The sequence below is a fragment of the Pezoporus occidentalis genome, unplaced genomic scaffold, assembly GCF_034315485.1.
Source record: "Pezoporus occidentalis ecotype Australia unplaced genomic scaffold, CSIRO_AGI_Poc_V1 ctg65, whole genome shotgun sequence".
NCBI classification, from domain to species: domain Eukaryota; kingdom Metazoa; phylum Chordata; class Aves; order Psittaciformes; family Psittacidae; genus Pezoporus; species Pezoporus occidentalis.
This window is the reverse complement of record NW_026915998.1, coordinates 8,319-78,524: the sequence shown is the minus strand read 5'-3', so window position 1 is coordinate 78,524 and position 70,206 is coordinate 8,319. Positions and strand designations below refer to the sequence as shown.

Sequence of the window (70,206 nt, the reverse complement as noted above, 5' to 3'; positions counted from 1 at the left end):
TCTCCTTATTGCTGGAATGGACCCTGTAGGTTTATGGCTGAAGCTGTGCCTTGAGGAGGAAGAAGAGCTCTGGGAAGAGGCGGTATGGAAGTACGGCTCCAGAAGGGAGGGTGTGATGTTTCAGTCCCTCTCAACCCTGCCCAGGTCTTGGTGCCCCCCTGAGCTCTGTTTCTCTGCCTGTGAGGTGGGGGAAGCAGTGACCCCCTCGCTATGGGATGGACAGACCCAAGGCTTTTGACACCAGGGGGTGACCCTGCTCTGGGGTCCTTGCTCCTCACATGGTGTCAGTGAAACCAGCGGGGAGCTTCTGTTTTCTTTGCTAGAGCTGTTTCCCTCCTTGTCGAAGGAGACTGGCTGGTGACCAATGAAAATCCATGGTTCTTCACTAAGAGCCTCTCATGGTCCAGTCCTGCCAGATGGAGAAGCCAGGATCTGAATCTCCCCAAGCCCTGCTCTGGCTGATTCCAACATAGAGTTCATTTCCTGGCTTTCCTCCCCATCATAGAATCATAGAATAGTGAGGGTTGGAAAAGACCTTAAGATCATCCAATTCCAACCCCCCTGCCATGGGCAGGGACACCTCACATCCTTTCCCATCTCCTCTCCCCTCCTCTCCATTCTTGTTTTGCCTCACTGAAGAAGGATTTAACCCAGGATTAAGACCAAGAGCACAAATGAATTGCAATGTCCCAAGGGAAAAGAACTACACTGGCTTTAACTGCCTTTAACATGGTTTCAAGGCCACCACTTCCAATCAAACCACCAAGTGGATGTGATATACAGCCTGCCTATACATTGCACATATGGCATTGATTAAAGAACAAGATGAGCTAATGGTGTTGAAGCCATTGCTGTGAACACATGTAATCACTCATGTGCCTGGAGCACTCTGCATCACAAAAGCTCCAAAGACACTGTTGTATGGTATCATTATGAGACTGGGTTTTAATCTGTCATGAGGTGTGAGTTCAGCCTTGCTTCTGCACCCCTGTGGAACCACGGGCATTAAGAGCATTTGGTTCTCCCCACTACCAGAGAGTCAAGTCCTGGATGCTGCTGTCTTGCAGTAACTCCTCATCCAGGCTCACCCAGCTGGGAATTTCACCCCATGGAGGTGTTACGGCACCTCTTGCTGGGCAGCAGGGACAGGTCTGGGTGTGAGCAGTGTTCAGAGTGATTCTGGACATGGGAGCAATCCCGCAGGTCAGAAGGAGGATGCGGAGAGCAGAGGGATCCCCTGAAGGACCCGGAGCCCAATGCAGGGCCACGTGGTGGAGGTTTGCTGGTTGTCCTCCCTGCTGTCTCCTTGCAGACTAACACTCAACCTGTTTGAGAAGGAAACGTGGGGTTTGCTGCTTCACCCTTGCTCCCAGCAATTAGAAAACCTATTTCCATGGTGTCCTTCAACATCAACTCACGTGAGTTAATCATTAATTTAACCAAAGGGGAAAATGAGAGAGTGAAACAGGGAGTAGAGCTGGGAAGAAAAACTGGGATGAAACAGTTACCATAGATTTAACCTTTACTGTATCCTGAAACTGACTGAGTTTTGCTCAGATTTAGAAGGAAATCAAGTTCAAGCAGTTTATATCATGGCAAAATACCTTTTGAGCTGGTTTTTGTCAGATGCATCACTAAAAAGGAAAGTTTAAGAGCTCAAGAAGTCCCGCTGGCCTGGGTTTTGATTTTAGCCTCTTCCTTTGCAGAGGAGATTGAAACTCTTTGTGTTTCTTCCAGCCTGGTCCAAATCCAGGCTCCTGAGTCCAAAAAAACCCTTGCAAAAATGGAAACTCCAGCCATTCCCAGCTGGAATTTTGAACCAAATGGGAATTAATGCAGTTCTTCTAGTGGAGGACATCCAGAGCACAGAGCTGTGCTCCTGGGCTGCACCATGTCCCCTTGCAGAGCCTCAGGGACTGACCCAAAACCCCACAGGACCAAGGAGGGTGCTGGAACACGCTGCTAGAAAGGTTCCCCCAAGGTGTGCAAGGAAAAACCCCTCACCCTCAGCTGGATCCTCCTCCTCCTCCCAATCCTATTAGTATTAGAGAGGGATCGAGCTATAAGAGGAAAAGCCCATCTTTAGCAGCAGTGCTGACAGCTTGCCTTTTAAATCTTTCATAAGCACTGGCTTGCACAGCCACCCTCATCTGCTGCATGGCAGCACATGGAGGCAGTAACCCAGGGGCTTGGCCCCTGTTGAAGGGCTGCTGAATGTTGGGATGTTTGGAAGCTACCTGGGAAACCTCAGCCATTCAAATGGAGCTGCAGTTCTTATTCCATCAACCCCTCTTTCCTCCTCTACTTGTGTGCCAGGAGCTTGATTTAAAACCATGTTCCCTTGTCCCATATGGAGGTGATGGCTGCTGCTCCCTGTGCCCTGTGATCAAGGGCATCTGTGACCACAGGAGAGAGGGGACAGGTCTGATGGGTGGCTGAGTTCTGCCCTGTTCACCCCAGCTCCCAGACGGGTTTACAAGGGCCCCATGGCATTGAATTTGTCTCAGCTGTCCTCCTCCAGACCTCAATTTGGGACTGCACAGAGTCCCGCTGCAAAAATAGCTGCTCTGGGGCATGAATCAGAGCCCTTTATAGCTGCACTGACTGACAGTGACCACAGAGACTCTGCCAGAGTTTATTGGTATAGGAAGTAGAAGCCCATGTTTACAGCTTAGGGACGAGCTCTCAGAAGTCACAGCCGATGACGGTGCCGATAGGCACGGAGCGTGCTGGGATTCTGCTGCCCTCTCCTGGATGCAAGCTTCTGGATGTGGCCCCTGAGTGCTGGATCCTGGAGGTCAGGTTGTCCGTGGGGCAGTCCCCTCATGTCTTGGCTTCTGGCCACCACAGGCCATAGAAAGATGCCCATCCACTGGTCCTCTGGAGGCTGGGGCATCCAGTTTCACCCCTTGCTGGCCATGGTGAGGTGGGGAGCGTCTGGGTTGTGTGTCACATCAGGGTGACCTTGCCCAAACGCTTCTCCCTCTGCAAGAGCAGAAGTGGCTGCACTGCTCTTTGTGCATGAAGGGGTTTACCCAGCACTTGTCCACGGAGAAACCTCCCCTTTGCTGCTGGGTCAGTGGTCAAGCAGTGGTCCAGCTCTTGGAAAGGGCTTTGTTCCCAAAGCAGCCCATGGAGCCACCCTCTCAGAGGTGAAAAGCCAATGCTCTGGTCTAAATCTTGTCATCAGCTGTTTGATAGCTTGTGGGTTTGGGAGATACCTGCCCAGAAGATGAACAGCAGCTCTGGGAGGTGCTTTAGCCTCTGTGGAGTGTGGCCATCACACACCCTGGCCCCTTCTCACACTCGCTGTGCATCACTTGCCTTCTAAGATTTAATTCCTTGGGTCTTCATTGTTTTAGGTAGCTCCTGGCTCAGCCTGCCCATTGCCCAGCCTTTGGAACCGGAGCACAGCCCCAAAAAACCCATGTCTTCATCCGAGCCCATCCTGGATCTCAAGGCAGACATGGCAGAAGCGCTTCCAGGTGAGAAACACGCTGTCCTGGCTGCCTCCAGTCACACCAGTGCTGGGCAAGGTGGGTCCCCCAAGTCACCCCTCTCCCCACATGTACCTGTGCTGTTGTCTTCTTGCTGTTTGTTTATTAAGTTACAAGCTTAAACCCAGGATGGCAAGTGATCACTGATGTCCCACTCACACATGAGCACCCTTGGCCTCCTCCTGAGAAGCCCCAAGGCAACCTCTGCTGTTTCCCAACACTGGGGAAACTAAAACTACCTATTTGTTGGAATTTCCCAACGAGAGACATGAGGATGCAAATCCCCGAGTGGGGACCTGCTGCTTTGCTGCATTCACCTGCCTTTCATTTGCTCCTTTAGAGGAACCCAGTGAAGCAGAAACTCAACCTGCAGGCATTCATTTCTGGGGCTTCTAACCATATAAGACTTAATGTCCTTTCATGTCACAGACAATGACCACAAGAAGCCAAGAATCTCTTTTCTCCCCCAAATATCAATGCCAAACAAGTTCTGTGCTTCATTTTTTCATCTGCACATTTTATTTCCTATATAATCTTCCCAAAGCTGTGCATGCAAGCAGAATGCCATCATCCTACCTTAGAGATATGTGGAATGATGGCCTTCTGTGGCTGGGGACAAATTCATCCTGGATAGAAATGGATGGCTTGAGAAGAGTACAGACCTACAGAGCCTGCCAGTGACTGCCAGGAGCAAATTGACCCTTCTTTTAAGTACATGCTGAAGCGTTTTTATGGTTACTAGAGTGAGGATAATAAGTATTTCCAAGCCAGGATGCAGCTGAAGCTGGGCAGGAGCTGTGCCTCTTGGCAGAGCAGTATCTCTTGACAAGAGTTTGCCATACGCAGTATTGATCACTATCTCCTAACAAGAAATAGGCAGGTCTTACCCAAATTGACGGGCTCCACAAGAACTGCCTGGCGAAAGCTGCTTCTGGCTCACACAGTATTGAAATGTCTCCCCTAGGCCAGATGCTGTGCTGATGTAAGTCAGCACGGCTCCTTTGGCTTCAGTTCCTGCAGCTTACGACATCCAAGGGCCTGGCTCTGTGCTGTCACCGGGCTTTGACCTCTCATTCTGCTTTGCCAAAATGAAATGTGTTATAATTCCCATCCCTGCCATAAAGCTGGAGTCATTGTGCTTGGAAAGCACATCCAAATGGAGCAGTCATGCAGAGTCTTGGTCCAATGAAGCTGCTATCCATCACGTGCATGTTCACCACCCCTCAGCTGGACATACTTTAGGAGGCATCTCAGTTCCTCCAAAGAGGGTCCTCCAGCAAGGACCTGGGACATCCCAGCCTCAGGGGTAAACAAAACCTCTGCTTACCTGTGCCAGAGAGGGCAGTGAGAGTTGGGGGACACTTGGAGAGGGGGGATTCACTGCTTCTTGTCGCACCTCGCCTGGGAGCTCAGCCAGAACTGAAGCAGATCAGTGCAGATGCTAAACTAACCGGTGACATTATCACTTGGGCAAATATCCACCACTTATGATTAAGGAGAAAAGAACTGCACAGATCCACACTGAGCAAGAAACGTAGTTGAAAGCTGACAGCAGAGCTCATATCCTTCCAAAACAGAAACAAAACAGATGCATTTGGGAAGCATCCACAGTTTCCCAGGGGTTGATTTGAGTCCTAGCCATAGCTGCGGGATGAAGGCAGTCAGAGAGCAGGCAGTGACAGCCCCAGGCTCCAGCAGGCACGCTCCTCTTCCTCAGCAGGCAGGGACAGCTCGCCTTGCTGGGGCAGTGCCAGCTCCTGCCAGGTCTGGGTAGGAAAGGAAATAAGGAGGAAGTTAGAGATTAAAACCATGACGGGATGAACTCAGAACAGCAATTAGCCTGCTGATGGATATCGTGTCACCGATCACCGAGGGGTTTAGAGAGTGGCGAGCGCTGATTTAGATCACGGCAGGGGCTCGGTCCGGAATTAACTGCAGAAACACCATCTCCAAATGGTGCTGACAGAAGTCATGTATAACAAACCGTGGCTTGAGTTAGATACCCATCTGTCACTCCTGAGTGACAGACACACTGATCCGCATGCAACAGAGGTCTGGATTACACAGCATTCATATGCACAGTCCCGCAGAGCTCCGAGCTGCTGCACTTCTCCTTGCACACGTTAGCAGGATGGATTCGTTTCCACATTGCACCTATACCTGCACTGTGTGAATACATTCACAAGCACACAGAAAACACTTATTTCATACAGATGACCGCTCTTGAGGGTATTTTGTTTCCTGCAGCCACATTGCCCATGCACACACCATGACCCTGCAAGCTAAGCATCCTTGTAAGAGGTGAAGTTGTGACCTTCATCCCCACTGAAGGTGAAAGGGTGATGTTTGTGAGCCTATTGCCACCATTTGTACCCTTCCCAAACTGTTCTTAATGTCTTTATCACATAAAATATATGCAATCTTTTCCATCAGCATCTCATTTCTGGGCACAGCCTAAGCTCTCCATCACTATCAGGCTCTCAAGTAAGAGTTAATGAGAAACATTTTAGACAAAGAATTAATGTGGGGTATTCAGGGCAAGCAAACTTTGGTTGAAGGGAACAGTTTGGGTCCTTTCTCCCTTCTCCACACACACACACACACACACACACACACACACACATACAGGGACTAAACCTGTTCTTCCAGCTCTTGATTTCACTCATCTTTGCGCCACAACGCCCTAAGTTAAGAGGCTGGAAAGGAGTTTAATAAGCTTGCAAAAGAGCTGAGTTTGACTCCCAGGGATGTGCTGTTGCTGGATTTTCATTTAAAAACTGGAAAGAAAAGAGCTGTTGAAATCAAGGCATGGAATAGAAGCAGCCTCAGAGGCACAGAACTCTGCTTCTACCTTGGGGGGCTTCCCCTCTGATGCCCAGCACTTGCTCAGAGCTTGGCTGCCTGGTGTGAGCTCACAGAATGCAAAAAAGAGGAGTTTCATTTCCTGTTTGGGGGAATCTGGGGTTTCTGCAGCAAACGGTGGAAAAGGAAAATCAGTCCTTGAGGCTCACGCAGTCTGAGCTGAAGATCCCCCGTTGGGCTGGGGAAGCACCCCAGGAATGACCTGTGTGTGTCAGGACCTTACAGCAAGCGCCTTCATCTGGAAGCACACAGAGAAGCAAACCCACCACCAGAGCCTGCCCTGTCAAACACTCTGGGAAGAGCAAATTGTATCCCAAACAGCAGCGAGGGGCTGGGACAGTGTGTGCTTCCCTGCAAAGCACCAGCTCACCAGTGCAGGAGCCTGGTAATTGCACTCAGCACGACGTCTATCAGCACCATGGGGCTGCATCGGAAGTGGCACTTCTGCTCCTTAATTGATGCTCTGAAGCAGACAAAAGCATCACAAAGTCTGAGCGAATGAAAAATATGGTGAGAAAAGCAGAGTATGGAGCAGATCTCCTTTCCCAGCTCAGTAGCTGTGAGGTGCACTGTGAAGAAGAGTTGTAAGGTGTCCTGCGATCATCTTAGGAGCTATACCCCACGTTGCCAGACACAGGCTGGCCCCACGGAGGGACACATCAGTGGAAGGGAAGCTTAGACTGGGGGAAATTGAAGTTATCTGTTCAAAGCTACAGGGAAGATAAATAGCAAGAAAGTACCCTGGAAGACCCAGCAGCCAGGGCATTCAGTGTCAGGTTTGGTCCAGGCCAAACTGTAGCCAAAGTGATGCCCACACTCTCAAAATCACTAGCACAGAGAAAGAAAAGATACAGTCCTCCCAATAGCTGGGGTCAGAAAAGCTCTGGTCTTGCAGACAGGGTTAAGCACAGATTCCTCAACCTAAGTTTCTTGTACCAGTCATGGGGCATACTGGAGGCCAATGGAGAAGAGTGGCCAAGAGGAACATCCACCCCTTGGCAACTGCGTGGTTTTGGATCCTGCAAGTTCCAAGGTGGAGCTGACTTTCCTCAGAAAACCAGTGCAAATCCACATTGCTTTTGCCCCCCTGCTCCAGTCTTTTGCTGTTTGGAAACACATGTGCCTGTGCAAGTGAACTCATGGGCTGGGATAGAATCATAGAACCAACAGGTTGGAAAAGACCTTTAACATCATCAGGTCTAACCATTACATGCCTGGCCAGGAGCAACCACGTGTTTCAGCACTGTATGGGGAGCAACTAAATACCTGCTGAGCTCTGCATTTCCCAGTGAGTGCAAAATGACTTCTACAGATATTAGTCTGAGAGCCAGCAGAGCAGGCTGGGATAACCTGCCCTTGGTGAATGAGATAGAACAGAAGTAAGTAAATGTCATGGGCAATTAATGAATATTCCCAAAGAGAAGACATTAAGGCTCACTAGGTCCTTTACGTAAAGTCCCTCAGCTACCAAGAGATGTCTAAACTGCCTCATCATACCTAAAGGAGCAGGATTTTACACTGCTGCTGCCTGTAAAAGAGCTGGACCAAGCTGTGCACTAACCCAGGGAACACTGCACTGGAGAGGCACAGGAATGGCCTGAGCATCACCTTCTCAGTGCTTTCAAAGCAAAGAAATAATGTCTTGGCAAACCTGTGCTCTAGCAAGGGGTTCTTCAGTGGGGTCTACACCGTTGTGCTGCTCTCCCCAAGCTCAGCAGCTCATCAGATGTCTCAGATAGATCCAGAGGCAATGGAAAAAAAGCAAGAACAGAGAGACTTCAACACTATGGAGGTTGCAGGTTGCAGCCACCCTTGCCAAGGAAATCAGTATGGTCTGGTATGGAATGCATGGAAGATGGACCCAGGAGACCTGGTTTTGTTCTCAGCTTGACGACCTTAATGAGTTATTGCACTTCTCTGTGCTTCAAATGGGAATAATGTGATGTAAAATGTATTGAAAGCTTGAGGGAAAAACAAATGCAGCAGCTACAGCCCTTGGATGGTCTAAATGATGCTAGAGAAGAACTGAAGAGATTTGAATTCCGCATCCATCTAAACCATAGGCTCTTTGGATGAATTTGGATGCATCTGCTTATGCTCCCCATGCCTCAGCTCCCCGCTCATGAATGCAGCAGTGAGGCTTGCAGATAAGGTGATTAAAGCAATATAAAAACTTGGAGACTTTATTCCATCACTCAAAGAATTTGGGGCAAAGATACATCCTTGTAGCTTCCTGGGGAGATTTGCCAGAGAAAATCCAGCCTTCAAGGTTCCTGCTCAGTGACGGGTGACATTTCCCCATTCCACCTCTAGCGATTTCAGTGCTGGAGCTGCTCAAGTAAATGTCAAACGAAGACAAGAAGAGGAAGAAAAAGGAGGAGGGAAAACTCTGTCCTTACAGAAAGTTTTCAAGGCAAAAGAAAATCCACCTTGATATTTCCTGCTTCCATGGTGGGCAAAGTGTAGGGTGAGGAATTTAAAATAGGAATACTTTATGCCCTGAATGCTTCGTACCCCTGCTATTAGATGTGCTCTACAAAATCCCAGCAGGCCATGTAAGACAAAATCCTTTGTTTTCAGAGCTCTTTGGTCTTGGGAAATGGGGCAGTGGAAAGAAGAAGAACAAACCATGAGGGAAAAGGGACAAGGAAATCTCCCCCAGGGAGAAGCAAGGGGAGGCTCTCACCAGGATGGCCTCTCTTCCTATAGTAGATCTATACTTTTGATCAGAACTCAAACTCCCTTTTGTGTGCTAATAGCAAAGGCTGGAGCACATCTGGCCAGGGCAGATGTTGCAGCACTGGTTGCTGGTATTGTGGGACACGTGCATTAATGGGTAATGCTTATCAACTGCCTAAATGTTGGCTACTAGAGGCATCTGCTGAGCCCTGTGTGCTCCCTTGCGTAAAGTCCTACATGAAAAACTACAAGGGGGAAAGGGGGAGGATAATTCACATCTCGGTGGCAATCACTTCCTATAAACAGCCAAACAACAGCATTTCCCAATCCACATTTACTGTGACATCCAGAGCATCTTTAATGCAAGGGTAGATGTATAGCCCCAGGGTATAGGTGGAGGGTTGGAAACTGAAAGGCAGATGGATGCAATGAGTGAAAACCTCCAGAGCAGCAAATAGGAGGCACTACTTGGGTTAAAGCTGTGCAACAAGAGGGTTTCTTTCAGGTGCTTTGAGAGGGAGCCGTGAAAACTGCTGCTAGGTTGATATCACTGCTCAGAAAAACAGATCTTGTTATAATGAGGGGAAGAAAGTCCCCGTGTGTCTGATGTGACCCAAAAACCAGCCACGTAAATGAAAACAAGGACAAGAAACCCCCCTTGTCCCAGAGCTTTCAAAGAGCAGGAAGGTTTGTGCTTCTGCCAAAGGTATTTAGAAACACAGGAACTTCAAGGGAAAACAAAGAAGCAAACATAAACCAACCACTTCCAAACCAAATCTCTGCTAAACCAGCAGCATTTGACAATGCCTCTGGTCTCTGCCAGCTGCGGAGCAGGGGCTCGCCCCTGCTGTGTGACAGTCACTGTTGGGATAGCACCAGAGGTGGTGGCATCAGGGATGAGGAAGGATGTGTGGGAAAGGTTGGATGGACAAGATCCCTCTCGCCGCCTTGTCCATGCTAAGCATGGGTGTTAGCAAACACTCCCTGGGTTCAGCTGTAGGTGCATAAGCTGCTCTGTGCACATAAGGCCTCTCTTAATGCTTCCTTAGCAGTTCCCATTGGCTTTTCCCCCTGACTGATTTTCCTAGCAGCTGGTAATTGAGAGGGAATGGCTATTCCCCATGCAGAATCACTGCTTGTTAGCCACTGCTGTTAACAAGCCCAAGCTCTGCAGGAGGCTGGGCCATTTCTTCTTCCATTTCCCTGCATCCCCTCTGGTTCGGACGGTTCCTGAGCTCAGCATCCCTCTGCACCACTGCAGACCAAGCCACAGGCCACAGGAAGCCCTTAACCTTTGATGGAGCACCCAAACCCACCCCAAGGCTTGGGGCAGAGCTCACCAATGTGGCGACCAAGAGCACCCAGCTCTAATTGCCCCATGCCCAACTGAGCCCAGCTACCTGCACCCCAGTGTGGCTGCATCCAGCCTTGTTCGAGGTGCTCCCATCACAAGGGGCTGATCATGCTCCTGCTCCTCACACAGCTCTCTGCTTTCCTTCCCCAGCCCATGGTGACCCAGAGGAGGTGAAGCAAAGCCACGAGACGAGGCAGGACCCATCAAGCCCCAGCGGTGGGGATGACTTTGCAACCTCCAGCATGAGCAGCCGTGGTGAGTCCATCCCAGCTCCGGCCACTGATGACACCCTCGCAGGCAGGTCGGAGGGGAGGGATCCCAGCCCCACAGACTCCTTGCCATGGCCAGAAGCCCCCGAGGAGAGCCCAGCCCATCCCAACACCCTGGACCTCTCCAAGTCCCTGAAGAAGCCGGAGGAGGTGAAGCAGACGGGGCAGAGGGCAAACAGTGACCACACATCAGTGAAGGAGAACGGGGTGGAGGTCAGCCCTGCCGTGGTGGTGGTGAGTGAGAAGCGGCGGGCGATGGAGACCGAGCTGGGCAAATGCATCGAGGACTTCCGCAAGATCAAGATCCCTGTCGCCTTCCCCAACAAGAAGCGGCAGTGGCAGAGCGAGCTGCTAAAGAAATACCAGCTGTGAGCCCGCTGGCGTGCTGAGGGTCTCCACCAGCATCCCTGGGTAGCAGGAGGAGGTGTCCGCAGTCCCGAAATGAGGAGTGTGGGGTGCTCATCAAGCCCATCCATCAGGCAAGGGTACAGAGTTCTCCTCACCATGGCCATCAGGAGGGTTGCATGGTATCCTATGTGACATATGTGTGGGTGGAGGGACTTGGAAAAAGAAGGAAGGTCCATGGTGAATGCTCGGAGCCAGAGCTTCCGTCCAGCAGAAGTTCCCACTTTTATGACAATGACGTTTCCTAGTTTCAAATAATAAATTATAGTTGGTGTTGAAAATGAATTCCTTGCCCCATTGATGCAGATGTTTGAGCTCAGCTGCTCCAGACTGTACAAGTGGTTCAGACATTCAGGGTTCCCGGATTGCCTGGCTCCTCGGGGAGCAGATGGGGAGGCCGGATCCACATTCTTCTTCCTTCCTCCTAAACACTGGAGAAGTGTTTATAAGAACATGGAGAGCCAAAGCAGTGCGACATAACACGGGCAGAGCTTACAGCCAGCAAAAGGCTTTATGAAGGGGGGTAAAACCACATCACCCCCTGCACAGGACCTCCAGTTCCCAGCGGACAGACATGGAGCTCATAAGAACAAAACTGTGCAGGATGGGGCTGAGCCAGAGCCCATCAGATGTGGGGCCTGTCCAGAGCTGCTCTGGAGGCACTGCAGTAGAAGCTGCAGGAGACATTGCTGGTGCTAGAGCAAGCTGCCAACCGCCCCTGCAGAGATGGGGCAATGGGAGGCAGCCCCATCTCAGCCTCTTCTCCCCAGGACCTGTGCCTTGGGGGGGTCACAGCTTCTCCCACTCAAAGGCGTGATCCAGGCAGGCTCTCACACTGCTTCCAGCTACAGAAGCACCAACCCTGCCCTGAGAGTGATTCCTTGGTATCAGGGGTGCACTGGATTTTGGGAAGATGAGGAGGCTTTTGGGAAGATGCGGAGGCTTGCCGCTGACCAAAGCCCTTGGAGGTCCTTCTGCATCCTTCCTGGAGCTCCCTGTGGGCACCCATCGCTCCTTCCCAGAGCCCTCTGATGGCACCATCACTCCCGCAGGTCACTGCTCTGGTTGTGAACACGAGCAGCAGCAGAATTTGCCCATGGGAGAGCCGGTTGGCACAGGGGAAGATAAATGAACTGCTCCTAAGCTGGGCACCAGCCAACACAAATGAGCTCTGTGGTTGGCCAGGCTGCGGGGCAACAGCAGCCAGCCTGGTAAACAGCAACCGAAAGCCACCACCACTGCTTGGGCCCTGAGAGGGAGGGAAAGGCTGTGTCCTTAGCCCTGAGGGTTTTAAAAGCATCTGGGAACCCCAGTGGCTACCAGCTGAATAGATGGGTGGGAAGCCAGGAGCCACGGTGGCAGACGTGGTTATCACCCTTCTTGGAAGGTCCTCTGCTCTCTGGGAGCAGCAGGAGTGCTGTGCTAACAGGGCCCAGAGGAGTTCAGACCCTGGTATGTTTATACCCATCACATACAGGGCTCATTCAGCGCCACAGAGTGTTTCCAGCCAGCCAGGAAGAGCTGCTGAAGTGACTTGTTCCTGTTTATCCTTCAATATTTGTCCTTTATTCAAACCGGTGCAATGTGCTGTTTGGTTTGGGGAATCTATTTACATGTATCTCCATGTCCCAGGAAATTCAGGGGGTTTCCTGTGCTGATTGATAGACACAAAGCCCGTTTTACCCCAGGTACTTTGCTCCTTTGGCATCAGTGAGAGCAGTCTCAAGTTCACACATGCCAGGTGCAGAGCCAGACTCACCCTGAGCAGAGCCCTGGGCACAGGATCTGAAGGGGCCTATAGGGATGCTGAGGAGGGACTCTTCATCAGGGACTGTAGTGATAGGACAAGGGGTAGTGGGTTCAAACTTAAACAGGGGAAGTTTAGATTGGATATAAGGAAGAAGTTCTTTACTGTGAGGGTGGTGAGGCACTGGAACGGGTTGCCCAAGGAAGCTGTGGATGCACCATCCATGGCAGTGTTCAAGGCCAGGTTGGACAGAGCCTTGGGTGCCCTGGTTTAGTGTGAGGTGTCCCTGCCCATGGCAGGGGGGTTGGAACTGGATGATCTTAAGGTCCTTTCCAACCCTAACCTGTGATTAAATCAGCTCTTGCTCCTTCCATTGACCTGCTGTGTGATGCTGGAAACACCAGGTGCTCACTGTCTGTGCACTGATTCTTGCCAGCGACTGCGCATGGTGTTTGCTGCCAGCTGAAGGGGTGTGGATGGGTACCTGGTGCTGCAAGGTCGTGCAGCTGTGAGCGTGTGTCAGTGGAGGTTCAGGAGAAGCAGAGGTCACCAGGACACAGCCAGCGCTGTCTCCTGCCAAGGGAATAAACATCTCAGCTTCTCCCATCTATTTATTTTCCACAAATGCCTCGGCCTTGCTTGAGCAGCAGGAAGCCATTCATTACCCAGTGACAGTGTTCCACAAGCATCCCTTAATTGAATGCCATTATCCCTTAATTAATTAAATGCCAATTAATTACCAGGAACATCGCATGACATGTAACAAATGCCAGCAGCTACTTGAGACAGAATCATTTAAAACCTGGGGAGTCTGGCCCAAATAATAATGATCAGGAATTGTCCAGCAAAGGAAACAATGAGGATCTTAATGTCATTTCCCCCGAGGCAGGTTGGGATGTGCTTGAGGGAAAAGCCTGTTTTCAGGCTCGCATCCCTCCAGGAAAGCTGGAGGGGCTCTGGCTTTCTAAACCTCAGTTGGTTTCCTCTGGCAGTACCCATGGATTCAAAGCTGGTCCAAAATGTCCCAGTAGCCACTGATGCTGAGTGGAAGGAACTGATTCATCCCATGGCGCACATGGTGGTGGAATAAGTGGTTCCCTCACTTGGTTGTGTCATAGTTGTACTCGGTGGAATTGGATTATACAGGGAAAAGCTACGTTTTTACTTCCCCATGTGGAGCATTCTCCCTGGAGCACTGCAGGTTTGCAGCCCCTCTGCTCCCAGCAGCAATGGGACAAAGCCTGGAAAAGGGAACAGGAGAGATCCCTGAGGTCTCCCAGTTCTTGGCTGCGTGGAAAGGCAGCAATGCCAATTTTCCCTCATCCCTAGCAGCCTGGGGAGTGGGATGCTGTGCTGCACAGGGAAGCAGGAGTTAAAGCCTTAGGTGGCTCGGAATCCTCTGCCAGCCAAGCAGAGATAATAGCCTTTCTCAGAGGAGTGCTTAATGGCCGTAAGGGAGGATTGTAACTAGATTATACTTTTATTTTAAACCAGCAGGAAAGCCAGGAGCAGATCCAGAGAGGGGAAACGAAGGCACAGACATGGGTTCAAAAGGCAAAAGTAACCCCTGTATAAATACCTGTTTCTAAAGGTCACCATCAGACACCTTCCATCTGACACAAGTGCCTGCCTCTCTCCCACATTCTTACCTTACAAGATCTTCACTGTAGGGCTGCTCAGGAGCTCACTCTGCCTCTTCCTTTGGGTGTAAGAATGCTCCTGCTGCCAGCAGCAAAATCAGCCCTTTTCAATACAAGGTTGGGGATGGGACTTGGGGAAAGCTGCTTCTGGTTTGAAGCTTTCTTACCCACCTCAGACACCTCCTCAAGGATGCTCTTCCAGGCCAGACTGGCAGTGGTGCCCTCCCAAGTTTAGGATTTAGCTGCACAAGCAACTTGTTTGCAGTTGACGGAGATTCACAAGTAAGAATTATGTTTGGTTTAGGACGGCAGTCTTGGGAATGCCCTTCAGGAAACATTGCAGGGAACCACTTGGCTTTGCCCAAGCGATGCAGAGGTTTTCCAGGCTGTCTCAAAAACTTAGGCACACCAGAAGCAACTTCTCAGATCTTCCCATGCCAAAGGTACCAAAAAGCCACCAGTGATGCTCAGCCACAGCGGGCATGATGGCAGGAGGGGTGGATGAAAGGTTTAGGACTCAGGAAACTGGAAACTGCTTATTTTCATTCCAGAACCCAGAGTATTGGATCAAAATTGTGCAGCCAGCAAGCAGAAAAAGAGCCTGCTCTGGTGTAATACATACACTGATTTAATTGATATAATGATCCTGAGGTTCTCCTAAAGGAATGCCGCAGCCTGAGTTATGTCAAATAAACTTGTGTTTTCCTCTTCTGCAATTAATGTGATTTATGTTGGTTTTCCAAGCACTGGGAGGTTAAAATCAGGATCAATGAACCTTCTAGAAACTATAAATCAGTCAGAGAAGAATCTTGCATTAAAAGGCAAAGCTCTGATTTGACCCATTGCTGGGGGCTGTTGAAAGTGTAAAAGGGGCTTCAAGGATGCTTCAAGTCTGAAGAGCTCGATGGGAATCCTGGGCTTGGGCAAAGCAGGCCAAGGAGGTGAAAGGGGAACAGAAGCTTCTTTCCCTTCCCATGCATGAAGTTCCCTTTGGTTTTGATGTCAGGCAGGAGGGGGAAGCTCCAGCAGGAACACAGACCAGTGCTGCTGCTGGCAGCCTGCATCAGGAGTGATGGACGGTAAGTACAGATACCGTCTTCTGCTTGGAAGAGACCAAATCACTTAGCTGCTATTACATTAGCACCCAAAAAGCCCAATGGGACTTTGCCTGCATAAGGAAAACTTATTATAGCCTATAACTAACCACCATAAGTTACAGGCAGCAGCAGTGGAAACACTGCAGGGAAATTGAGCTGTTTGTTTGATGCTTTCTCCATGCTCTCTCATTAAACAGCTTTGATCTCCCGGGGCTCACCTCACCAGGCCAAGGCCAATGCTGTTGTCTGTTTCTATGGAGGATTTTATTCTCAGCTCTTATTTTGCTGTTCTCCGTTCCCACCATCTCCCCACAGAGCAAGCACCACCAGAGTGTGATGTGCTGGTGCAGTGTGGAGGCATCGCTGGTGCTCAGCCTTGGAGCCTCATCCCAAAGCTTCTCCTGAGGATGCTGCCGGTGCCAGGTCCTCAGGAGCCCCCCTTCCTCCCTCCCTCCACAGGCAAAGACCTGCAGAGCAAAGTAGTCTTGGCCACAGAGCTCATGAGCAGTGGAAGCAGTGCTGAGGACCAAAGATCCCAGCTCCTAGTTAAGTCTCATTGTTTTACTAGTTAGTGCTATGTAATTGCAGCAGTTATGTATTACCCACAGGGGAAAAGAATCAAATTGCAACGCAGAGGTGCAGGGGGACCCGTTTGCCATTTAAAACACAGGAGCAGCCACATACTGGAGCTGCTGTGTCATTAAATCAAGCGTGCTCAGTGGATGAGAAACCATTTACTGAGCAGCTACTTGGTCCTCAAGAAAAGCTTGCCAAGAAGCTTTCAGCTGAAGGGTTTTCCACTTCCAGGAATCCACTGCGAGAGACAAGAACCAGAGCACGTATTCCGACACTCCCATGCTGGATCAGTGGTGCCAAACAGAGCTTCCGATGTGCAACATCAAATCGTATTGGTTTGACCTTATTGTATCATTTAATTTACTTAAGGTTTATGTTGCAGTGAAACTGGGGTTTGATACAGGATGGGGCTTGGAGCAACCTGCTGTAGGGGAAGGTGTCCCTGCCCACTGCAGGGAATTGGAACTGGATGAGCTTTAAGGTCCCTCCAACCCAAACCATCCTGTGATTCATTCTGTGATAGTATTTGATACTCTTGGTGACAAGAGCTCTTCTAAAGCATATAAACTGGGTTTTGGTGGATTTCTGGCCAACCCACAAGGTTGTAAGTAAGTGGGAGCTGCTTTAAGCTGAGAAAACCACAGACAAGTTGGGAAGTCCTCGCCAAGGGAGGCATTAGTGATTATTTATTTCATAAGTAATCATCCAATGTAGGATTTACAGGAGCAAAATCACCTTCCTGTTAGGGGTCTGTCTGTAATATGTCTATGTAGTAAAACTACCTTCCCTCCTCTGCAGAGCAGGTGGATGGGGCCCTGCCCAGGTAGCTCTACACCTCTTAGAGACGCATCTCCTCCTCCTGGCTCTGTTCTCATCTAACCCAAGGCTGGGGCTTTATTATCCCCTCCTATGGTCACATTCTGCCCCTGACTCTGACCATGGTCCATGGGCTTGCTCCCAGCCTCTCAGAAGAAGACTGAAAAGCAGCAAATCCTTTGGGTTGCTCCATTGAGGTGTCTCCATGCAGCCCCATCAGTGGTCATTAGAGCTTGAAAGGAGGTAAGGGGGATGAAGGGGTGTTAAAGCATCAATTGTGCAGGCATTTCTCCACTGAGCAGCAGGAGAAAGGCAGGATCTTGTGAAGCTCAGCAGACCAACCTGCTGTAAAATCAGGTTACAAAGGCAGAGCCTGATGAGGGAGAGAGGTGTGTGCAGAAGGGGTGGCAGGGATTTTATGGTACTTCAGACCCTTCTGCCTGACTTGTTTCATGAATCCATCACAAACCATGAAATCAAGCATTCCCTCTTGAAAGCAGGATAAAAATTGGATCCCATCAATCCAAAGAGCATTGTCCCTTTAGCAATGTCAGCAGAGCCCTGGCCCCAGAGCTGGAGCGACACAATCCACCTCCAAATGTTACCATGGACAGAAGCCTCAATGAAACGAGTGTCCTGGACATGACAGCTTGATCCTTGCAGGAAACAAGGGTATAATGAGACAAGAGAATCTCCTGTGCCAAGTGCACATTTGGACTGAAATATCTCTGGGGTCACTGAGTGGATTTTCCAGGCAGAGGATTACCGCAGTCAGAGGGATTGGGGGTTTTATCTTCTCTGCACAGTTTCTGCCTTGGCACTCCTTGTGTTGTGTTTTCAAACACTGTTCTTTGAAAGCACTACCAAGAGATGCAGAAAGAAAGGGTCTGAGATGTAGGAGCAGATCATCAGTCTGATGAGTGAGGAGAGCATCCGCTCACCCCAGGGCTCTGTGGGTCCTGGTGCTTGCCCTTAATCTAGTGAAGCATTCATGGGTAGCTGAAGTGCAGGAGACATGAACGGACCTATGGAATCAGATTCCAGTTCCAAGAGGTGGTTTATGGACTCAAAGCTGTGCAGAATTCCAGCCTGCATCAGCAGAGGTGGACTTGGTGCTCTGGAAAGGCTCTTCCACATCTGCCTGCTGCCCCTCGGGCCAGGTTTCAAGCCAGGGCAGGATGTGCTGGTAGGGAAGCAGGTCACAAATCACATGTATATCAGCGTTTTGTTTTCTTACAAGTAAATATTGGCCATGGCTTCACCTCAATTGATGTTTACTTCGTGGGTCAGTAAATCACGATAATCACTTCAAGTGAAGGCAGTGTCAGCTCCTCTTGCTATTGACACTTCCTTCTTTTTCCTTGAGGGAAAGCTCCCAGTTCCAGTGAATTGTACAGTGGTGAGTTAAGAGAGTCTCAAAATCTTCCTGAAATGCCTGAAAAGAACACTCCCAAATACTAACACCCAAAGCCCTGGAACCACCGGAAGATGGGATTTCTGTCTCCTGGGAATTAGATGTTTATTTGCTCAAGGGGGTTTTAGGATACAAGAAGAATTATCAAAACTTCTTGCAAAACAAACTCTGAATCTCCTTGGGAAATGTTGAAACAGGGACTCTCTGATGTCGAGTCCTGAGCAAAGACTGTGCTAAAAGAAACCCTGAGTGTGCCAGGGAGGCAGACAGGAGCCGAGAGCCCTGGGGTCTGCTTTCAGCTTTCTGGCTGGAGGATGCAATGGCAAAGGGACGGAGCAGATGGTGGAAGCAGGAACAAAAGAGAAGTCCCACAGAGAAACCTTTGGGCAGATGGAAAAGAGACACAGAGGGGGGGGTTGTAGGGGAAGAGAGGTGGGTTTTCTGCAGGGGTGACCCAGACAGAGACAAAGCTGATCAGGGTGGGGACAAACCTGAGCCTCAGGAGGATGGATGCAGGTGATATCAGCAGGTGCAATCACAGGCTTCCACTGATGGCAAACGAGCACTGGGGGAGCAGAGCTGGGCAGGAGGGATACCCGGAGAGGATGAGTCCCTGCCTGGGGGGTATGAAGCAGTGGGGTGGTCACCCATCAGAACCCATGCACAGCAAGAGTTTGGGCTGGAGCAGCCATGGCTCCCACCACCAAGAGGTCTTGGGCAAAGCCATAGAGTGGGAAGGAGACGGGGTACTGCCAGGAAAGGGGGCATTGTGGAAACTTCCAGAATCATGGAATTAGATCAGGAGGGATATAATTCCTCCCATTAAGCTACCTTTACCAACTCAGTCCATAGGTGCCCTTCAGCAGCGCTCCCGCAGAGCAGCAAACATCAGCCCTTCGTCTTCCCAAACCCCGTGTGGGAAATGATTCACTGCAAATATTCCTGATCCCCTCAGTGTCTGTGGGAAACTGCTCAGGACTGTAACACCAAGGACAGTGGAAGGACCTGCACAAGGCACTGGAGGATACTGGGGCTCCAACAGACAGGAGCAACCTCCCCACAGGGGAGATACAAGGTGATGCAAGAGTTGTTTATGAGAGGATGGGTAGGAGCACAGGTAACACATGAACCTGACTGAGGAGAGAGAACGGCTATTACCCATATGCAAAAGGCTATGGGGGTGTGGGCTGGAGTGAGTGAAGCCATTCAAACCAGGAAAGCACCAACCAAGCAGCATCAGGAGCTCACAGTCAGCATGGAGCCTTCCTCTGCCTGCTCCATCACATACAGAGCTTCTTGTGCACAGCAGGCTGAGATTTATGGGCCAGAAACATCTTTTCCTCTCCTCTCCTCTCCTCTCCTCTCCTCTCCTCTCCTCTCCTCTCCTCTCCTCTCCTCTCCTCTCCTCTCCTCTCCTCTCCTCTCCTCTCCTCTCATTAGATTAATATCAGCAAAGAGAAGGGCAAGTGAGGATGAGGGAATGATGCAGGACAGAGATTTCAAGCTGACATCCTGCACAGCAGCTTTTATCAGGCTGGGACATCAACCACCACCTGATCTGCCCCTCATTGGCCCCCCAGGGTGCTACAGCAGCAGCAGCAGGACACACAGCTCTGGCGATAGCACTTTGGAGATGAGCTTGGTGGGACAGTGTGCCAGGGACCTGCTGCCTGTCAGGTAAGAGACAGGGCTTGTGTGCTTCCCTGGGACTGTTCCAGCTCAGTATTCCAGACAGGATTTGACTGTTACTGCACACAAGCAAATCCGAGGCAATGCTCAGCGCAGCGCTGCAGCACAGTATAAAGCAAACAGAGCCAGAAGCCCTGTGTAACACTAGAGAAACTGATTAAAACAAGCTGAAAACCCACCACCATTGTGGGGCTGTGTCTGTCAGACGCTTGCTCTCTCCTCCTGTCTCACTAACTCCCTGGAGACCTCACGCTGAAGAACAAGGCTCACAAACAAGACACCAGCGCTCACAAACCAGAAGCATCTCGTGGGGTTTATGGTTTCTCTTCTGAGCGCAGAGGAATGCCTTTGGGATCAAAACCTCTGGAAAAGGCAGCACTGTAAGTGTTGATATTGGGGTTTTTATGAACTTGAGCATTCATGCTAATGATGCCCTGCTGAGCAGCTGCAGCGTGGAGCATGGGCTGGGGGAAGGTCTCTCTGGCTTGGTAGACACTGACCACAACCCATGGGTGATAGGACAAAGAGGCTTTGAGCAAATGGCTGCTTAAATCATGACCTCAGCCCCAAATAGAGAGGATATATAGAATCTCAGATTGGTTTGGGTTGGAAGGGACCTTAAAGCTCACCCAGTTCCAAGCCCCTGCCATGGGCAGGGACACCTTCCACTAGAGCAGCTTGCTCCAAGCCCCTGTGTCCAACCTGGCCTTGAACACTGCCAGGGATGGGGCAGCCACAGCTTCTCTGGGCACCCTGTGCCAGCGCCTCAGCACCCTCACAGGGAAGAGCTTCTGCCTAAGAGCTCATCTCAGTCTGCCCTCTGTCAGGTTAAAGCCATTCCCCTTCTCCTGTCCCTACAGGCCTTTGTCCAAAGCCCCTCTCCAGAGTGTACCGTGCCTTGGGCTCCCTGCTCCCCATGCTCCCAGGAACAAAGCCACCAGCAGCCATGGAAAAACAACACAAATGGCTGATGCCTTGCAGTCCCAGCTTCCTGAATAGTGTATGAAGAGGAAAGAGGTTTTCACGGCACATTTCGGCTGTTGATTTAATCCCGTCGCTCCTGAAGATATAAATAGCACCTTCCTGCTGCTCCGCTCCCTCCCACCCAGCAGGGATGGGAGCTGATCCCACCGGCAGAGGCATCGCACACAGGCACAATAATCCATCCTCAGTCTTTTGAATGCTGGTCCCAGCCAAACTTGGGCTGTTCCATGCAAGCCTGAGGTAGGCAACATCACCCTGCTCCAGAGGCTCTCAGGAAGCTGGTCCAGGACCTCTTCTGCCACTCGTCACACCTACAGCATCACCGGCTCCCGCACGGTGTCACCTCCGGCCAGGATGCTGTTGTTGTGCCCTGTGCCAGAGATGTGTGAATGTCAGTGACATTTCTGGGAAAAATCCATTGCTGGACAAGAACAAGCAATTCTTGCTCAATAACAGCAGGGCCTCAGGACCCGGGGGCAAACAACCTCCTGGGGAATCAAGCACTGCTTGTCTTTTGAAAGAGCTCCAGCCGCAGATGACCACATCTGTTTGGACTGGACCCAGGTCAGGCCTTTGACACCCCGTGGATGCGAGAGGAGCAGGGGTCCTGATGGATGATATTGGGCCAGTAGAAGTCACCTACTTGGCTGCTTGCAGGCATGAGCAGAAGGAGCAGAGGCACAGCTGTGGTGGCTCTTCAGCCTCCTGGAAGAGGGGCATCGCAAAGGGAGGGAGGGAGAAAGGGAAGGATAAAAGGAGGAAGGGAGGGAGGTTTTTCCCTCCATCTGCTGCATGTCAAGCTGCCACCTTGGATTTCATGCTTACAAAAGCATGAGACAAACACTCCCCAGCAGTGGCTGTGTGGCCAGAGAGGATGGCAGGGTGGGCATCACACAGCATCCCAGCTCCATCTCATCCCAGAGACTGGTCCAAGTGCCACAGCAGCAGCCAAAGGATGGGGAGGGATGGGGAGAATCAGTGTGCAAACACCTCTGCCATCACAGGGGAGGATCTCTGAGCGTGGGTGAATGGATAACATTGCAGAAGCAGCCTGTAAACCCTCCCTTTATCGGTAAACATTAGTAGTGAAGTGTTGGTACAATCCCACATCCTGCAGCAATCTGCTTCCCAGCCTCCCAACCCTGAGTTGTGCCGTAGGCAAAATTCCCATTCAAGTCAGCAGGACTGAGGCTCTGGGCTCATGAATAACTCAGCTATGCCCAGCCCGTGCCAGAAACCTCTCATCCAGCCCCTGCCTGTGCAGGTATTTCTGTGCCAGCCACAGAGGGAAATGCTGGGAGCAGGAACCTCTCCTGCTCTCCTGGAGATGTTTGCTGGGATGAACTGGGGCATTAAAGGTCTTTTCCAGCCCAGCTGATTCCATGATTCTACGTACCTGGCTCTGACCTCCAGGTCCCTTTGCACTCTGCCCGTGTGGGTAGCTCTGTGTGTGTCTGATCCCATCCACCACAGAAGATGCTCCCAGGCACTGGGAGGCTTCATGGTTCACAGCCTTGGGCTTCCTGATTGCTCAACTGATTTGGCTCTTTTCTCATGCTTCTGCTCTATCAAGGACCTGCCAAGTCAGAAGGAAGATGGGGTTTGGGTTTCCCTGACACACATATAAACAAGATGTTGGGAGATGATTCCAGTTGTTCACTGTGGATGGCTTTTGAATGCCTTGCTAACAGAAACAACCATCAAACCACACTGAAAACACTGCTGTCAAACATGACGGCGCTGAGGCCACCAACAAGCTTTGATGGTCCTGAGCAGCCTCACCTGGGGCCTCACCCACATTCATGGGCCCAGAAGAGCTCTTTAACCTTGGTCCCAGGCTTTCCTTCCCTTTCTGAGCTATGCTGGAGGAGTGTTGGTCTCTAACCCAACACAGCTTGTGCCTGGCTATGGATTCCATTTATCTGGGCTTTTCAGACTGACCTCCTCACTATGGACCTGCTGATGCTCCTGACCCACGGACTGTCATCCCAGCTTGACCTTGGACCTGCATCACCATGGTATTGCCCTGTGGCTTGGTCTCTTGGTTGGACTTGGCCACCATCTCTGTGTCTGTCCTGCTTGTCTTGCTTGGGTAATGTGGGACCAGGTCCTGACGGCTGCATGACCCACCTTGGCCAGCCTTCCTGAAGGCAGTAGCCCTGCTTTTGCTGCTCCATGATGATCTGGAGCAGGTGGGTGGTTGCAAAGCTTCACCTGCACATGGCTGTTACTACACCCGTGAGTCCTCTGCTGAGAATATAAAGCAAGAAGGAAACCTTGGAAAACATGGGGTAGGTCTGCGCACAGAGTGTGCTTGTTCTGGAAAGTGCTTCACATCTTCTGTAAAGACAAAGTAGTGCTTTGTTGAGTGAAATGAGCGGGGTTTTAGAGGACAAAAGCCTGCAACCAGTCACACCTACTTCCTCATTAACTTTCCAGCTCCATCCCAGCTCTCCCTCCTTGGCTAGATGCTTATCCATTAGGATGATTAGCCGGGGGGAAGTAGCAGCTCACAGCCACTACCCAAGGAAATCTATTTTGGGATATTATCAGCACTGTTGTGTTTCAGCCACATGTTAAAATGCTTTGAGATCTGGACAGCTCAAGTCCTATTTTTGTTGCAGAATAAATAGGATGTGGCTTATCATATTTGTTAACCCCACTATGGTACGACCCTCTTCTCCTGTAAGAGGTAAGGGCTGGTGTTTTATGGACTCTTATCTTGCACTGGAAGGATATTTCTTATGAACATGTAACACCAGACAAAGCGTTTCATGTTATGCAGTGCTCTCCTCTCCCAGCCATTGCTGAGCCAGGGGAGGAACCAAAGTCTTGAGACTCCTTGCCAAATCCCTTGAGCTCTCTTCAGCCATCTCAACCAACTAATGAATATAGATAGCTGTTCTATGAAAAATGCATGATGAATGTACATCTCATCTCAGAAAAGGAGCCGTGCATCTCTTTCAAGCCTGGAAATGCACAGGAACCTTGAGGAATGCACTTGAAGTTTCCCTGAATGACCTTGCAAATAGGGAGACATTATTCAGCCCATACAGTTAAGGACTTGAGTGTTCTTTGCTGTATCTGGCTCACGAAGTCAAGAAGTAGAATCATCATCATCATCAGAGAATGGTTTGGGTTGGAAGGGACGTTTAAAGGGCATCTAGTTCCACTCTTCTGCAAGGGCAGGGGCACCTTCCACTAGAGCAGGTTGCTCAAAGCAACCACAGGCTCTATAATAACAACCTGTGTACACTTGAGAGGTGCACAACAAGGCATTTTTCCCTCTTTCCTGGTAGTTCAGGAAGTACCAGAGCCCTGGGTGCTGGGGGAGGAGAGCAGGAGGGAGCTGCTTTGTGGAGCTGTAGACTGAAGCCAGCAGGGCACACTGGGCAGATGGTACATCCAGGGCTGCAAGCATCCCACTGAGATCCTCTATTATATGCTGGTCAATAGCCTGTTGTTCATTGACCAAGTCATGGCTGGTGTGAATCACAAAGCCAAGCAGGCAGGGTGAAATCAATGTGCTGTAATAGAGCCTGTACCAAAGTTGTGTGGTTGGTACTGATGCTGACAGGGAGGGAAGTGAGGGAAAGGGACGTGTGCTCACTTGGAAGTCTCTTATCTGTCATGCTTGCTGTGATTCCAGATGGCTTCAGCTGAAGTCCATCTGTTGGGAAGAGACTTTTCCCCATGGATCTTCCCAGTAGGCAAGTATCTGCACACCATCTTAAAACCACCAATACATAGCCAGGCTCATCTTGTCCTATCACACCTTCTTGCACTTCCTAAAGGAGTGAAAATTATCCTTCAAAGGGTTACTTGAACAGTTAAATCCCTTTTTAAGCTTGGTATGGACATCAAGAGTGGTCTTGGCTTCCTATTGCCGCTTATCTCATGTAAGATAACAGGCAGGCCTCTTCCCATTTTCTCATTGAGGATTTAGTTTGGTCTTGCGACTGCTTCATGTGTTGCTGCTTCTGCACCGGGCACCAGGTCACAAAGAGGAATTCATTCAGGATTCCTGATTTACAAACCGATTTCTTTGAATTGGCAGATTAATATTTACATTTTCTCACTTTTTAAAAGATGAAAAGACAGACTTCAGAAAATGAACTGGTTTTTTCCTGCCTGGCTAAGTCAGCACAACTTGTCACTGCACAAGCCATCTGCATCTCTGTCAATCATTCCCTGCCTCAAATAGCTTCCGAAACAGATGACCACTTTTGCTCAGCTTCAACAGAGCTGCAGAAGACTTAAGGCCAATCAGGCTCTTTCCAGCCCCATGGAAAACAGTAGCGTAGTGTCTGGTTGACTGAACATGGGTTGTTTTCGCCCCTCCAGATTTTCCTGTGGGGGAGAAAGATTTCCTACAGCCAAAAATGTGGTACTTTGGGTTTGGTTTTGTGCAAAAGTTAAAGAAATGTTCCATGTCTGCACCAGCTCTAAGAAATAACAAAGACTTAAAGCCTCAGACTTAGCTGGAGCTGTTATTGATAGCTGAGAAATAGCAGGGTTTTCTTGCTTGCTCTGACTGAGAGAAATGAACCTCAATCTCCAATGGAAAAGCAGCAAAGTTACAGCACATCCATCGCCAGCCCAAGCTGGAAGGGTAATTCTGGCTGAATTGGATGAAGCTGTTTCTGTGCTTTGTGGGAGATGAGTTTCACAAAGACCCTTGTGTAGGGCTCGGTTTACTCTGAAAGTTGGGGCAGGTCTCTAGCACAAGAGATGAGAAGTGCCATTAGCCTCGCCTGGACCAGCAGGTTGGCCACATCAGCCTGGAGAACATGGGAACTGATCTGAAGACTCAGCATTGCCCGAGGGTTCTCAGATTTAAGTCTGTATCCTCATTCCTACCCCTTTGCTGTGTGCTGAGAGTTTGACAGCCCACCCCGTCTAGAACAGTTGAGAGAAATTCAACCAGCAAGGAGTTTCTTTGCCTTTCTTTATCCCTGCAAATCTCTTTAGCTTGGGCTTGAGCTTCATCATGTCATCCTTAGCTTAGTGAAAGGAAAATAGCAAAGTGACAAAGCCTCCTGAGGAGACAAGAGGCCACCATGCTCCCAACTTCATTATCATAGAATAGAATCACAGAACAGTTAGGGTTGGAAAGGACCTTAAGATCACCCAGTTCCAACCCCCTGCCATGGGCAGGGACACCTCACACTAAACCAGGGCACCCAAGGCTCTGTCCAACCTGGTCTTGAGCATCACCAGGGATGGAGCATTCACAACCTCCCTGGGCACCCCATTCCAGTGCCTCACCACCCTAACAGGAAAGAACTTCTTCCTTATATCCAATTTAAACTTCCCCTGTTTTAGTTTGAACCCGTTACCCCTTGTGCTATCACTGCAGTCCCTAATGAAGAGTCCCTCCCCAGCATCCCTATAGGTCCCCTTCAGATACTGGAAGGCTGCTCTGAGGTCTCCACGCAGCCTTCTCTTCTCCAGGCTGAACAGCCCCAACTTCCTCAGCCTGTCTTCATACAGGAGGTGCTCCAGCCCCTGATCATCCTGGTGGCCTCCTCTGGACTTGTTCCAACAGCTCCATGTCCTTTTTATGTTGAGGACACCAGAACTGCACACAATGCTCCAGGTGAGGTCTCACGAGAGCAGAGTAGAGGGGCAGGATCACCTCCTTCGACCTGCTGGTCACGCTCCTTTTGATGCAGTCTGGGCTTGTGGGGGTACCTCTGAGATGAAGAGTGTCCTTGGGGCTTCCTAGGAACATCACTTCCATGTTATCCTTCTGGTCAAAGCAGTTGTCAGACACCAGCAATAATGTGTGTTTGTGTGCAGGGAGAGTACCTCCTGCAAGGCTTTCCTGCCTGTGGATTAGGCCAAGCTGTGAAAGCAGCTTTGTCTTCTTCAGGCTTTTCCCAAGAGGATGGAGAGTGTTAATGCAGCACTGGAAACCTCATGTTCTTGTCAAGCCCCCAGTGATTAGTGTTCCCAGATTAATAGATACAGCTCTACTTAAAACCAGATCAATAGTGTTTTCATTCCCTTTTTTTGGTCCCATTCCCTGGAGCTGAGGCATTAAGTGATCGCTCCTGGAGATATATTGCACAAGGTGCAGTTCTGTATGGAAATGAGCTTCCTGAGGAGAGCAAATGTTCGGATAATAGCTCATGCCTTTGACCATGCCTTTATGGATGTTGACTGCCTGGCCAGGGGTATGTATGGTTTCAGGGCTGTGAGTAATCACTAACCTCACTCAGCAAGTGATGCAACTGGAAAAGTTCCTTTCTGGAGACTCCTTTACCCAAGCACATCAGGGTAGGGAAGAGTTCTTGTGTCTCTGGCTTTCTCCAAGCAGGACTGATGCCAGTTAGAGACCGTTGTCACAGGATAACGGGTCCCTCACCAAGGCATCAGTACCAGTGCAAAGCAGAGACACTTTTTTCCCATGCAGGAGATGCTCATCTTGTGACACAGCTCTTGCCTAAGACACTAAATGATTGATGCTGCAGATGCAATCATTTGCTTCATTGGACATTGTGGGAGCTGTGGTGATACACACTAAAACCATTACTGAGCCGCTCCATCCTCGTGGTCTCCCTCACGCTACAGGACTCTTGAACAGGCATCAGCCCATCTATAAAACAGCTCCTCATCCAAAATACATCCCGGTTAGTATCCAGAGGATTCCTGACTGAGGAAGCTTTATCTCATAAGATGTTTTCCTGTCTGCTTCTCTTCTGTTTGCAGGGTGACAATGTGTCCCTGGGCACATATTGCACTCTAAGTAAGATGATGGTGGGAGCTCAAACGATGGGTGTGGGGACTGTTCCTTGTGCAGAGGCATTGCAAGAAACAATAAAACCTTCCTACCCTAGGGGGAAGCAAAAAGCCCCAAAACCCCATTTCTGCTATGGAAATGATGACAGACATTGTTCTTCCCTGTCTTCTGGTGATCATCTAATTTTGGAGGATGTAAACTTGGAATCTGAGTAGATTTGCATACATTGAAGGGCTGAGATTCTATAGGAAATGGCTTTGTTCTGACTGAACCCCAGACTTGCCCTGTCCCCATGGGGGTGCCTGATGGCCATGGCTGAGGCTGCCTATCCTGGGGAGAGTTAACAGCCTGTAATAATACTTGAGAAGCAGCTAAGGGACTAGTTATCAGTCTGTTATGAAGGCATTGCAGCAGGGAGAAGCATTAAAGCATCAGAAGGAAAGCTGTGAGCATGTTACTGCCAGTCTGGAAGCAACCTGGGCAGAGCTGTGGCTTCATTTAGCTGAGCATCACCTGCACATGGAGCACAGAAGGGTTGGAACTGGACGGATTTGCTGATGGTGGTACTTTATCCGTGACATCCTTGCTTCACATCCTCCCTCAGCCAGAGGGCTGGAAGCGCTGGGGTCTGGCTGGTGCAGACATCCCAATGGGGTGAAAACCCCCTTGGAATCTATTGCATTTCCACCGAGTGCTTCTGGAATTGTCTTTTGTTATTTGCAGGGGGTTTCTAATTTGCAGTGTGTTTCTAATACGAGAGGAGCCACGTGCTGTCCCCAGCCCAGCGCTGCTCTCCTCAATGCCGGCTAATTGGGAAACCAACTTCCCCTGATAAAAGGTTCTTATGCAACAGGACAAACCTTCTGCGTTGCCGTTTCAAGTGATCAATGAGCCTGACACATCCTGGTAATTAGATGTCTTAGCCGATATCTAAGCTTATACTAAATTAGACTCATCTTCTTCTTTCAGAAGCAGATGTGAGTTATCTGCCATTGACGTGCTCTGAGCACAACTGACAGTTCCCAAAGTGTTGATCTTGCATTGAGGGAGCAATTTCCTGCAGGGATCTTGGCATTGAGCTATTCTGGGTACCAAGTTTTCCTCTCCTTGTTTTGGGGCTGAGCCCTGCACCAGTGCAAGGGGGTTATTACCCACCAGCTCTCACCCGTGTGCCTTCTGCTCTATGGATGTGATGCTCTCTTCTGTGAGGTCGGTGCTGTTTGATTGCTCTTTCTGGTCTCTTTGCTGTGGCCATGTCTTTACAGCAGGCTCCAAGGAATTGGGAACTCCAGGGAACAAGAGGCAGGAGGAGCTGCAGCCGGAGGTGGTAAAGGCACATGGGAAGGTATTCCAGGATGGAGCTCAGGGTCTGCACTTCTACGTGTAAGTGCAATCAGGCAGTGCTCATATCCCCTCTGCTGGCTTCCCCAGATAGGGCATCCTCAGCCGCGCTGACTGGGAATGCACTGACATGGAACGCACCCTGCTGGGGTCTGGGTTGTCCTTTGGGAATGTATCCTGTTGGGAGATCCTTTTGGGAACCAGTCCCCAGAAAGGCAGCTCATTCCTAACGCAGACAAAACCATCTCAGCCTCAGGAGGGAGGCAGCAAGGGATGGCCATCAGCAGCAACACTCATCGCTGTGTGTCTCGAGGTGTTTTAAGTGATTTATACAGACAAAAGCAGAACCAGGAATGGTTTAGAGAATGAAAGAACATCTTCCTGGAGCAATCTGAATTTCCCCTGCTGCACTGAGAAGCAAACAACAGTTGTGTTCAGGGTTCATTCTCCACCTGCTTCATCTGTCAGAGGAAGCATCTTTCCTGAGCCAGAGGCAATAACTAAAGGGAAAAGGTTCAGGGAGAGCTTACAAAATGGTTTGGAGTAGTAGGAGAATGGGCTAAGCTGGAATTCCTCCTCTGGGAGAAAGGGAAATGCCCCCAGGTCCTTCTGTGGATCCATCATCCTCCCAGGACAGAGGTGAGTAGATGCAAGCAGGAAAGGTGAAGCTTCACCAAAGGGAACTCTCGCAGTCCACCCATGGGTGCTGGGCTGCTCTCCACTTGTTACCTGTTACTCTCCTTTCTTATCTGTTTAATTGAAAACAGATCACCCAATTTGACCCAAATCTTCCTTCTCAGAATCACAGAATCACAGAATAGTTAGGGTTGGAAAGGACCTTAAGATCATCCGGTTCCAACCCCCCTGCTGTGGGCAGGGACACCTCACACTAAACCAGGGCACCCAAGTCTCTGTCCAACCTGGTCTTGAGCACTGCCAGGGATGGAGCATTCACAGCTTCCCTGGGCAACCCATTCCAGTGCCTCACCACCCTCACAGTGAAGAACTTCTTCCTTATATCCAATCTAAACTTCCCCTGCTTAAGTTTTAACCCGTTACCCCTTGTCCTATCACTACAGTCCCTAATGAAGAGTCCTTCCCCAGCATCCCTATAGGTCCCCTTCAGATACTGGAAGCTGCTCTGAGGTCTCCACGCAGCCTTCTCTTCTCCAGGCTGAACAGCCCCAACTTTCTCAGCCTGTCTTCATACAGGAGGTGCTCCAGCCCCTGATCATCCTCGGGGCCTCCTCTGGACTTGTTCCAACAGTTCCATGTCCTTTTTATGTTGAGGACACCAGAACTGCACACAATGCTCCAGGTGAGGTCTCACAAGAGCAGAGCAGAGCAGAGGGGCAGGATCACCTCCTTTGACCTGCTGGTCACGCTCCTTTTGATGCAGCCCAGGATACGGTTGCTTTCTGGGCTGTGAGCGCACACTGAAGCCGGCTCATGTTCATTTTCTCATTGACCAACACCCTCAAGTCCTTCTCCGCAGGGCTGCTCTGAATCTCTTCTCTGCCCAACCTGTAGCTGTGCCTGGGATTGCTCCGACCCAGGTGTAGGACCTTGAGTCGGGGCAAGAAGTGCAGGAATTTGTGCCTGGAAGCACTTTGCTGTCCTTGCTCCTTCCGCAGCCCGTTCCTGCCCTTCAGCCAGCAGTGACTGCTCATTTCCAGGGTCCTTGATGCCCTCGTTAGCACCCTGGTGTGTGCTGACCCACCTCCCTGTGCACAGGGACCTAGAGGAACGAGGTGTTAATGATGCTGCTCCTGCTCTCCCTCAGCTGCCTCCCTGGGGTCCTCCTGCCTGCATTGCCCTCAGTGGGGTTAAATGCAGCAGGAGCCTTTCCAAGGAGGCAGTTCCAGCACACGAAAATCAAAGCCTCTCCCTGGTTTCCTTGCTCTCCAGAGAGGCCAGTTATGCACAGGACGGCTGCTCTGCAGCTCCTGCAGCGCGGGTGGATGGGGTATCACACACAGGATGGGCAGAGAATGCATGGAGCAGCCCAAGGACTTGGAGGTGATCAGATCCCCCCCCAGTGTGCTGGGCTGCACCCCCAGAGCATGAGCAGCAGCTCAGGGAAGGGATCCTGCCCCTCTGCTGTGCTCTGGGGAGACCCCCCCTGCAGTCCTGATCCAGCTCTGGGGCAGCAACACAAGAGGGACGTGGAGCAGCAGGAGCGAGTCCGGAGGAGGCCATGGAGATGCTGCGAGGGCTGGAGCAGCTCTGCTCTGGAGCCAGGCTGAGAGAGCTGGGCTACAGCAGTTCAAAGGTGAAGTGTTTTATATACTTGAATGATGTGAAGGGACCAGGATAGGGGGGAGCCTTTTCTCCTGCCTCAATTCAGGTCACAGAATGGCTGATTTCAGGACATGCTACACGGATGCTCTTGGTCCTCAGAGAACAAGCCCACACCTCCCAGCTCAGTAAAACTGGACCAGACTGGGAGAGGAGGGTCTCCTGCACCTGCGAACCCTGAACTCACTGCTTGAACTTTTCAGCCTCCAGGACATCTGCAGAGTTCTATGGAGTTTTCCCAGATCTCTTGTCCGAATTTCTTCTTTTGTGCCCAGACATTCCCAGAGAAGCTGACACCTTCCCTCACCCACCTCTGCGCAATGGGAAGAACTTAATTTAGCACAGCATAGGTGATATAATGATAAGTTAGAGAGATATTGGTTGAGGAAGACGTTTGCAATGGGTTCAGTGCTGTTGAAGATCAAGGAAAGATACGGGCACTGCAGGTATGGCCTGGGGTTAACAGGTATTCCTGGAAGTTATTAAAGCTGATAAAATACCTGTCAGGTGGCACGTTCTGATTAGAGCTCTGCTTGAGATAGGGCTCCGTCAGGTGCTTATAGATGTGTAAGCTTGAGGCCTGCTTCTGCTTAGGTTTAAAGCAGCCACGTATAGATTCACTGCCTCCAGAAGCAGAGGTGCAGGTGAGCAGGGAAAGGATGCTGCGCCAGGCAGACAATGAAGGCACAGCACAAGGTGGCATTTCCCAGTGGAGAAGCTGAGGTTTGGGATGCAGAGCAGCAGCAGGTAGGAGACAGGAGGTGCTGAATTGTTCCAGGAGCAGAGCGGAGCCAGGCAAGGGCTCTGCATCATTCCCCTGCAGCACTCCAGTGCTGGGAGCTGTAAATGCTACCCGTGATCTGCAGTCCCTGATTTATGAACCTCTTTTTCCTGGACTTCCTTTTCTGCTCATGTCGCAGCCTCCCAGGAACGCAGTGTCTGTGTGCCACTGATCCCACTGGCTTCAAAGCATCCCCCCAGCTGGGTCCTGCCTGCCCCTCACTGCTCCCAGAGCAGCAGCTCTGGCTCCAAGCTGCATCCCAGACACGTCATCCATCCAGAGGGATTAAGCAGAGTTGCTCCAGTGGGTACCCACCCCAAAGCCTCCCAGCTCATCCCCAGTGATAAGCCCTAATTGTTGCTTGTATCATTATTTATTACACTGGGAGCATCCTAACATGCACAAGCAACACTGTGCAGGTCTGTTTTGGACTGAAAGCCAAGCGATGCTGCACCACAAAGCTCTGCTTTATACAGGAACCTTCTCAGATGCGTTTACGCAGAGGCTGACTGGTGTCTCCTCCCGGGGTGTTTAATTTGTCCCTGTTTAATTTGCCCCTGTTTAACAGCTATTATCCTGGGCTCTTTGGGGGCTGTTCTTGCTGAGCAACCCTGATGGATGGGCTGGCTGAGCTCTGCAAGCACTGTCCTGCCTTGGCGTTGCCTGAGCCAGTGCGGAGAGTAAAGCAGCAGCAAGCTGCAGTGCAGATAGGAGAGAGCTACCTGCGAGCTGCTGCAGGGGACTCTGTCCTTTATTGCCTACAGGCCAGCGAGCAGAGATGGACTTTCCCCCCTTCCCTTTTCTTTTATATGCAGTTGGCAAGTTGGATCTCGATAAATACCAGGCAAGTGACAGCAGCTGTGGTTCGACTTAAAGACAGTACAACTGCTCTGCAGGGAGCTGCCTGAGTCCTGATGTGATGCCAGCAGCCTCACGGCAGAGACGATGCACGCTGGTGTCAGCAGGCCGAGGGGAGAAGGGAGACAGAGCTGAAACACTGGGATGAAGCCCAGACTGCTTTAGGTTGAAGGGATCTTAAAGCTCACCCAGTTCCAACCCCTGCCATGGGCAGGGACACCTTCCACTAAAGCAGGTTGCTCCAAGCCCCTTCCAACCTGGCCTTGAACACTGCCGAGGATAGGCCCACGGTAGGTGCTGTCTGAAGCACCATCCCTAGGGCAGTACAGCTCTATGAAGCACAGCTCAGCACCCAGCCAAACCCAAGGGTGTCTGAGTTCAGCAGGACAAGATGAAGCAAAGGGGTGACCACTGAGCTCACAGACCTGTTCTCAATGCTCTTTGCAGCGATGATGGACAGCTTGCTGGGGATGCAGGGGCTTGGAGGAAGGCTGGAGACGACTCCATCCCCCTGCAGAGCTGGCTGGGGTGCTGGGCTGGGGATGGGAGGTTGTTATTTACGTGTTGCTTTCCTCCTCTCCACAAACCTAAAAATAAATCAATTGAAACGAATAACAGGAGCAGATCAAGGCTCCCGGCGTCTCCGAAAGCAGCGGGAGCCGGTGGCAAAGATGTGGATGCAAAGCAGCCTGATGGGGCTGGCATTTTGCTTCCAACTTCCTTTCGCCTGGGATGCAAAGGTCGCGCTGCATCTGCTGCTGCTTTGCCTGCCCACCCTTGCTCCCCTGCCTGCTGGGATGAAGGCTTGCAGGCAGCCTTTCATCTGCAAACGCTGCAAGCTGAAACCTCAGGTGCCTCTTCTCGGATGGGAGCCCTTCCAGAGCGCACAGCGCTCTTGTGCAGCAGCTTGCAGCCCGCCCCCCTGCAGCCCTCCCATCCATGGGGAGGTGCCCTCATCATTCCCAAATCCCCTCACCTGGTGCTGTGGCTACCCCAGGAGGTGGAGCACTTGCACTTCAGTGCATGCCAAGGACCCTACTTCCCACCCAGGTAGTGAGAGAAAGCCCCCGGGGGTAAACTGATATCCCTATCTCTGCTCTGCCTGGAGATGGTGGGAAGAGGTTCTTGCCCTATTTTGTGTCTTTGGGTGGATGTCCCGGTGGTCCGGAGGGTCTAACACTCATTGCTTCTCACTGCAGGAGACCCTGGGGCTTCACATCATCTGCTCCAGCTCCTGGAGCTGCATCTACAGGTGCAAACACAGGGTGATAGGAGCAGCCTTGCCTAAAGGATGAAGCTTTCCTGGCAGTCAAGGAGAGCCTGAAGCAACCCAGCACTCGCCAGTGCTGTGCAGCCACTGTGTGCACCAGGGTCAGGGCTGGATTGCTCTCTTCCCCTGATGGCTGCAGTAATTAATACCACCAGGCAGGTTGGATGCAGGCATTAGTACTTGATAGTGATTAATGAGCCCAATAGGATTCTACCAGCCAGGCATTTTTGTTTTCCACCATGTCTTTGAGCCTGGCAAGTGTAATGAAACCTCTGAAATAAAGAGCCTGTTACTTGAATATTTCAGGGCTCTGTTATTGAAAACCATTAGCTGAGGCTCCTTGACACAGTGAACTCATGCACTAACACAGCTCACCTCCCTGCACTTGAGGGACCAGTGTTTTCCCATCCTATGGAGCCAGGCTCTGCTCAACATGGGCACGGCCAAATCACAGCGATCCCTCTGATGAGAGCAGTTCATCTCTCGAGGCTGGAGGTCAAAACTGGACCGTGAACCCAGGTCTGCAAACCTGTCCTCCAAAAAACCCTCCCTTAGAAGCTCTGAAGATGCTCACTTCCTCCCTAAAGCACATGTTAATCTAATTCAAATCGTACCCAGCAACACTGAACATTAAGTCCTGGGTGAATTCCCGTGGTGAGGCTCTTTAGCAGAGCAGCAGCAGGGCTCTGCTGAGCAGCTCTAATTCCTCTGCTGGAGGCAGGTACCTGCTGCAAGCAAAACACTTCATTTGGTGCACAGCTCCGGGCAGCTCTCGGCCAGAGCTGGTCTCTGCTATGGGACGGGAGCTGTGTGGAAGCCTGTGTTCATGCTCAGCACCTCCTGCTGCAGCACCCACCCAGTGGTCCTGGGGTTCATGTTGGCATCTTGACGATCAAGTGGGAACTTGATGCTCTATGCAGAAACACCACCCTGGGTCAGCATTTCTGTGGTACAATGTGCTGCCCCTTGATGCAGAGTGATGCCCACCTATTCCCTAATGACCCCTTATTGCTCCTGCTTCTACCTCCAACCCCTGTTCCACTCTGGTTTTTGCATTACTTGTCCCTAAATGCAATATCTGCCTCCTCCAGAGCTGTTCAAAGAGGAAAGTGGACACCTCAGCTCCAAAACTGGCCTTCCCTAACTCAGGAAGGCGATGCCCGCCCCTCTCCACCACCACAGCTTGCTGCAGAAGGGGATAACAGAAACCAGGCACTGCTCTGGGCCCATATTTCAGAGCTGTCCATGACCTTCCCTAAATGCCATCCAGGCAAGATGCAGCGAAATTGATTCTTTCCCCGGCCCCTGTTTTGTTCCTTGCTGATGAGTGTTATTAATCACAGGGTGCCCTCCCTTTGGGTACAATCCACTGAGGACAGCTGTGCCCTTCACTCCATGGCAGAGCTCATGAATCTTCTCCGAGGAGGAACAGGAAAGCCCTGGAGGACCACAAGACCGAAGGAGCTTCAAAGAGAAGCTCAGGGTGTTTTGTAACTCCCCCTTTGTAGCCTTGGTGCAACCTTAAAGCAGCAGCATTGGGCTGGGATGGGAACACGAGGTTTGCGTGCACAAAGGAGGCTTTAAAGCAGCTGAAAGATGGGATTTATATGGAGTCCTTTTCCCGTCATGCTGTGGAGAGGGAGCTTATCTTCAAAGCCTCCCCATTAGCACATCTCAAGCCTGCTGTTGCTTCCTCCTAGCGCTGGTCTTGGCAGGGCTGGTGGTGTTACTTGGTTTAAGAGAGATGAAAAATGCATCTCTTAACCCAAGAACCTGCCAAGAACCCCCTGATGTCTGCTGGCCCTGTGCCCATGCACAGCTCTATGGGTTTTCCATGCAGAGCCTGCACTGAGCGACGGCTTGGGAATGGCTGAGGATCAAGCACTTGGAGTCACACAAGTGTCAGATCTACCTGGTTCATCTCTTTTCTGCTCAGCTTCAAGTGCTGCACACCCAGCATTCAAATACACCCTTCCAACCCAAACCATTCCATGTGGGAAAGCTCTGGAGAGGAGATCAGCTCTGAAAGTGTTATCCATGGGGCTTAGCATTCAGTTAATACCCCAGAGCTAATGATGGGGCTATTTTACAAAGGAACACCATCCCCCCACTCCCCCCCTTCAGGAGTAACGCAATAGCTGGTACCTCATTGCACTTCCCAACAAGGCCTGTTGCTGCTCTGGATGGATGGTGTTAGTTACAGCGTATCCTGCAGGAGCCATGGCCCATGGGAAACAGTCCTGGAGCACTGAGCAAGCCACTGAGCAGGGATATAAATGCTTCTTGCCAAGGAAGCTGAAGCCATCAGCATCAGGAAGCGTTGCCCTCCCAGCAGCCACGTGTGGTCCTCTCCATGGGCAGCTTTGGGGTGTTTGGTTCTGCCCCTCTGAGGCTTCCCATGGGATGCAGGTCTTGTTCCTCCTGCACATTAAATGGGACAGGCGGTTGCTGTGTCTCTGCATCAAATATCTGGTAATGTGATGGAAGAGGCTGAGATCCATCTTCTGCCCAGAAACCTGCCCTTGAGGCAGTTGCTGATGCCGAAGGAGTTCATCCATCCTTGTGGCGTCTCACTGAAATGGAGCATCTCTAGTGGCAGCGCCTCGCTTTGATGAGATCTCAACACAGACTTTTCCTTCTCCCTTTTAAAGCCACTCTTCAAAGCCAAACCCTATCTGCTCTAGATAAGAAAACCAACAGATCAGCTTTTCCTTGCCCAGGAAAGCAGGACCTCCCTCCAGCCAAATCCCAACCGGGTTTACACGGACTCGCAGCCCTCCCGCACCGCCTGTTTTCCTCCAAATCCAGTGTTTTTCACCAGATTTGCTTGTCTGGATATACCCAGGCATATTTTCCCTGTGACAAATGGATGGGAGGCACACTGTGACCTGGCTGCTGGTGTTTGCCCGGAGGCGAGAGCTCTGCTTTGGTCCTCAGGGGCTGAGGGATGCACACAGTGCACACAACAGATGCTGACCTTCGGAGTGGGCTCTGAAAGCAGATTCAGTTAGCAAGGCAGCAATGTTGTTCCGTTATGAAGTGCTGTTCTCTGAGCAGCTTCTGGAGCTGAGCAATGGTATTAGAGGCTTTTCATTATGTGTTCCTGGGTGAATACACACAGCCAGTGCTAGCACAGGGTGGGGAGGGCTGGACTGGTGTCCTGACAGAGGGGGCCTGACCTGGTGTCCCCTCAGATAGAAAGGGCTGCAGGGTAGGAAATGCCATAAGAGAAGTGGGGATATTCTGCTGCTGGCCTGGGATATGTAAAATTAGGATCTTGGTGGGGTATTACTGGGGGCTGTGTTGGCATCCCCATCTCCAGAGGGATTTTCCCACCCCAGAAGCAGGGCCAGCATCATACTAAGTGGCACAGCAGGGCATCCAGAGCCACTGCCTCCTCCACAGCCCCAGGCAGATCCAGCCTCCAGATTCCCCAGCTGGGAAATAGACAAGGAAAAGTTTCCAACAGCCCTGTGTAAGGGTCTGAGCTCTGCTGGATCAAAACTGTAGGTATGGATGTGTGCTAGGCATCCATCCATCCATCCATCCATCCACCCACCCATCCACCCACCCACCCACCCACCCATCATCTCCTCAGGGTTGCTCTACATCCCAACTTTAACCATGATTTAAGCCCCCAACCTCTCTCCCCTTCATATTCCTCCTCTTCCAGTGCTGTGTATTTAAGCAATTTGTACTTCCAACTGTTCTCCCACCGGGACCACCAGGCTCCGAATGTGGGGCTGATCCCTGATCTTCCTGGGGTCCTTCCCTCCTGCTCCAGCTGTAACTTCCAAGGCTGCTTTCTGCGATGCTGCTGCCCGACGCTTGCCCGAGCATCCTTCCCGACCCGAGCGGGAAGCACCCCCCGCCTTCCCGCAGGACCGAGAGGAAGAGGGGCAGGCCGGCCGGGTACCACTCCGCTCTACCCGCTTCAAGGCTTCACCCTGGGCCGGCCGCGCTCGCAAGACGGTGCCTGAAGCTCCAGCCACGAGCGGGGCTCTGCTGCCCCAAGTGCTGCGCAGCCGAATGGCAGCGACCGGAGGCAGAGCTGGAGGTAGCAAACGCGGCTCACCAGTGCCATGAGTTGAGAGGTCTCAGCTGAACCGGTGTCCAGGGGGAGGCGGCGGGAGCATCATTGGACATCCTTGCAGGTGCCCTGGGTGGGATGTAGGAGCTGAGGCACCTGATGGAGAGTCAAAGGAGATGGTGGGAGCAGAAAGGAGGTTCCTGTGCAGTGTGGGATTAATCTGTTCTCCATCTGGCCTGGAGAGCTCACGTTCCAGCTGGGAAGTTTTTATTGGAATCTTATCCAGTTTGACTGCCCCCCTCCCCAGAATGGGGTTAGGGCAGAGCAGGACACCCCCCCCTTCAGCAGTTTGAGGTCCCCATTTGCTTCAAATCAAAGCCAGCCCCAGGGGACACCTTCCGCCTTCATGGTACCATGAAGAGACCCTGGAGACAGGCGCTTTGGGAAGCAGGAATGTCTAAATGCTGATGATTTCCAAGCCAGAGGAATCAGTATGGGAATGGGTTGCAAAGCAGGAGGATGGGAAGGGTTGGCAAGGAGGGTGCTGGGGCTGCCTGCTGAAACAGCTCCTCTGCTTCCCCCATCCCTGCTCTGTTCTGCAGGAGCACCAGCATGAGCCAAAACCTGAAGGAACTTGGCAGGGTGTTGGGAATCAGTTATCCTGCCCTGGGCCCCTCTGCTTCCCACAGTGCCAGGTAGTGCGCGGGTCTCCTTGGTGACGGATTATGGGATTAGAGGGTTCAGGTGAACCCTCCTGCACACGATTCGGTTACTCCTGGGAGCGGCATCACTTTGGCACCGTATGGGAAGGAACCGTGCTCCGGCCAGGGGAAGGAGGAGGGTGAAGGACCCATCCCACCGCCCGATGCTGTGGTCACGGGGCTGGGGTAGCAACTTAGAACCATAGAATCGATGGGGTTGGAAGGGACCTTCAAAGGTCACTTGGCCCAACCCCCTGCAGTGAGCAGGGACATCTTCTTGTCTGGGTTATAACTTGTCTGGGGCAGGTTTGGGACTGGGCATCCCTCCACTTTGGGGATGTTCAGCTTCAGAGATGGGTGATGCCCCTCTGCGACTCAAGGAAAGGTCTAGATGTGGATGCTTCCTACCCTGGCTCCTTCTGCCTGATGATGGGGGTAAGGAGGGGGACAAGCAGCCATCCAGGTGAAGATACAACACAGTCAGAGATACAGCTGCAGGTGGAAGGAGAGAACACGTGGAAAGGGAGGGTTTCTCCCCATAGCATCCTAATGACAGAAAGCCAGGGGGAAGCTTGTAGGGCCCTTTCCTCCCACCCATACAAGCCAAATCCCCTGCTCAGGGCTCCGTAGAGACTGTGGGGACACCAAAGTGTCCCAGCTATAGCTCAGTGGCCTGGGCTCTCCCATCCCACCTCCCAGCAGTGTTGTTTGCCCTCTGTTATTTGAGCATTCATCTTGTTTAAGCACCACTTGAGCTGCGGGGCTGCCGATATCTTGTAGAAGAGAAACAAGAGCCATTCCCCCTCCCTCACTTTCCCCCGGCCTGTATTACCCCAAATAAACACTCACTTCGGGTAATAGTTAACTTTAATGGCTCAGAGCTGGCTTGGGCCGCACGATAGGGCACCCCGGGGAGACTGGCGGGTTGATAGTCCTCAGGATAAAGGAGATAAGGGCTGGGTTTGAAGGGCAGCACTGTCACGGCAAGCACGCCTGTTCCCATGCACCCCTCCATCACCCTCCCCAAAACCTACCCTGCCTTTGGCATTCCCTTCCCAGCCCTTGTGTTTTCCAGGTGAGCAGATAGGAGCTGGTCCCCCTGTCCCCTGCCACCAGGCATCATCCCAGCCCTGGGCTGCCATCGGAGGCTTTGCTGTGCCCCCCATCAGCCACACCTCTGGGGCTTCCCTTCACTGAGCTGCAGAGATACCCGAACAACCCGCCCGGCAGCTCCTGCTCTCTTTATTGTGTTTTCCCAAGTCAATGGGTAACTTTACAGCCCGGGCCACGACAACATCCAATGCAGTAACCTCAGCAAGGCCGCTCTCTGCTGCGAGAGAGCGCCGGGTGACAGCAGGGAAGGGACAGGGAAGTTCACATCTAACACCATGCTCAAAGTCACTGCCATGTCCAGCAGCACCCATGGGAGGAGCCCGGTGCTGCTCGGGCAGGCTGGGGATGCAAGGATCCAGATCTCCAGATCCCCATGGAGGATGGATTAGGTTTCCTCCCACCCCATCTCACCAGACCATGGGCACAGGGTGCTGCTGTGCAGGCACTTTGCAGTCCATAGCGGGGGGATTTCCAGCCTTCCTGTCCCGTATCACCCCAGGGGGGTAGAGGGAGACCAGACCCTTGCTGGGCCTCCTCCACTGAGCTGCCCATCTCCTCCTGCCATGGTGAGTCCCATTGTTTTCCAGGTGCCACACACATCCTGCTGGCATCAGCGTTGCTTCCTTATGGATGCCAAGCAAAAAACCCCTTGGGTCCTCTCCAGTTGATGCCTTCTGCTCCTGGCCATGACCATGTGGTAGGACTCCCTCCTCCAGGCTTTCACCTCTAGTTTTTGCCCCCCCCTTCTGCCTCCTCCTTCCCTCCCTGTCCTTGACCAGCCACGATCCTGGCATTCCTGCAGCTTTAACAGCCCCATAACCGCGGTCAATGCGATCGAAGCAGGTTTTACAGCAGCGTTGCTTCATCACCACAGCACAAACAAGGTGAAGACGATACCAGTGGCTGGGGGGACACTGCAGGCAGTGAAAGCCATGGGGTGGGTAAGGGGGGGGTCCTCCTGCTGGCTGAGTCTGTAGGGAGAGGGGCTTTGGGCAGGAGATGAGGTCCTGCTCTGCTGAGGAGCCCGGGGGGGATGAGCCTGAGGTTCCAGTTCCCAATGGAGCTGAGTTCCCAATCTGTCTGTAGGAAAGGGATTTATTTCTTTAATTGCTGCCCCCTCTTGTTTCAGGGGGGGGAACGGACCCAAAGGCACCTGAGCAGCATCTGCATCTCTCCACTGGGGACACCCAAAGGGGCTGCGTCCTCCCAGGACATCCCTGACTTCGAGATGGACTCAGCACTCCTCGAGTCAGCAGCTGCCCCTCAGGCTGGGTCAGACCTCCCGTGATGCCAGCTGAGTGAAGCAGAGCATCACCATCCCCAGGGAACGGACCAGGTTGGGGGCCTGGGCAGGGAAAGGACCAGGATGCGGAATGAGGGCATGGATAGCCCTGTACCCCAATTGGGACTGTCCATGGTGCCTTCCTGCTGCCCTCAGCACCACTGATGTGCTCCACCCATCCCTTCCCTCACACCTGGGGATGATACAAACCACTTTTAGCAATGGAGATAGAGGTGGGTGAGCTTGACAGGCTGCTCTCCAAAGAGGATGGCTTGGAAACCAGACTGGGGCTGGCCGTGGCAGCCCCATCCAGGCTCTCCTCCGATGCCCTCTCTGGGGTTTTTCCTGCTGCAGCTCCATTGAGGAAGGACACCTCAGTTTCACATGCCATAAAGCAGCCACTCTCTGGACTCTCCTGACGTCAGGGCACGTCTTCCCGTTACTCCCTATCGCTGTGATCTGAGCAGGAACAGCCTGGCTGGGCTGACAGAGCAAAGTCCAGAGCACAGTGGAGCCAAAGGGCTGGGGGCAGGATGGGGTTCGAGCATGTGATGGCTCCTTCCATGGGAATGTGTTTAGGAAAGATGAACAGCATCCATGAGACCATGCATCCAATATGAGCTTCCACAAGTACCTGCAGAGCAGGAGATGGCTTCAAAGGAGGTGCGTGGTACCCAGCAGTCAGTCATGATGGCTCCATGGGGATGTCCACAAGCCTTTCCTCAGTCCCCAGCCATCAGCCCATGTCTCCCTCCCAGCCCCAAACCTCCCTCTCTGCACCACAAGTGGCTCTGACATCCCCATGCATGAGGATGGAGCACTCGGCACCAAACACGCTGTGGAGAGCTGCAGTTGGATCCTTCCCTCTGGATCTGTATAGGATCTGCAGCAAAACTCCCCAACTGCAGGGACGTGGCAGCAAGAGAAGGTTTGTGGCTCCATGTCCCGCTCTCCCTGGCCCCATAATCTTAATGATATCTGGGTCCCCAGGTTAGTTTGCAAGTGATGGTGAAATGTGGGAACAACCGAGGGAGGTGAAAGGCTTGGAAAGTAAATCACTGCGATGCTTGGGGACAAGCAACAGGGTCTAGAAGCCACAGGAGAAGGATGTAAAAGAAGTCATCCAGCATCATAACGTTTGAGCTGAGGGAACTTAATGAGTAAAGAAAGAGGATTTTCTTCATTAAAAATGTAGATAAAAGCAAGACCTGTGGAAGACAATAGAGAGTTGTTGGGCTTGCCGTGATCCTGCAAGCATAGCAAAGGAGCCACTGGAGAAAGCAGATGGGATCCTGCCAGGAAAGGCTTAAAAAGAGACATTTAGTTCAGCCTGTGTGTATAGAGATGCGTGTGTGTAGTTGTAGCTGTAGGTGTTTGTGCAGGTGCGTGCATGCAACAGGCATGAGCTCACCAGCCCTGGCTGAACCCCTCCTGGCTGTTTGCATATGTACCGGTGTGTGTACATATACACACACTAAAGTACACAGAGGGGGAGTTTGGGCACCACGTCCCCAGCCCAACACTTCCTCCTGTGTCCCCTGCTCCTCGTAGTAAAGGTGGAGGGGATTAAACCCCAAGTCCTGCCCCTCCTCTCTCTTTGCTCAGCATTGCAACACCAGCTTGAGAAAGGGCTCAACATTCTTCCAAAGCATCAGCTTAGGCCACGTAACAACACTCAGAGCGTTGCCCGGTGCTCCAGGCTTACACCCTGCACGCACCCTTCCCCACTCCAATTCCCACTCTCCTAATCCACCCTAATAAAGAAGCTTCTTACCCGTTTCTTAAGCCTGTAAAATCAACACAGGCACAGGCAGCAGCGGGTAAAGGCAAGAAGAGCGTTTCAGAAGGGAACAGAAGAAAGACCACGTCTCCACGTGATAACGTTTTATTACAAAATAGGAGCTAGATTAATAGCTGTGGGGGAGTTCCAGGGGTGGGGAACGTAACAAAAGCATCACCGGAAAAATAAATCTTCCACCCAAGTTTTCCACGTCCCAATTAGGTTTGTTTGTCACATCGTGTTCATCTCGATCACTTCAACCCGCACAAACCCGTGAAGCGATACGTGCTCTTCTATTTACAGTGATTTATGTCCCTGCTATGATACAAAGGCAGCCTGGTGTTTGCTCTGCACCAAGCACAGGCTGGCAAACCCCTTCCAATGTCCCTGTTGCCCCAGTGTCCCAGGGGATGGAGGGATTCAGCTGGGGTGGTGGCTGCCCCATCCCTGGCAGTGTCCAAGGCCAGGTTGGACACGGGGGCTTGGAGCAAGCTGCTCTAGTGGAAGGTGTCACTGCCCATGGCAGGGGTTGGACCTGGATGAGCTTTAAGGTCCCTTCCAACCCAAACCAGGCTGGGATTCTAAGGGTCACACACCCCAGCTACATTGCTCAGTTCTGAGCCATCTCCCCCATAGCAAAGAGGGACTTGCTCATCAGCATCGTACCCCATCTCCTGGGGAATAGCCACCAAGAGCTGCAATGAAATGCAAGGCTGAAGTCTCCCACAAACAGGGAAATAAAACCCAAGCTTTGCTCTGGCTTTCCTGTTTGGTTTTTAAGGTGTTGCCTTTGCACTCACAGAACATTTGCATGTTGGTGTTTTGCATCCAGAGCAGTGGTGCTGCCTGGGTAGCAGGCGGTGGGTTTGTGTTGAGACACTTCTTCCTCTGTCCTCATCAAATCAAAGAAAACCAAATATATATATATATATATATATATACACACATATATACACACACAGAGTCTGTGTGAGGAAGAGCAGATGCATTTTGCTGCACTGAAAAAAACCAAGATCATCAGGAAAATTCCCCTAAGAATTAAGGCTGCCAGTTGGTTGCTTTGGCTTTTTACTGGTGTTCAACAAATGGGTTTTGAGCTCCATCAGCACAGCAAAGGAGGCAGAGATGGAAATGGGGGGGAAGCAGAGGTTTCCTTCTCATAAATAAGAAGAGGGCAATGAGACCGACCCCTTGGGGAGGGCCATGGGTAAGGGTTAGCCCCATGCCCAAGCTGACAGCACACGTGGTGACTGGGTTGACCCTGTGCTCTGTAGTTTGGCTCACACGTTTAGGAGGTTCAGCCACAGCAGATACACCCCATAATTCATCTTCCTGCATGGAGGTTGCTGTTGGGCCATGGGGGCTGCTGGGGGGGATGCAGGGATGGGGCTGCTGCAGGCTCACCATGCCAGGGCTCAGCCATGGAGGAGGTGACCTGGTGCCAATGGAGCAAGGGAGAGCTCGGCAGGTCCCAGCATGGCCCCATTGGATCCCCACCAGCCCCACTGAGCCTCCTGGAGACACCAGCAGGGACTGGCTGAGGCATCTCCACACCACCCTGGAATGCCTTTGGCATGAGCTCAACCTGCCCATGGCAGCAGACACACACGTCCCTACACCTGCACCACCACTGTTTGCCCATAATCAGAGACCTCCCTGAGGCTCTCCAGACCCATCTCTAGGCAGAAGCAAGAGATAAAACTGCCCCTGCACACAGGCTTCAGGCCACGTACCACTCCTACCCCCCTGTTTTGGGGGAGGGAGATGGCACTGCACACCCTATTCACTTACATGGCTCAACCCAACCTCCAAGGTGAGGTGGGAGAATGAAGGAGTCCAGGTCACGGTGATGCCATTGGCAAGGTGGAACCCAGGACACCTGAAAAGGAGACAGATCCTACAGCCATGGCAGATGGCAAACAGGCCCATTTGCTCCAGCACCCACCAATCCTCACCGAGCTGTGACAACAAGCAATGAAAGAGTTAGGAAAAGGACATCGAGGACATAGATGTAGTGAGCAAGAACTGATTTATGAGCCAGACTCTCCAATCCTCATTTGATCACGGTGTCGAGAGGGTGCTGTCATTGATCCCTCCAGCCAGGCAAAGGCCCTAGTGCTGAGGTTTTGAAAGCCCTTCCTGTGTGCCTCAAGGCAATTCAGTGTCCTCACTTCACCCCTCCATTCTCACCCTCCCTGGTGGCATGGAGAAGAGAGGAGGATTCTTGCCAAGGAACCACTTGCTGCAGCCCTGCACCAGCCCTGGGCACATCCTCCATCCCAAAGCCTACACCACGCCATGCGCCCCCAGCACCAGACCAGGTGTGCTCAGTTTCATTCTTCCAAGGCAAAGCACAACCAGGAGCCCAGGGGCTGGTTTTGGCCAAGGTGCAATTTGGCAATAGCAGAGAGGTGACCTCCAGATTCCACGACCTGAAGGTGCCACAGTTCATGTCCCACCACAGGCACCCATTGGTCTGCGCCTTAACTTCAACTTGCTGGAGGAAGGATAAGAGAGGAGGGTGGTGAGGGGGAAATCAATATTCTGTTGAACACACCGGGCCCATTATTTGTTCCTGATTTATTTATGGCCTGCATGGCTGCTGTTTAAACTGGCCTGGTCTGGTTCTTAAGTCTCAGCTTAACCCCTGCTAGACTGTGAAAGATGGCTGATGTGCCCCATGCATCATGGCACCCCACAGAAGAGGGATGGTGCCTTACAGAGCCTGAGGCGTGGTGAACCTGTGAGGTAGGTAACGTCATTGCAATCTCAACAGCAGGATTTATTGGAATTTGTTTCAAACCCCCTTTTTTTCCTCTTCTTTTCTGGCTGAACGGGATGAAATGGCAACAGCAGAACGAGTGTGGTTGGTGGTGACTTGTGTGCGTGGTCAAGGCATGAGCAGCTGCCCAGTGCTTTTAGAGAAAGGCACAGTGTATTCATGGAAACCAGAACTTTATAAGTGGCTTTTTGCAGTCCTCTGGGTGGCTTCAAGACTCATGCTGGTCCTTCCAGAGACACCCGAAGTCAAAACTCATCTTGGAAGCAGAAATGCTAAGGACGCAACCAAAGAACCTGGCCAAGCACGGCACATACTTGCAGCCCTGAGCAAGCAGGACACCTCAGATGGGCTCAGCAAGACACAGATGATGGCTTCTGTCATCTAGTTTCATGCTGTCCCTTGCTTGAAGGCACTTCAGGTGAGTACATCATAGCCCCTTTCTTCTATGCCACCACCAGTGACTGGGGTGGTCAACCCAACCAGCCTCGGGCATGTGCTCCTGTGCTTGCACATTGGTGTTGCCACATCCATGCAAGTCCAAGGGGCTTGCACCAAGCAGTCTGAAGTGAGACCTGTCACAGGTTACAAACCATCACAACTCTCCTCAGCTCACCAAAGGCACAGCCCTGAAAGGGGTAAAAGACATCCCAAAGGGCTCGAGATGTGAGTGACAAATAAATAGCAGGTTTGCCGGAAGAAAGCCCTTCAGAATCCAAGGTCCATCACCCCAGTGCCACCAGGAGCCTCGTCACGAGATCAAGTCTTTAATTATAGCTCTTTAAAAAGAAGATTTCCTTTAAAACCAGAAGCAGATGGGGACAGGGCTACAGAGGGGGCATCCCCCCCCCGGCCCCTCCGGTTGATCACAGCATGGGTTTGTTCCTACGTACAAGAAGAGGAGAAGTCCCCTTGGGAAAGAATAGAGTTTCAGCTGCTCTTGGAGAGGTGAACGGAGACAGGTCCTAGTTCTGGTGCCGCTTCATGTGCAGAGCCAGATGGTCGGAGCGGGAGAAGCAGCGGCCGCAGGCGAGGCACTTGAAGGGCTTGGCACCCGTGTGCTTCCGATAGTGCCGGGTCAGCTCGTCGGAGCGGGCGAAGCGCCAGTCGCAGCCTTCCCAAGTGCATTTATAGGGCTTCTCACCTGCGGGGAACAGCCACAGGTCACGGGCGCTCCAAGAGCCTGCCAGACATCCACCCCGCAGGACAGGGCTGGTGGCCACGCTGGTGACAGGGTCCCCTTTTGTTGTGCTCAGTCCTCAGCCACCAAGGAACCATAAACTGTTCAGTTACCTGCAGGCCCATGTGCCCTTATAACCAGGTCTTGCCCATGGATGTGGTCCTGGGCAACCTGATCTAGCTGAAGATGTCCCTGCTCATTGTAGGATCGGACTAGATGAGCCTTGAAGGTCTTTTCTAACCCAAACTATTCTATGTGCCTACACACACACACTTTCTAGGCTGGGTTTCTAGTGCTGATCAAGTTCCTGTTGGATTTTGGTGCATTTCTGGCTAAAAACATTTCTGAGGGTTTTTTTTTAACTAAAAAGCCAAAAATTCCTATGGAAGGTGTTGCTGTGCATACAGGTATGGGGAGCATCAGAAGAAAGAAGTGGGTTAGAATCATAGAATCCCAGACTGCTTTGGGTTGGAAGGGACCTTAAAGCTCCTCCAATCCCTGCCACGGGCAGGGACACCTTCCACTAGAGCAGGTTGCTCCAAGCCCCTGTGTCCAACCTGGCCTTGAACACTGCCAGGGATGGGGCAGCCACAGCTTCTCTGGGCACCCTGTGCCAGCGCCTCAGCACCCTCACAGGGAAGAGCTTCTTCCTTACACCACACAAATCTTCCTCAAAGCATCTTTGCAACCACCGTGTAACCCTCCCTGCATCAAAGTTCAGCCCCGGAGCAGCTCCTCATACACAAAACGCTGTGTTTTCTCCAGAGCATTTGGATGATGTAATGCCTCTGCCCTCTCCCTCCTCCCACCCATACACACCTATTCCTGCACTGCAATGCATTAAACTTCTCAGCCAGCTGGGAACTGGGCTGGAAAAGCCCATGCCTGCTTCCCACTGCTTGCGTGCCCAGGCTGCGGAGCTGAGCCCTCTCCTCGCAGGGGTGTGGTGCTCTCAAATATTAGCCCTCGCTCTTAACAGCCTGAACAAGCAGGCAGGGGCCAGGGAATGTGCTGACTTCCCCGACCTCAAATATTTACCGTCTCAGCAGCCCATTGCTGCGCGCACATCGCGGCGGGAGCGCACGTACACGCAGCAGCACACGTGCACAGGCATGTGCATCCTGCTCCAACATGTTTCTTGCTCCTCCTGCAGCCTGTGTGCCAGGCAGATGGAGCGTGCAGCCAGGAAACAGCATTCAGCCACAGAGAGGTCTACAGCGGCTGCTATGCATGGGATAGACCATGAAGGCACAGACACTTCTTCATCGTGAGGGTGCCCACAGAAGCTGTGGCTGCCCCATCCCTGGCAGTGTTCAAGGCCAGATTGGACACAGGGGCTTGGAGCAACCTGCTCAAGGGGAAGGTGTTCCCGTATCCTAGGTGGCACGGCGTGGAAATGGGTGAGCTTTAAGGTCCCTTCCAGCCCAAACCATTCTATGATTCTATGAACCTGAAGGAGATGGGGCACCAGGGCATCTGCTCCTCAAAAGCTCCGCACCACACAGAGCAGAAAGATGTCATTTTTATGGCCCAGGTAAACAGAGCTTAAATCCCATTTATGAGCAGCACACTGGGTGTTTTACAGCACATTGGGGATCTCAGGCTTGCACTGGCATGCTAAGACAAAGGCAGGATTTGCACCGTGCAGCCACAGACATTGTCCCAGCCGGGTCACCTGGCTGGGTCAGCCCTACCAAGGCCCTTTAGGTTCAAACAATAACAGGTTGATCTCCAGGATAGAAACAAAATGCTTTCCATTGTCCCACGGGCTGGCTCCATCTGCCAGGACAGCACGGCAGGGCAAGCTCAAACAAAGGACCCAAACTGGCATTCCCAGCCCCTGGGAGGCGGGTGAGCAGCCACCGGGTTATATATTTAATCTCACAATGGCACCCAGGAAATGAATGGTGTCTCCAGGAGATGAATACAGCCCAGCCCATGGCAACGGGCAAACCACAAGAAAAGATCTTGGAGATCATGTACTTCTCAGCCCTCCTGCCATCAGGCAAGGAATGGTGAGAAAGGGTGCTAGTAACCCTTCAAGTGATGGAGCTGAAGTGGCATCGAGCATACTTAGCTGGCAGGAGCTCAGCTCTGTTGCTGTGCTTAGAGGAGCTGAGACCTCAAAACCACCCCAAACTGGATGCAGACACCCTGAACCTGCCTGTGTTTGGCTCTGGTTTGGATTCCTTTCTTCTTGCCCGCCCCACAACACTACCAGGTTTCTTGACTACTCAGGTCACATCCTCCTTGGCCTCTCCGTCCTTCCCTCTTAAAGCAAGCGAAGCAGAAGGAGGCAAACACACTTGGATTTCCAGCCCAATTAATGGGAAACCTGGAAAACCGACTGCATTTTATTGGGATCCAATTGCCTGGATACACCATTATGTTGTGACTTGTGAGGCCGGTGCCTATCTCGAACAGGTCACGTCTCTGGGCACAAAGCTAAGACCCGTGCTCCAAACGGAAGGGGAAAAGAGATATTTCATTTCAAAGCAAGAGCCCTGAGCACAGATTGCTGCTGTGACAAACGCTTATCACTACGCTGCTCTCGGGGCTGGGACAATGTCCTTCCTGTTCCTTCCTTCCACCCTTTCCGTGTTGTTCTCCAGCCTGCTCCCAGCGCAGCCCCTGCCAACACAATGCTGTACCTCCTGCACACAGCAGAATTCCTGGCTGGCTTGCTCCGAGGAGTTATAAGAGGGAAGCGGAGCAGAGCCAAGAGCAAGAGCCGATTCCCAGCCTCAGGATGGGGTTTGTTCGTTGTTCATAAAACAGCCAAGTGAACTCTGGGCCAGCTTAATTGCTCTCAGTAAAGATCAGCCCTTCTATAAAAGAGATTTATGAGGGCACTGATGGTTCCTGGATACCCGGGGATCTGATAAAGTTTCAGGTATAATAAATGCCTTAATGAGAAGACCTGTGCTTGAGTGCACAAGAGCCACCGAGCTAGGTTTACCCCAGGGAAGATGGTTGTGGTGGGAGCTCCTTTGTGCTGGTGGCATGGCTTACACCAGCCAGGGCAGCCTAAGACACCTTCACCCTCAGGAATGAAGCACAGCTCTTCTATACGTGTCTTTGGAGCCCTGTGTGTATTTGTATATGTATATGTATATGTGTATGTGTATATGTGTGTGTATTTGGTAGCTCCAGTGATAACACCACCACCAGCTGCTAAAGGGATGAGCGCTGGGGAAAAGCGGTCTGTGTGGCTGGTACACAAGGAGATACGGGGGGTTCCTTCCTCTCCTTGGGGACCACAGGGGCACCTGACACAAAAGAAACATCCCTTGTCTCCTCAGAGGTTATCTGTATGCACCACATGCCTTCACACAATCTTTTCAGCATCAGACCTGGCTGGGATTTGGGAGATCTCAAAGGAAGGGCTCAGGGGCATCTCCTCCTCCCAACCCATTGGCTCAAGAGCCTCCAAGAGCTCTAAATCCTAGACCATTCCTCAAAGGCAACAAGTGCCACAGCAGAGTACAGCCACTGTAAATCCCTGCAGCCACTGGACTCTTGCTAATGCTAACATCAGTAGACTGAACTCCTTACACCAGTAACCACGCTGGATCAAGGTAACCAACATTATCAGCAACACCTTATCCCTGTAAGAAGTGTTGGCTGCGGGTGCCGTGCTCTTACCTGTGTGAGTCCTCTGATGGGCCTTCAGGTGCGAGCTCTTGGTATAAACCTTGGAGCAGCCTGTAAAAACACAAAGGAACCAACTTCAGCTGTGAGAAATGGCCAAAACAAATCCAGAACATTGATATCAGGGACAGAGCAGGCCTGGAAAGCGCAGCATGCGAATAACCTGTTTGTTACAGCACTAACTGAAGAGCATTTGCTCTCCAAGACAGATGGACCTTTACAGTACTCCATTTTTGCCCACAATCCTGACACCCATGGGCATTGTGCTGGGAATTAGAGGGCAAAGAGTCAGGTACCAACTTCCAAATCCCCCCATCCTCAACCAGGTCTTAGAGACAGGATAAAACATGCATCCAGGGAAGCTGTGGCTGCCCCATCCCTGGCAGTGTTCAAGGTTAGATGGAGCTTGGAGCAACCTGCCCTAGTGGAAGGTACCCAGAGCATGGCAGGGCTGAGCTCCACTTCCCCATCAGCACACAGAAGGAAAAGCACCAGGGCCAACCCCTGCAGACTGGGGCTGGGGCTTTGCAAACAGGTCTCCCCAGTTCCTCCAGTTCCTGGTGTGAATTCAGCGTGCCTCCCATCACCTCCTCATGTCAGTGAGATCTGCTGCCCTGCCATCAGCCCTGATGGTTCACCTCTGCCTGAACCTCAGGGTGAAGGATTAGACGTCCTCCCCTGCCTCTGCACGTACACACCAGTGTTTATTCAGTGCAGGCTGTTAGCACCAAACAGTGCCAACACTGGTTTTGCACCACTGATGTGTTCCTGCTTTCCTGTGCAGGCCAAAGTCCTGCTGAAAACAGGCAGGTTTTGCCTTGGTAATGTGTCCTGCAGGATGGGACTCCTGCTCTGGCCACAGGGGTCTGCCTCAGCTCCATTTACACCCTTAATCTGTCTCCCACCAGCAGAAGGTAAAATATTCAGCACAAGCTGTTGACTGCAAGAACATGGGTGAAGCTCCTGGCTCAGGAAGTCCCTCATCTGCAGGTTGCCAAAGGGTGGGAAGGTGAAAACACAGAAAGATCTCTCTAAGCATCTCCTATTATACAGTTCCTGGGGTCACTGATGGAGACAGGATCTGGGCTGGACAGGCCCCGAGGCTGACCTACTGCAGCCACACTTGTGCCACGGACAGCACACAAACCCTGCCGGAGGTGTGGAGGGAATGACTCTCCTCAGCTCACGCATCCCAGTGGAAAGCTGCTCATCCCCATCAGCTCCATGGCCAGGGCTGGCCCAGGGAGTGGCAGTGTGTGTCCCTGCACAAGGACTGGTGATCCTCAAGCCCTCACGCTGCTGTCACTGGGGCTTCTTGCTAAGGACACGATTCCTTCTCTCCCATGCAGCACTGAATGAGTGTGGAACTGTGAATCCCACAAGCTCTGTGTGCACAGTGCAGGAACCCCTGCCCAAGCATCACAGGTCTTTAGGTGGACACGCTCATGCAATAAGGTGCTGCACAGGGAACAGCTTCAGCTCATCACCCTGAAATGCAGCACCCACACCACCCTGATGCAGCACATGAAGTCACCAAAGGACATGACACACAGATTCAGCTCATTGCCTCTTTGGAAGAAGAGATTTGGAGATACAGAGACCATAAAGGCTGCTCGTGGAAATTAACTGGTTTGGTTTGCAACCCATTAAGGGACAGTGGGAAAGGAAGGTCAGTGAGAAAGCCAGCATGGTTTCACCTGCAGAGAGCATGTGGCTGCTCAGGGTTAGGCAAAACCAAAGTGGAACAGGCAGCTAAGGCAGTGGAATTCCTGGAGCAGCCCTGTGCTTTGCAGGAGCTCTCTGTCTCTCCAGGTCAGGAGAAAGGGAAGGGGGAAAAACAGGCATCAGCTAGTGCAGGCAGGATGGACTCTTCTCCTCCTTGGTGTCATAGGAATCCCACTTCCCTGGAGCTCTCCATAGAGCTCTCTTCCTCATCCAGACAAGGTGATCTCAGATTAAACTCCTGCAGAGCCCCAAGGCAGCCCCAGCCTCAGTGTGTCAATACATCCACCCCAAAGCCAATACATCCACCATCAACATACCTGGGTAATCACAGTGATGGATTCTCCTTTTCTCCAGCTCAGGGTTGTTGCGTCTGTTGTATTTGGGGGGCTGCATGGCAATGTGCCCCTGGGAGAGGGTCCCAAGGCCATTGGGGACTGGGGGGACCTGGGATGACTGGACCAACTTTAGTCCAAACGTGGCTTCATAGGACGGAGGGGGAGAGATGGTGTTGATGAGCTCAGGCTGGTTTTCTGGGCTGCCAGGCTGTGAGTTGGGGGGTGATGGGGGCAGGTTCACCCCTGGAGCAGGGTAGAACTGCCCTGAGATGTTGAAGTTCCCCTGTCCCTGGGAGACGTGTGGGTACTGCTTCACCGGCTGGACAGGTCTGTGGACCACGCTGGACATGGCGCTACCTGTGGACATGGTGACACCGCTGAGGCTGTTGATGGCTGTGGTGTTGGAGGAGGATGTCAGGGAGGTAATGTCAGCGCTTCCATTGCCAAGAGGCATCTGGTAAAGCTGGGGCTGCTGTGGGTTGGTGGGCAAGGGGATCTCGGAGGGCAGCTCCTGCTTGATGAAGATGTTGTTCACCGCCACCGACTGGGGCATGCTGAAGACACTGGTGAAGTCGGGCAGGGTCTGCGTGGAGGCAGAGGAGCAGGGCTGGGCAAAGCTGGTGCCGGGCTCGGTTTTGATCTGTGGGAAGGCAGCCATGGGTTTGGGGGGCCGGTACAGTCCCGTGCGCAGGTGCGTTGTGTCGGGCAGGATGACATTGATGTTCACGCTGTACGGGGTGGAAGATGGCTTCTCTGTGGAGAAGAACTCGTCCACCACCGAGGCGCTCTCCCGGCGGTACTTCTTGTCTGGCAGCATTGAGATGGGGGGCACCTCGTTTGAAAGGTACTTGTCCATTTCGGACCGTGCCTATGGCAAAGGAACAGAGAGAAGGGATTTGGGACCTTGGCACGCTGGTGGTGGGAGTCCAATGTTCAACAGGTACTTAAGGTAGCAGGAAATGGAAACAGCAGCAAGGAGCCAGAGGCTGCAGTGGTTTCGCTTGTCTCTGACTCAGCCAGACTCCCCAGGAGTGAATCACTGTCCTCTGTCCCACTTCCCTGCTACCCACCAGCACTGATAACAAAGGCAACGCTAGGCAGAGGATGCAGTTATGAGCCTGACAGAGGAGACACAAGCTTTAGGTACAAAGCTTTGGTCACATAAACAAGAGAATTTAGCACTAGAAGTGGGATGGAATCAGAAACTGCTCCAGCCAGCCTCATGCTTTGGGCGTGTTGGATCTGGAACCCACCTTAGAGGTGCTGACTCTGGTCTCCTTTAAACTCCACAGGCTGAGACACATTGCATTTCATTCTAGGACAGTATCTTTAGTTAACTGAGAATATTATAGGTCAATATCTTTAATTAATTGGGGATAATTTGGGCAATAGCACCTAGAAATCTAAGTGATGTTGCCACTAATTCAGTGGACTGTGAGCCTGAAATGGAAACCACCAGACATTCTATTCCTGTCTTGTCTTGGTAAAGTGACTCAGCCCTCAGCTAACCTTTGGTTTAGTTCTAGTCTTGTAGAGCTGTTTGTACAAGCCCAGGCCCTCCAAGCTAACAGGACCTGTAGCTCAATCACCGCCTGCCAGGTTGCTTCCCCTCCTGGTTCATGTCTGATGCGGCATCCCACTGGATCCAGGCCCGATAACTCAGCAACCTGATGGAGCAATCCGCTAGGAAATTCATCCCCTGGCATTTGATGACTCAAGTTCTGCTCTTTGTGGTTAAAGATACCAGCGTTAATGCTCTTCTATAAAGCTACAGCCTTTAATTATGTGGTTATCCATGTGTCAAGCTCATTGCAAAGCCCTTGTACACTCATTCATATGTAGAGGAGCTGGCAGAACCCCTGGGTTTCCCTGGCAGAGCTACGGTGCTGATCTCACCCCACACCCTGCATGCTTTGAGCCGAGGGTTTTACAGCCTTGAACTATGTCACTGGAGTGCAACGGGCCGAGGTCATCCCTGCTGCAACTCCATTGCTCTTAACAAAGCTGGACGGGACCCAAGAGAGCTCCAGTGAAACCTATCACCCGTGCTTCCAGCTAATTCAAAGAGCCTTTGCACCTCTGCAGGTCATACTGGCAACACATGGGTGAGCTGGCTCCCACCCAGACACAGAGACGTGCCACAGATACACCCTCTCCATCACAGGTGGAAGCTCAGAGATGCTGGACCTGGAAGTCTCAGTGTTGCACTGAACTGAGCCCTGGGACTGTGCTTTCTGCCCTGTGCTGGCTGCACTGGTGTGTGTACACACCGTGTGTAAACCCTGCCAGTCCTCATCGAAGCTGAACAGTCCCTGCCCTCATTAAAGGAAGGGATGTGCTGGCTCTACAGGCTCACTTGGTGTCACATCCCCACCTCTGCTCGAGGCAGTGCAGCACCCTACCACCATGCTCCAGTGAGGAAACCCTGGCTCAGCACACTCCAAAGTCAAGGCATCAAGGGGAGGCAGGGAGGAGAATCAGAGGAACTCAACCCAGTCCTGGCAGAGTGGTCCAAACCCCTGAGGATGCTCAGGGGCTGGAGCACCTCCTGTATGAAGACAGGCCGAGGGCATTGGGGCTGTTCAGCCTGGAGAAGAGAAGGCTGCGTGGAGACCTCAGAGCAGCCTTCCAGTATCTGAAGGGGCCTACAAGGATACTGGGGAGGAACTCTTCATTAGGGACTGTAGGGACAGGACAAGGGGTGATGGGTTTAAACTGGCACAGGTGGTAAATGGCAGTGGTCAAGGCCAGGTTGGACACAGCGGTTTGGAGCAAGCTGCTCTAGTGGAAGGTGTCCCTGCCTGTGGCAGGGGTTGGAACTGGATGAGCTTTAAGGTCCCTTCCAACACAGACCAGGCTGGGATCCTGTGATCTCCCCTCTGCTCCCCCTGCAGTGTCCAGCTGGGTTTCTGCCCAAGGAGAACACCACCAAAGCTCCATGCTCCTGCCCTGTGCACCCACATTGGCATAGGAGTGTTAGCCTGGGGTGTCAGCTTGCTCTAGGCAGCACCAGAGGCTCCGGATACCGTTCATACCTGAGCAATGAAGTGACCCACTCGGCAGCAGTGGGGGCAGGGGAAGGCGTTGATGCCTTTTGCTTCCACACTTCCCTTATCTCTGGCATTTAACTTTCTCACCTGCAGTTCCCAAGGGAAGGTCTCCACCTACACAGCTCCAGTGGGTCCGTACAGCAGGTGACTGGGCAGGTATGTTAATGTAGAAAGACACAGAGGGCCTAATTTCAGACCCAAACCCTGCATTGTCAGCCAGAGTCCCCCTGTTCAGTGTCTCCTGACCTCCTTTCTCTCACAATCAACCTCTATCTGCAAAGGCTTCTTCCTGTCATGCCATTAAAGCCCCATAAAGCCACTTGATCCTGAGCAGCCCCTGGGGAAAGGGGGTGCTGAGGGGCAGCTGGTCAGCAGAGCAGAAGCAATGGGCTTCCACTGGACAGGATGGGTAGTCAGAGAGATACCTTGCCTGTAGCTGCATGCCAGAACCCCTGGATCCCACACCGTGGTTATGCCACAGGTCCCACACGGCCTCAATGTCCTTCCAAGAGGGAGAAAGAGGCACTTTGCTTGTTTGTGTTCCAAAGATGCCTTAGAAGCCCTGGTGCACCCCGGCACTGCTCGTGCTGGGTGCTGACACCTAGAACCAAGCCATGTTGCTAAGCACCTCCCAGCCAACGCTCTATCCAAAACCAACCCCTCAGCCCACAGTCTGCACATGGCGATGACTAAGTGCTGACTTGATCCAGCTCAAGTGTCCTCAGTGCAAGTGTCTCTGTCTGGCTTTCACTCACAGCTCCATTCACTCAGTGGGGATCCAGTTAACGGAGACACACAAGGAGACAGTCACAGTGGTGGCTTGCACACACCACTGAACCATCAAATGGTTTGGGTTGGAAGGGACCTTAAAGCTCATCCAGTCCCAACCCCCTGCCTCAGGCAGGGACACCTTCCACTAGAGCAGGTTGCTCCAAGCCCCATCCAACCTGGCCTTGAAGATGGAGACCCCAGGAGCAGGAGGAAGGCACCCGGATGGAAGGAGGGAGCAGAGGTGCCCTGGATGCAGGTGGTTGTGGGGACATCCCAGCTCGGTCTCCTGGGGGCTGCAGGTACCTGTCACCAGCAGGGCAGAGGGATGCAGAGGGAGGAAGGAGGAAAGGGCTTCACCTCGAGAATGAGCGGCGGCATCCGCTGTTCCATCCGCAGGGGGTGCAGCTGTGGGGCAGACAGGGCTGAGTTAGTGGGGTGGCTTCCCCTGGGGTCCCAGCCACCCTCCATAGGCCTCCCCCAGCCACCCCTGGCCATTGAGGCCTCACCACCCCCAGCAACCAGGAGCAGGGATGTTCCTCCTCTGGTTTCCTTGTGCCCATAGGCGGGGGCAGAGCCGGCTGTGTCAGACCAGCAGGCACTAGAAACGAGCCCAGGCTTCCTTCTCTCCCATAGAACACCAGGAAAAACAACCCAGTGGGCTCTGTTCTCCCATTTTTTTGGGTGCTTGTATGCTGGAAGTTGCATCTAAATGGAGCATGTTCATTGTGAGGCCAACCACAGAGCTACAAGGCCTTGAAAAGATGGATACCGAACAGGATGGGGATGCTGTGAGCTGCAGGTCTCCATGTGGTCCTCAAGCCCAGAAGCACGAGGAGATGCTTAAACATGAAATCTGCAGGTTAGAGCTGGAAGGACTGTGAAAGCTGTGTCCCATCACCCCCATCAGCTGGAAGAAACAGCTTCAGAAGCACCTGCAAGCTTCAGCCAAGCTCCTGTGCAAGCAATGCTGGAGCCAGACAGTGGGTCCAGATGCTGGATCTCTCACTTTGGGGCCAACCACACCAGGAAACCAGCAAAACCTCCTCTCTGCAGCCATCTGCATGCATGAAAAGCAGCACGAATACAAAGGAAGCAATTGAGGGTAGAGTGGGCCCCAGCAGGAGGAAGTCCCATAGACACTGGGTCTCTGTAGGCTCCTCAGCCAGCTCCAGGCAGGTCCGAGCAGCTCTGGAGAGGGCAGCTGAGGACACTGCTGTGGGCTCACATGAGACAGCAATGACCAGGCAGGATCAGCCCATCCCTTCCTCCCTGTCTGCAGCCACAGGCTGGGAATTAACCATTTTCTTGCCTTTCTGAGAAGGGCTGAACTTATCACATAGACAGTGAGCTCAGTCCACCTCAATACTGCGAGATACCCACCATGGCCTTCTAGTTGGAGAGCCATTAGGCTTTTAGTTGCCTCCCCTATAGTCACTATCAATGCCACCATCGCAATCACCAAGGATAACATACTTGTTCTGGAGGTGGGCATGTCCCAGACTCCACCAACTGCATCAACAAGGGCTCCAGCAGCCATCATAGGAACCATGGGTCAGCAGCTCAGGCAAAAGTGAGGAAAGGAGGAATACAGGCAGAGCAATGAGCACAGCCTCTGTGAGTTTAGAGGTGTCCAAAGTGGAATCTTTGGTTTGGCCACGAAGGGAAAGCCAATAAGAACAGCCTTTTGTACAATAAAGGCACTCAACTCCTGTGATATTCCCCCTCAAGTCATAGTGTCCATGCCTGACCATGGAGGAGGGTCCTTTCAACTCACCAGAGAAAGGAAAGCCAAAAGGAAAGCAAGCAGGAAAGGGAAGGGGTTAGAACAAGCACTTTGTCCACTCCAGACAAGGCCATCACACACCAGTTTGTGCCACTGGACCAGCAGGACTGTGTCACACTCAGCACTGGCACATCCAATCCTGGGACCAATACTCCCTGGAGGGCAAGACGAGCCCAGCAGCCTCTGGAAGAGCTGCTGCTGTGGAGCATGCACATTGTGAAATCAGTGAAACCCAGCCTTGCAAGCCAGTGGCTCAATGAAGGAAGCCAACAGTGAAACCCCAGCTTCTCCAGAGTGGATTCTCCTGTGGCTCGTAGGCACAAACAGGAATCCTCCTCCTCTACCATCTGCCAATTCTCCTGAATGCCACAGGATGGGAGACCTCTATCCCCTGCTCAGACGAAGGCAGCACAAGGTGTTATCAGGACACGGATCAACACACACAGAGTCCAAGACAAACATCTCTTGGGAGGATACAGAAGAAAAGCAGCGCTCAAGCCAACCGTGCTGCTTTGGCAGCAGTCACCCACGAGCATCGTTAGAAGAGCATTAGGCTCTGAGGCTGTCAAGGCAGGCGGTGGGACGTGCCTCTCCCGTGATGGAAGGGTTTCTAATCTGAAGTTGATGGATAACAAACGGCCATAGAAACATCAGATGTTGTCACCACGCGGGCAGCAGCAGAGAACAAGGAGAGAAATCAATGTTTGCGCAACAGGCAATGAGCAAGTGGAGCTGGCAAAGGGATCGACCCGGCGGGGCGGGGGGGGGGGAGGAAAGGGCTCCAGGAGGACTCAGCAGCTTCCAGCCCTGTGCTGGCCCCTGCCTGGCCACAGCCCCTCATCCTGCTCTGCAGCACTGGGAGGCATCGAACCCAGATAGGGCTCACTCTTGTAACAGCCAGCACCAGCCACAGAGCTCCCGAGAGCTTTGGGAGAGGGGCGCAAGATCATAGAATCATCATGGAGTGGTTTGGGTTGAAGGGTCCTTAAAGCTCACCCAGTTCCAACCCCCTGCCACAGGCAGGGACACCTTCCACTAGAGCAGCTTGCTCCAAGCCCCTGTGTCCAACCTGGCCTTGAACACTGCCAGGGATGGGGCAGCCACAGCTTCTCTGGGCACCCTGTGCCAGCGCCTCAGCATCCTCACAGGGAAGAGCTTCTGCCTAAGAGCTCATCTCAGTCTCCCCTTGTCCTGTCCCTACAGGCCCTTGTCCAAAGCCCCTCTCCAGGTTTCCTGCAGCCCCTTTAGGCACTGGAAGAAAAACACCAGCTCACCCATGAGGGTCAGCACCACCTGTGATGTTCAAGGGGTTCAAGGGAAGGGGGACATCAGGGCACCCACTCCATGTGCAAGGGGTACCCCTCCATGGGGTGAGGACCCTTCCCAAGCACAGGCACACGTGGGACAACGGTTGTGCCTGTTGCCCGGGTCCTGGAATTACACAGCACAACCTCTTTCTCATACATGCACCTGCATGAAACTCCATGGAATCAGCAAACAATGGGGAGGACAATCATCAATCAAAAACCCCTGGCACGTACCTGGCAGTACCCCTTTAAAGGCACACATTATAAATAGACCGTATTTAGAGCCAGATTTGGTTCAATATCAGCATTTATTGTCTCCTGGTTAAATATTGACCTGAGTAAATATTTGTTTCTGTGATCATTTAGGTTTGATACTGACCTCGATCGACGTTATTTTCTGTTTGTTCCTCAAGTCTTCTGGAACTCTCTGCAAAACGGGATTAGCAAAGAAACCCCCAGGACTCTTCCTTTCCAGTACACACAGAGCCAAAGGTTCGGCTGCTGTGGATAACAAAGCACCGCTGCAGGCAGCACAACCAGGCTGTGCAATGGAGGGGGGTGCTGGGCTGCAGAAGGCATGCGATGGACTCTTCTGCTTGCTCCATCTCAAAGGAAGGAGCAGCTCCAAGAAGGGCTCCCCTCAAAGCATTCATCTGTGTCAGCATTACAAGCAGTGGGGCAAGAGGCATCTTCACTGGCTTTGGCCACCTGGAAAGCGGGCAAGTCTCTATGCAAGGTCTCTCTGGAGCCCATAGGGACTGACAGAGGTGATCCATCCCGTCTTTCCATCTTGAAGCTGTCACACTTTCCACCCTATAAGAGCAGCTCCAGGAGCAGGACGGCGATGCAGCCCTTCTCCAGGTTTGTGCCAGGAGCTCATAGACGGCTCTGGAGGGTTATGCTGGTACTCTCTGCCCTTGTGTTTGAGCTGCCCAAGGTAACTGTCACCTCTCAGGAACCGGGAGTTTCCTTGAGGCCAAGAGTCACCACCAAGGCAGATGCAGGCAGTGGGGAGGTGCTGGCCTCTGGCTGAGCCTCAGGCTCAATCCCAGCAGACTTGCTGACTCTGTTTGCTATTCCTTCCCTCCAGCCACTGATAAAGACTCACTCAGAGGCAATCTACCCCTGTTATTTATCACTGAAATCATGCCACTGCAGTCAGTGATCCCAAAGGCCAAAGAAACACACTCTTCCCACTCCAAGGTCAAGTGCCTGGAAGAGGAGCAGTCTGGAGCAACCAGACTCCAGTGGGCTTTAAGAGAGCAAGCAGAAACCTTCCCAAAAGGTACCACTAACCTGCAGCTCCATTTCTCCTTGGTTGCTCCTCTGCTGACTGTGGGAAGATGGAGGCTCTCAGATGTCCCCATTCCCCAGGATGATGCGGACAAATTCATCCACCTGTTTCAAGCTATTGCATGGCCATAGGATACTGGGTTTGTCCTTGAGCCTTCCAGCTCCCCTCTGGTCACTCATCTGTGCTGCATGTCCTGAACCAAGTAGGTTAATATAGAACTCTATGAACATAGAGTCAAGTAGGCTGAACAGACCTTTAAGATCATCAAGTCCAACCATTACCACCACTAAATCACGTCACTAAGAGCCTTATTTACAGGCTGTTAGGAGGAGGCTGTTAGAGCTCAGAGCCCCCAGGGGGGTTTGGGTGGGATTCATTCCACCTCACTTGAACCATCTTAAAGCTCACACTCATCAGGGATGATGAGAAGAAAAGCAGCACATTCCCAGGGCAGGGTCTGACAAAGGCAGAGTGAGTCATCTGCTGCTTGCTGGGGCTTGTGAAGTCCTCCTGGCACTCAGCACGTGATAAAAGAGCCCCAGAGCCTGTTCTTCCCTGTACAACACCCACGGCAGACCCGAAACCCCGGGCACGGGGAAAGCAAGGTCAAGTTTCACGTGCGGACAGCACATCCCAACCTCCCTGTGGCCCTCAGGTGCCCTGCCAAACCAGTCCGTGAAACAAAACAAACCCCAAGGCGGGTGAAAACACCGTGCCTGAAGTAGGTCTTCAGGCCAGCTTCTTGCTTCCAAGCTTGCACAGCACCCAGCACAGTGCAAGGCCAGGAGTTAGGGACCAAGGGGGACATTGGAGCAGGTCCTTTGTTAGCCTCAAAGGGCTTCCTCAAGATCTACTCTCTCCAGCTTCAACCCTCTCTTTCCACACATTCCCTGTATAGAAGTGAATTGCCAATTGCTGTTAATTAAGAGAATGATTAAGGCAGGCAAGAAGCCACTGACAGTTCCCACGGAGAAAGCACCAAGCCCTGGAGAAGCCCCAGGTTTGCCAGGCCCAGGGAAGCACGAGGGCTTCGTGTCCCAGAGGTGATGTCAAACAGCCAAGCTGATGGGTTTGAGCTCTCCCAAAACGCAGAACCACAACAGCACCAAATACCAGGAGCTGCTCGGAATGAAACACTATGTTCTACAACAGCAGAACGATGAGTAGGCAAAACAGAGATTTTCCCCTTTTCCCATTTGATTGACCAAACCTGGGCCATTCCCACACCTCAGAGAACAGCATCAGACCTATTCATAGCAAGATGGGTTTTCATTGACTATATTCAGCCACCCCCGGGCTCAGCTCCCCAGACGTGAGGATCAGCAACGTGATAACATGCAGGGAACAGCATTAAAGTGAGGGGCTGGAGTAGCTGGTGAGGAGGTACCCATGTATCTGCCCTCTCAGGATGGGTTTGGATTCACAAGTTGCTTCAGATAGGATAGTGATAACAGATGGATAAGAAATACTCTTTCCTCCTGTAAGTCCCTGTGTTTTCAGACCAGCTATACCAGGACCAATTTCTTGCCACTCTTTTCTCCTGCTTGTACTGGAAATACTACAAAGAGCAAGGTCATGAAACGCGTTTTCATGCTTGCAAATCCAGTCCTCGGTGGAAACGGGAAGGTCCCCATCCCATTAAAAAGAAATTAAGAAATCCTAATTTTCAAAGGATTCTCTGAGCATTTCTGAACATCATGAAAGATTCTTTGTCTGAGTTTCAATCCCAGCTTGAAAGGGGCTGAACCTCTTTGATGTGGTAAACAGCCCATGGGGCTTTTTTGGAGGGTTTTCATGCTAGCTCAAGTTCTGAGAACATCTGAATTGTAAACAGCAGCGCTCCAATCCCCAAACACCGACTGCACCCTGTGACTCATGGAACTCACCAATGGAGCACGAGCAAAGCAAATATTCTAATCAAGGGGCTCAGCTCACAAGACGGTTGTAAGCGTGATTATTTGCAGTGGATGGGTTAGATAAAAGAACTCAGTGGACCAGGGAAGGGGAACAAAACAGTGCAGGGAGCTGACCAAACAGGTTTGAGAGGGGAAAATTCACCGTTGATGATGCACCGGCCAGAAATGCATTACCCCAGACCTTGGCGAGCGATCGCAGGTGACTGTTTGCTTCCCACACACCGGTCAGGAAGGGTGACAAAGGGAAATCCGTTGGGTGTATTAAGGAGTCGGAGTCCCCTGTTTGTTTCCTCCCTCAAATACCTGCCCTTTGAGTGCTCAGGGTGAAAAACCAAGCAACCAAACCACTCCACAATGTGCTTTTCTGCCTGGTTTGCAGCTCTCCGTGTCGGCGAGTGGAGAACAGGCTTGAGCACGGGCTGCGCAGGGGGATGAGGAGCAACACACCTGAAATCCCTTCCTTTCTCTCTCTCCTGCCTCGTGGAGCCAAGCTTCCCCCTGCGGAACAATCAGCCTTTGTCCCACCCGGACAAAGCCATTGTGCTCCATTGAGCTCAAAGTTCGGCTGTTTCATCCCACACCTCGTCTGCTTCCAGCAGCGCTCGTGTGCGCACGGACACACACCAGGAAGTCTGGGCTGGGGGATTAAGTCACATAAAACAACAAACACTAAGGCTGAGATCCCCTGAATTTCCTGGTCTTTGGCTCACCGGTTGCACCGGTTTTGTCCAAGCTCCCTGGTGGACACAGCAGGATCTAGTGTGCATCGCCCTGACACAGGGCTGCAGAGAGCATCCTGCCTGGGGACTGCCCCCGAGGGTCTTCCTGCAAGAGCAGAGGGACAGATTCATCCTCTCTGGGGACTCCAGCTTCATTCCCATGGCCCTGCAGGCACCTGCCAGACACAAAGCCCATCAGACTTGCAAATCCACAGGGAAGTGTTATCCTCAGCTGATCCCAAGGCAAAACAGCCTGGAAGGATCCCTCCTCCCCAGTATCCCTCAGCCAACGGCCACATCAGCTGCCATCCCACCACCCTGGCTTGTGCCAAGAGGGATCAAGTGAGCCCATTCCTCCTTCAACCCAACATCTCCACATCTGCCTCTGCACAGACTCTGCCTCTGGCATGCTTTGGAAGGGATTCTTGCACAGCATTTTGCACACTTGTGTGGAACACATGGATGCTTTGAACCCTTCTGCAAAGCCAGGAGGATCCCAGATGGAAAACATCCCTGTTATCCAAGAGGGGTAAAAGACCACAGCTTCACGCTCCCACAACAGCACGTTACATGGACACGTGGTAGCGTGAAGCCCCATCGGGCTTCCCACTGCATCACCGTGGGCTCAAAGCCCATCCTGATCCATAGGCATGGCCTTGGAAACAGGCACTGCCCCACTGAGCTCCTGTTGGTGGTGTCCCCATACATGGCAGCAGAAAAGCTGGATTCATTCCTTGCATGCAGCTCCTGGGAATGAGTGACTTCTACATCTCTAGTAATGAACACAGTGGAGCAGGAGTCCTTCCTGGCGCAGATGCAAAGAACAGCTGTACGAGCAAGACCCACCACCCTGGTTCCAACCAGGTGCTGGACCACACGGGAGCAGGAAAACCCATCCCTGGTCCGAGAGAGAGCCACCAGCACAGCCACAGTCATGACACAGATGTGGCCACAGGGGCTCAGACCCACAGGATGCAGCACACAGCACACAGGGCCCTGCAGGGACAGAGCAGGATTGGCACAGCCCAGAGAGCTGGAGCACGCCTAAAAATGCTTGTCCCATCTTCTCCTGTGACACCAGAAGCACAGTACCTGGTGGGATGAGGTCAGAGGAACACAGGGCACCTACATCCATCCACTCATTGAAAGGGTCTGGATAATGCACTCATGGTGTGAGCACCAGGAAAAGGGCACAGCACCATCCCAAGAGCATTGAATTCCATCCAGCACCTCTCAGATGCTGTTTTCTTCCTCTGGGAGCCCCCACCCCAGCCCTGGGGCAGGCAAAGGGAGCCACTGCCAAGCTTAGGGGTGAGAAACTGCCTGTGGGGTGGGAGCTGGGTTCAGGGCACTCAAGGGGTGATGTTTGCTGCCACTTCCCACCTTGCAGCAGCTTAACCCACCCAAGGGAAGCAGGGACAGCCTGGGCTGGGGCTACCCGCAGCCACACGCACCAGGAGCTTCCGTGGGCGATCCAGGTTATCCCTTCCACCTCCAGCACCTCGTGCTCCTCACCACCGCAGGGAAGCCCCTTAGGAGCCAGCTCCCATCCTGCACGCCTCTGCGCAGGGGATGTGCCATCTCCTTCCCGACCACGCTGTCAATGATCCTTCTAGGAACAGCTCCAGGGTCATGGAAACCTCGCCTGTTCTCACCATCACCAGAGCTCTGCCCAGGGACAGCTCTCACAGGGATTGGGATCACACCACTGGGGACCACGCTTAAACCCATGCAAGGTATGAAGCCTCAAGTGCCCCCAGGAGGCTCAGGAGGGACGGGGTGGCTCAGAGGACCCAGCAGTGGGGTACATTATATACCATGAGCTCAAGCCCAGCTCCGAGGACACAGTGCCCGACACATCCACACTGGATGATCCAGACCCCAGGACACTGGGAGCAGCAGATGAGTCCTGGTGCCCCCCCCCAAGCCCCGGCACCCATCAGGGTTGACCTGACAGCCACATAAAGCGAGCACCTCCTCCTCCTTGAAACGTACCCTTTGCTTTGGGTTCACTCATTGTTATATTTTACCTTCCCTCCAGCAACAGCCTCCTGAGGTTTAAAGGGGAAACTTCCGTCCGCGACCGACCTGACCCAAATGAGAAAGGAAAAGGCTTTTCTCTCCCTTCTCTCCTCTTTTCCCTTTCTATTTGTTTTGGATTTTCTCTTTACTTTGGGGCAGGAAAAGCACAGAAAAGGGAAGAGCTGACCTTAAACTTCACACAGGGTCTACTTCCACCTGCCTCAGACCCAATAGAATCCTCAGCATCAAATAGCTCCCACCTACTCCCCTTGTTTGAGGGGGGACTTTGCAACCAGTAGGATAAAGAGTCTGCTCCTTTCTTTGCCGGAGCTCAGGAGCCGGAGCAGCGGGAATGCCCTGTGGCAACAGCCAGCGCAGGGCCCTGACAGGTCACAGCCTTTCCATAGCTCTTGTCAGGCTGCTCTGATAAACACCTCCTGGAGCAAAGGGCTTCCCGGACATGCGGCTTTTCCACCCTCCGGCTATGGCAGCATCTCCTTTACAGCCACCACAGCCTCTGACACTTGTTAGAAGGGGCCAACACGCGAAAGAGATGTGGGTCCAGCCCCACATCTGGTTCACATCAGCTCTGGTTGTGCCACCCAGGACGCTTCACCCTGGGTGGGTTTGGGGAGGTCGCAGTGTGGTGGCTGGGGCTCTGTATGGAGCAGGAATGAGCTCCAGCCCTGCAGCTTCCCAGCATCCATCCCATGGGCCCCGTTGTCCATAAAGGGATATGCGATGGATTGACAGCAAAGGATCAGCCACCCCCAAGCTCAGCTATCTCCACCCCAAGTGGGATGGCATTGCCCCAAGGAACAAACTGGGGTGAGAAACCCCCTTCCCTTCAAAGTGCAGCAAGGATGGTGTCATGGGATGAAGGGTTTCCAGCCAGGGGTGGGCTCTGCATCCCCATGTCCCCCAGAAAGAGGAGGGGAGGTGGCGCAGGGCTGCCTGTCATCCCCCAATGGCCATGGCCGAGGTGTGGGGGAAGCACCAGCCCCATTGCCTAATCTCACCGCTAATCCCAGCCAGCATTAGGGATACAAAAGCAAACCTTGCCCTCCCCTTGACTAAACAGGGACAGCCCAAGAGATAACCTCCGCCTTGCTGAGGGCCACCACAGACCCTCCGGCTCCAGGTAACCCACCGGAGCCCGGTGCGGAGAGACAGGAGCCCCGAGGCTGCGGGGAGAGGCACCAAGCCAGGACCACCGCAGGTGAAGGAGCAGTGGGGTACCTGCCTCTCTGCCCCCCATATTGACCCCACATCCACTGTGGATGCTGGATCACTAGGTATCATATGGAAACACAGCAATGGAGACAATGCCTTCATCTCAACCAAAAGAGTCCCACAACTACCCCTCGGGGCATCAGTGCTGCCGGGACGGGAAGCAGGCAACAGATAATGCTCCGTGCCCAACCGTATTCACCCACCATGGGGATGCCCTCGAGGGGTTCCCAGAGGAATAACAGCCAGGATGAGGGGGTCCCTGTGGGGCTGGAGACGCCCTCCTGCAGGATCAAGATGGCGCTGGGGACGTGGGGCGCGGGTTAATCATTACCCACCGTGCCCCAGCTCGCCCAATTCCCGGGAGCAGGGTGTGGGCAGGCCTGGATCACCCCTTTCCCACCAGGAAGAGCAGTTGAGGGCTCTTCATGGTGGGATGAGGGGTCCATCACTTAAAACACCAGCGAGGAGCCTCGTCCCCTTGGCTGGGATGGGCAGCAGGGCTTGGACGTGCTCCTGCCATGGGCCAGAACAGAGATGGGTGTGCAAGAGGGGTGTAACAACACTCCAAAGCCTCTTATCCAGGTCTTTATCTCCGGCGCATACAGGGGGGAAGCCATTGGGAATTTCAAGGAGCATTCCTTCCCCTTCACAGGGGTGGAAAAACAAGATATAACACAATAAAATAGAACCAAGCTCCTGTTTTCCCTGCTCTCACACACAGTGATCCCATAGCTCAGGTCCTTCCCAGCGAGCCGGCAGTGGGGCCGAGCCCCTCAGTACCCCCTCACCTGAGGAAAAGGGACTGAATCCCGGCTACGGGAGGGAGCAAAACCCAGGGCGTTTGGAAGGAAGCAGGCGGAAAAAACCCATAATAATGAAACCCAACATGCCCAAGAGGGAATCCGGCCCATGGGGAAGTGCGAGGGTACAAAGCAATGGAGGTGTCGTAGCAAAGAGTGGGACAACAAAGCAGAACTGGGTCCAAATCCACGCTCGCCTCTTGGAGAGGCACAAGGAGTGTAACTGAGCAGGAGGTGCCGGCCTCCGCCTTACCTGCGCCAGCTCGGGCGGGTTTTCCAGGGGCCGGGAAGGGGGTTTGATGTCCTCAAAGACGGGAGTGTCTTCCCCAGGTTCCCCGGACATGGTGACGGGCTTCAGCGCGGTGAAGACGGAGGCGTCCTCGGGGAGCGGGGTGCGCAGCACCAGCCCGCTGCTCATTCCTCCCGCCCCGCTGCCCCCGGGAAAACCGGTCCGGTCCGGGGGTTGTAGTAAAGAAAGGGGGGAAAGATGAAAGGAAGGGGAGGGGAAAGGGGACGAGGCAGCGGGAGCGAGGGGCCGATCCCGGAGGAGCCGGGTCGCGGGAAGGCTTTACCTGCCGCAGGAGGAGGAACGCCAACCTGGAAGCAGTGGGGAAGCCGGAGGAGCCAATCAGGATCCCGCCGACGGCACCTCTGCAGCCACCGGGGATAAAAGGAGCCGGGAGGAGCGAGGGGAGGCCGGAGCTTCGCCCTCAGCCCCCGTGTGCCACGGTGCACGGGCAGCGCCGGCACGAGCAGCGGGCCGAGGGACGCGGTGCTGCCAGAGCCGCCGGTGCCGCCGTGAACCTGGACCCCAGCGTGGCTGGGATGGAGCCAAAGCAACCCAGCTCAGTGAAACCAGCACCCGCACCAAGCCCCCGCGTGGAAACAAGGGGCTGGGTTAGGTCTTAAAATCAGTGGATTTGGGTTTTTTTTAATGAGAAAATGCCATTTTCCAATGAATGGTTGAATTCTGCACGAAAAGTGGGGTTTAGGGACAAGGAGGTTCCTGTTTGCTCACACCTCTGATCCCCAGGGGAGAAAAGGGGAAGGTCATTAAATAGATTAATTAAATTAAACCAAAATGAAAGAAATTAAAAGTAAAGGGGGAAAAGGGATGAATCTTGTTGGGGGACAACCAAAACCCAACAACAAAGAAGTTTAAAAGGTTAAGATACGAGTGTTTTCCAGCTTGGCCCCTATGGAGAAACTGAGGACTGTGTTTGGGTTTCTCTTTATGAAAGGGGGGAAAAAGGAGTGCAAAAAGCCAGATCAACAAGGGAATAAAACCACTTTTTGGGGGAGATAATCACAGTCTGAGGATCTGTACCATCACACTAAAACAGATGAATAAATAAGAAGCTATTTCTCCTCTGGACACATCCAACCCCAGTGTCCTCCTTTCTGAGAAACTGCAGTGTCAGGCTAAGTAAAAGCCCAGCCTTCTCCCCCCTCCATGCTCATCCCCCCCAAAGCAGCCCTCAGAACCCCCCATTCCCACATCCCAGTGCTTCCCAGGCAGGATCCTGCAGAAGCTGTGCCCTTGCAGGGGGGATGCTGCTGTCGCCCCCTTCCAGGACATCCCCAGCACCTTCAAGGGACTTTAGAACCACCAAAAGAGGGTGAAGGGCTAAGGCTGCTCTACCCATCCCCAGCCAAAGGGAGGGGAGCTGGGCTCCTGCTGAGGAAGGGGAAAGCCTATTCCCATGGGATTGCTGCCACTGCAGGAAGGGCAGGGGACACACAGGGACATCATACCCAATGGAGATCAACCTGGCAATGATTTCCTGAGGTCAAGCAGCTTCTCTTCCCAGGGATGGGCCAAAGCCATCCTCAGCATCCTTATCTGCCACCAGCCCCACGGGAAGGGAAACAGCCTTGACTCTATCAGCACCACCAGACACACCAAGTCCCCCAACCGGCGCCCGCCTAAGGTCCCATTCTGCCCCTATATGCCACAAAACACCAAACGCAGCATGTCCTGCTTGAGCTAGAGTGATCACAGCAGCAATCCCAGCCACATAACAGAGTCCCCTTCAGCAGGTGGAAGCTGATACCAAGATGCTGAAGGGGGTTTGGGGTGAAGGCCCTGATCCCCCTTCCCAGCATTGTGTGGGTTCATGGGAATGAGGAAGGACACCCCAGTCCTCCTCTCAGCAGGTGCAGGAGCAGGAGGTGAAGCCCTAGGCTGAGCTGCAGAGACTTGAGCTAAAAGGCAAGAAAGGAGCTTTGAGGAGATCCGGGTCAGGGTAGGAAATACATCTTGGATCCCACCTCCCAAACCATTCTACCTCCCAGGCCATCCCGGCACCACCAGCAGAGCACCAGGAGCTCACACCCATCCTCAAACCTCACAGCCACCACTGGACTGGGCCACAGGAGAGCCCCCAAGGAGCCACCAAGCATGGGTGACAGC

At 52.5% G+C, this 70,206-nt stretch overlaps 2 protein-coding genes across 3 annotated transcripts in view; one reads left to right on the top strand and one right to left on the bottom strand.

The window, feature by feature from the left end:
* The window catches only part of LOC134175057 (BTB/POZ domain-containing protein KCTD8-like), a 13,618-nt gene extending 2,138 nt beyond the window's left edge, over nt 1–11,480 (top strand). Inside the window, exons 2-3 of the mRNA XM_062640495.1 lie at nt 3,363–3,485; nt 10,543–11,480. Of these exons, the coding sequence (XP_062496479.1) occupies nt 3,428–3,485; nt 10,543–11,033 (549 nt within the window). The 5' untranslated portion in view covers nt 3,363–3,427 and the 3' untranslated portion in view covers nt 11,034–11,480. The remainder of the gene's footprint in view (nt 1–3,362; nt 3,486–10,542) is intronic.
* A 35,278-nt stretch (nt 11,481–46,758) lies between these two features.
* On the bottom strand, nt 46,759–68,429 carry LOC134175043 (Krueppel-like factor 5). 2 transcript variants are annotated; one of them, XM_062640476.1, is made up of 5 exons: nt 68,047–68,428; nt 57,077–57,124; nt 52,881–53,766; nt 50,833–50,892; nt 46,759–47,151 (listed from the first exon to the last, which is right to left on the bottom strand). In XM_062640476.1, exons 1-5 carry the CDS (start codon nt 68,209–68,211, stop codon nt 46,973–46,975), a joined length of 1,338 nt encoding a protein of 445 aa, XP_062496460.1. In that variant the 5' UTR covers nt 68,212–68,428; the 3' UTR covers nt 46,759–46,972. The 2 variants fall into 2 exon arrangements, with proteins under 2 accessions (XP_062496460.1, XP_062496461.1); XM_062640477.1 differs by lacking the exon at nt 57,077–57,124 and having other exon boundaries at nt 68,047–68,429.
* Nucleotides 68,430–70,206: the final 1,777 nt, after the last annotated feature.

What these genes read in the sequence shown, in the direction of transcription:
- LOC134175043 (XM_062640476.1), bottom strand. Translation starts at nt 68,211, where the DNA reads ATGAGCAGCGGGCTGGTGCTGCGCACCCCGCTCCCCGAGGACGCCTCC. An exon ending in TGCCGCCGCTCATTCTCGAG is followed by an intron (nt 53,767 to 57,076) that starts GTGAAGCCCTTT and finishes CCTTTGCCATAG; the next exon opens with GCACGGTCCGAAATGGACAA. An exon ending in CCATCACTGTGATTACCCAG is followed by an intron (nt 50,893 to 52,880) that starts GTATGTTGATGG and finishes GTGTTTTTACAG; the next exon opens with GCTGCTCCAAGGTTTATACC.